General features: G+C 36.1%; 2 protein-coding genes across 11 annotated transcripts; both read left to right on the top strand.

Annotated features, from left to right (window-relative positions):
* Positions 1-36,049: 36,049 nt before the first annotated feature.
* LOC112801066 (xyloglucan O-acetyltransferase 1) lies at positions 36,050-41,722 on the top strand. Of its 2 annotated transcripts, XM_072236995.1 has the most exons (3): positions 36,139-36,536; positions 36,770-37,893; positions 41,191-41,722. In XM_072236995.1, exons 1-2 carry the CDS (start codon positions 36,293-36,295, stop codon positions 37,879-37,881), a joined length of 1,356 nt encoding a protein of 451 aa, XP_072093096.1. In that variant the 5' UTR covers positions 36,139-36,292; the 3' UTR covers positions 37,882-37,893; positions 41,191-41,722. The 2 variants fall into 2 exon arrangements, with proteins under 2 accessions (XP_025699379.1, XP_072093096.1); XM_025843594.3 differs by lacking the exon at positions 41,191-41,722 and having other exon boundaries at positions 36,050-36,536; positions 36,770-38,207.
* Positions 41,723-57,038: 15,316 nt separating this feature from the next.
* On the top strand, positions 57,039-64,611 carry LOC112801064 (uncharacterized). 9 transcript variants are annotated; one of them, XR_003201726.3, is made up of 8 exons: positions 57,039-57,508; positions 57,790-58,252; positions 62,057-62,324; positions 62,431-62,501; positions 62,583-62,710; positions 62,825-62,908; positions 63,017-63,579; positions 63,663-64,611. XR_003201726.3 is itself a non-coding variant. In XM_072236992.1 (8 exons), the coding sequence occupies exons 1-3, from the start codon at positions 57,490-57,492 to the stop codon at positions 62,417-62,419; spliced, it is 447 nt and encodes a 148-aa protein (XP_072093093.1). In that variant the 5' UTR covers positions 57,052-57,489; the 3' UTR covers positions 62,420-62,501; positions 62,583-62,710; positions 62,825-62,908; positions 63,017-63,133; positions 63,491-63,579; positions 63,663-64,611. The 9 variants fall into 9 exon arrangements, 5 of the variants coding, with proteins under 5 accessions (XP_072093093.1, XP_072093092.1, XP_072093094.1 ...); XM_072236992.1 differs by having other exon boundaries at positions 57,052-57,508; positions 57,790-57,854; positions 62,057-62,501; positions 63,017-63,133; positions 63,491-63,579; XR_003201720.3 differs by having other exon boundaries at positions 62,057-62,501.
* Positions 64,612-72,089: the final 7,478 nt, after the last annotated feature.

Raw genomic sequence — 72,089 nt, 5'->3', positions numbered from 1 at the left:
AAATCTAATTAGGTTTTTAATTATGCATATCTTCAATTTACAGATAAATATTTCATTAACTCTAATATTTTTACACTGATAAAGTCCTAATTACAAAATTAAAAATAATATAAAAATTTAATTAAAAATTTTAAAAATATATAAACTTAATTATAATTTTGATAAAATTATAAAAACTGACAGATTAATTAAACCTATTTGGATCTCATTAGAAAAATTGAAATAGATAAGATTTGTAAAAATTTTTTCTTCTCATACATGTGATTGCAAATCATTTATTTATAAAATATTATTTAAATATACTATTATTAAGATATAATATAAATAAACAGAAAGAAAAAAATCAAGAAAAAATATGTAAATGTGAATAAATGTTAAAATTTGTATGCTTAAATATAAAACAAAATACGATACTCGGACAAAATACAAAAATTATGATTTTAAAACGAATGACTAATGAAAACATGTTTAAATATCACCAAAAAATTATTTGTTACTTGACACCATATAAGTTATAATAGTCAAACAAATATTTATATCATATACCAAATACGGCCAAAAAGAAAATAAAAAAATCAACATTCCACTCATAGGTGCTACAATAATTATAATTGCCATATAAAATTTTATTATAATTCAATAAACTTTAAAATTTTTTTATATTAGATAAGTCTTTTGAAAAATAATATCAACTAAATAACTTTTAAATTTAGTTTATTATAATGCTAATTATTCTAATATTTAAAATCTTTTATTTAAATTCGAGTGTCTACATTGTAAATAATAATTCTAAAATTATTGGCTGCCATCACAAAATCTCTTAGTTCAATTATTTTCATATTCAATATAGTAACAAAAAGTAATCAAAACTTAAAAGTTATTATGCTTAAATTTTGTAGATTTTAATATTAAAATATTTTCCTGAGTATAACTTTTAGCAAAACATGTAAAAATATTATTGCCTTTAATTCTTGAAAACATATATATATATATATATATATATATATATATATATATATATATATATAATAACAAATTCAAATATATTGTTGTAAATACAATTTCAAATCAGAATAAAGAATAAATAGATCGTTGATAATTTTTTGTAGAATTAGAATAAATTTTACTTTTTATAACCAAAAATAAAATATTTATAGATTTCTAATATTTGGTAAATTAAAACTTAATTCTATATGAAAATAATAGTCAACACTCAACAATCTATTTATTGTTGTTGAAATAAACACTAAAAAAATCAATAAAACAGGAGTTCAATAAGTTTGGAAAGAAATCATTTAATGTGAAGAAGTGTATATTAGAGAAACAAGAATTTACTTAGATAATTGGACTTTATGATAGCAAAGATCATGCCTCTCCATGTCTCATGTTTTGGTACAGTGAAATATTTAAAAAAAAATGAAAAAATATGGAGAAAGAAGATAATTTGTTATATAACCCAAAAGATAGATTCAAAAGCAATAGAATTTTTTTTAAAATATTTTCATTACTTTAGATTTTGTTTGTCCTTTTTTCTTTTTATTTGGCTTAATTTATAGCAATACTAGATATAAAAACTTTATTCAAGTATATAGTATAATTGAGAGTTATCGGTAAGTTTGTGTTTTGTTTTTGGGATCTGAATTTTTTTTTTATGGTATTTCTTAACTCAGCAGGTTATATATTAATTTATCACTTGAAATTTTATTTAAAAATTTATTATTAGTCAATAGATTATTGTATGTATAAAATAATATTTAAATACTTAATATTTACTTAAATAAATTAGTAAATTAATTACTTAAGTTAATTGTTCTGAAAATTTTATTATCATGTAGTAATATAAATATCCAGAATAAGGTCTTGTTTTCATTAAATTACTTCTTGTTTCATAGTCAATGTGAATTTTATTTACACTTCATCAAAGAAAACAAAAATAAAAATTCACAAGACTAATTGGGCATAAGCACAAAAATACTAGGCCCACCAATCCAAAAGAAAAATCGGAGCCTAATCACTTCACTCCCATTGAGCTAATATTGGCTCAGTTCCTACTTCCTAGTTAACAAAGCTGACAAGGGAAGCTTACCAGCTCCTTTATTCCCTTCAGGGACACGTGTTGTCATAGCATTCTACATAGAAGAATTTCTGTAAATCTTTACAAACTTACATGTGTACTATAGTGCGCACCTTCTTAAATATATATCTGACTGTCTGTGTATCATTGATGTTACTTCAGCCATGTGCTCATGTGAAGGAGAGCATTGAAAGCAGGACCGTTGTCACTTGTGCAGCCAGCCAGCCATAACATGATGGTTCTATATGTTTTTTTTTTTTTTTTTGACACGGTATTTTTTAACTTTACTTTAATCTATGTAAATTTAAATTTTATTTAAAGATTTATCATTAGTTAATAAATTATTACATATATAAAATAAAGAGTGAATACCTAATTCGATTCTTGACAATTACCTCGAAAAGTCAACGAGACCCCAAAAAAAATACCTAATTTGGTTTCTGATATTTTTTTTAGGACTGATTAGTCCCTGTGCAAAAAAAAAATTCTGATTCTTTTTTGGCACAGAAACCTCATTATCCTTTCGAAGTAATTGTCAGGAGTCGAGTTGGATTTTTTTTGTTAAGGACCTCGTTGTCTTTCGAAATAATTGTCAGGGACTATTTAGAGTTTTATTCTAAAATAAAACTTAAATTTTTAACATTTACTTAAAATAAATAAATAAATTTATCACTCGACCAATTTAAATTAATTAGTTGTATATGTATAAATGTTTTTTGTTATACGGTAAACTTTTCTTATTATTAACCTTGTAACTTGTTTGTCCAAAATAAGTAAAAACAAATTAATTATTAATTTTCTTCCTTCTATTCACAAGATCTTCATTTTCAATGTTAGAACTTTTTATTAAATAAATAAAATAAATATTTTAATGATTGAAATAAATAATTTAAAATTTTTTTATCAATTTTCGTAGCATGATTTATCTTGTTTATAGTGTAAACAAGATACGTATAGTCGTATTTTGTTTACACTGTAAATAAGATAAAGCACAAACTAAAGTAGTATGACACAGATCTTACTTCGTTTACAATATCAACGAAATATGACTATACTTATTTCGTTTACACTATAAACGAAATAAGGTAAACGAGATAAGGTAAACGAGATAAGGTTCGGGTGCGCCTATAAAAAAATTCGTTCACAGTGCCTCCTGACCCACTTTTCATCCCTATTAATCTTCTTTTCTCCCTTTCTCGAATGTTTTCTTGATATTTTTGAATTGTCCGAATGTTATGGTGCGCACCGACGCACGAGATCTCGATATCAACCGCTTGAATGATAGTTAACATATTGCGAGAGTGATCGACTTCGAAATTAGTGTTGTTTTTATCTTTTGATTTTTTAATTTTATTCGTGTAATGACGGATTCAGTTCTTATTTAATATTTTGCTGCAGGATACGCTTATTTTTTAAAATTTTTATTTATAAATATTAAAGTTTAAAATTAATACAACAGATGATATAAAATAGTTGTATAAGTAGAAAAACGTGTCGCTAAAATTTAAGGTTGTATTTGAAAGAGAAATTAAGACAAAAAGATAAAGACTGAGGATGAGAAATTCAAAAATAAAAACTAAATTAAATTTTTGTATTGTATTTGGTATTAAGTGTATTATCTCTCAATTTTTAAAACAACTTTATCTCTTTTACTCCCAAATTTTTCATAATGCCCCTACCCCCACTTCTTAATACATTCTCTCGCTTTAGTCCACCTCTTCCAGATCTTGTTTTCTTTCGAATTTTTAATTCCAATGAAATAATTAATCTCTTTTTTTTCATATATAATTTTTTAATTTTTATATAATTCTCATTCTAGTACTAAAAAAATAGAATTTTCAAGTGGAGAGAGTACTCGAAAAAAGAAAAATATGAGAAAACAATCAATTTACAGTTACAAATCTACAAGAACTCTCTTATCACGTTCATGAACAAGTTGATTTCAATTTGAATAGCCAAATCCAATAAATGAATGCATCAGATATCTTGAAAGAAACGGTGAAGATCTTCAAGTTTAATTCTTAGAGTTTCATGACAATCACTGTTGTTTTGATTTGCCTTGTTTTTACTATTATATTTTCAAAATTTTAAACGTGTAGTAAGACTCGCTCAGATTTGACACCATTTCTGGAGCTCAAGAAGTTGCTGAACTGAAAAGAGAGGAATGATTTGAGAGGTATAATTTGAAAAAAAATGAGAGAATTTTTGAAAATAAATCTTATTAAAATTTTAGTTTTTGATATGATAGTTACACGTCAGTTACAAGGTTATAACTCGGCCATCATGATCATTGTAACACCCTACCATACTTAATCTTATACTTAAGTCATAAGACTGAGATAGTAAGGTGTTACGACCTCTAGGAATAGTAATATATATATATATATATATATATATATATATATATATATATAATAAAGAAAAAGATATTTAACTAGGAGCCTTGAAAAACGGGTAAAACAAAATCGCAAAATAAAAAAAACACAACACTCAGGAAAGGATTACTTGCGTGCTAAGAAGTCTAATAGGAACATGATAAAGATAAGCAAAAGAATAAAGGACAACCAAGAAAGTAGCATAACTAGCCCCTGACTCAGCCTGCGAAGCTAAGGCTCGCCAGAGGGTATATATATACATATAAACATACATAAGTGTTCTCAAAACACACCAAAATACCAAGGTAAACTCCTAACTCTCCTTCAACCTCTAAGAGGAGCAGCATACATAAGTTACTTGGAGAGTAAGCTAAATACATATATACATATATACAAACAGAAAACCAAAATACACCCAAGGACTACTTTGCTTTCCAAGATCCAGATGCCTAACGAGGAGCCTCTCGACCTGCATCTGAAAACAACAATAAAATATAGAATGAGAACCGGAGGTTCTCAGTATGGTAAAAGTGCCACACGTATAATAAATACGGTCCTGAGAATGCCATAGGCAATACTAGGACTCCAATATTCAATTATCCAACTTAATTACTAAATAGAAGCTATAAAATAAGGGTAGGTATTCTAAATCTACCTAACTTACTCAATTTCAATCCTAATCTAACACCAAACCATTTCTCCATTTCCTCCATCCCTCCGTCATCCACAATGTAACAGAAACAAGCAACCAAACAAGGTCGCGCACAAGTAATGAGCAGATAGTACAAATAGCAAGTATAACGGATAGCAGGTGATATATATCAATTAGGCAAACCCAGGAAATGCATAGCAATCAAAACAAACAAATGCATATGATGCATGCCTGTCCTATGGCTGATGGGGCCCATCTGTTGGTTATCCAGCCAACCCGATAAGTCTGAGAACCTTAGACTGTCCCCCGTCGCGCATCCCCAAGAGTCTATGCATAGAGTTCACATTCAATCATCATATAAATCACTCAATGGGGGGTTATCCATACCCGGGAATTTATACGTGCCCGGTCACCCTTACGACGTAGGGTTAATAGAGAGTATCGAGAATCAACCTGGAACACGTGATGGCGAGCCACAGTTTTTACCCAGGAAAACTCGTATCTCAGATATCATCATTCATAAGTCAAAACAATTATCATCAATACATCATCAAATGGCAAGCCGTAACTTTAGACCTCATTAACATTCTCATTTCCTTCATAAAAGTCACCGTTTACAACTTTTTTCACCCTCAAGTTATCTTGTTTTCCTATCTTCTTTTGTCTACTGGACCTAGAACCATACTTAAAGCCTTAAAGGGAAGAAAATGAAGGTTTAGAAGTGGAAAATTGGTTTAAAAACAGCCAAAACCGATTTTTGCTGGCAGCATCCACGCGTACGCACAAGCCACGCGCACGCGTTGGTGTACATCAAGTCAAGCGTACGCGTGAGTCATGCGTACGCGTGAATATGCACACACGCGTACGTACGCTTCTCGCGTAGGCATCGCCAAAATTCCACACCACGCGTACGCGCAAGCCACGCGCACGTGTGGGTGGACGTGTTTTGAAAAAAATGGGCAAAATGCCCAGAAGCATTCTGCAACCAGATTTTACCATCCTGCAACACAGTTTTATACCTCAACCTTGCAACATCCATAACTTTCTCTACGAAATTCCATTTTTCACAAAATTGATACCAATCAAGAGTTCTTAAAACCATCTTTTACTTGCAACAAACCATAAATCAATCAAGAATATGAAGAGTAAATTATGGATGTCCAAAGTTCATCAAAATTTGGTTTTAACCACTTTCAATAAAACCTCATTTTCACCAACTTAACTTTCTTACCATATAAACCTACATTGTAATGCCATATCCACTCAATTCATCAACCACCATTGCCAATAATAACTTTAATCAACTTAACCAACCTCAATCATTGATAATTACTCACTTTTACCTCATACTTCAACAACCCTTCATTGTTCATATCAACATTTCACATACACCAACATACACCATATATTTATCAACCTCCCATCAATATACCAATTTAAATGCTATTAGAAAAATCAACCCTTCATACACATTAACCCATCAACTTAACATAATAACTTGTCATTAACAATTACCAATCATAACTCATCAATAACAATATCAACACAACCCATTATAAGCAAGTCCAACAACATGGAATTAATAACATCATCATCCCATTTAATGTTCATCAACATTTATACCAACAACAACACAAAGCTACTCATTAAATGCCATTAACAAATTCAACCTATCCTATGGTTCTTCTAACCTAAGTTTTCGCAACACCGTAAATATTAAACGTGCGAAACGTAAACCGTACCTTGGCCGATCACTTAATTCAACGAAAGCAGCCTCTCAACACAAAATTACAGCCCCTCCAATCTCAATCAAACAGCCCCAAAGTAAGCCTTGGTCACCAACAAACCTCCAAGTAATCCCAAATCAATTCCAATGCATGAACACCCACTTAACCTATACCTAGTACATATATATATATATATATTCCAAATCAGTTTTCTATCACAATTACAAGATTGAGCTAGGGTTAGGGTGTTCTTACCATACCCATATGCTCAATAGCTTGAGCCCACAAGTTTCGGAAGCTAACTTGAACCTAGAATATAGAAATTGGACAAGATTTACCATATGTTTTCAAGTTTACCAAAGAAAGAGGGATAAAAATTATGAACTTAATAGAAGGCTTACCAATGAAATTGTTCAGATAGAAAGATAGAGCTCGACGCGCTGAGCACGTGGCCGCAAACGGTGCGGCGATTAGAGCCTAGACGAAGAAGTTATGGTGGATCAAAGGTGGTTAAGGGTTTGGGGGCTCTTCTTCCTCCCGAAATCTATTTTGCTGCGTTGCATGCAAATGAAGGAAGAAGGAGCTGCTGTCTTCTTTAAGTGTTTGGGTCTGGTTGGACCCATGGGCTCGGTTTGGGTCCCGGTTCAACCGGTTCGGCCCTTCCGGTTCTATTTTGGGCCAAATTTTCAAAATTGGTATCAAAATTCTCGTTTTGATGAGCTCTATCCTATTTTGATACTAGTTTTGCATTTTTAATTATCCTATTTAAAATTCAATTTATTGACTAATTATTTTCTGATTTTAGCGGGGTTTACATTCTACCCACCTAATTAGGAATTTTGCCCTCAAAATTCAGATTCAATTATCTAAAAAGAGGTGTGGGTAGTCCTTTGGCATATTCAGAGTTTCTTGAAACCGACCTCGTCACTCGATATTTCCATCTCCTTTCATTTAAGCTGGCTTAGGTTGTAAGACATGAATTTGTTTTAGAGGTGTGTTTCAGAAGTTACGACATACGGAGTATGTTGGAATAAGTTCGAAAGGTACTACAAAACTATTTGGCACACCACTGACCATCAATACTCTCCAAAATTTGAAATGGGCTAACTTGGCAGGTTCTTTGTTTTTGATTGCTCGTCTGCTTCTAGTTTGTTGAAGTAATATTCAGAAATATATATTTTCTTCCTTCCAACTTATGAAGTCTTCTTTTTAGATCTAGCTAACTCGTTTGTCAGCTTTCATAGTGAGAATTCTAACTCAGATTTGCGTAACTCTTCCTCCGTTGTCTCGGCTATCAAATTCAGGAATTAAGACGTTCGATGTTCCAGTTTCCAATTAATTCAAGGGTGTTTAGCATACTGTAGAATCTCACCTTCTCCCTGATGTATAGTCTCGTTGATATTCCTAATAAGTAGTTTGCTTCGATGGGCAAAACGGACTTGATCACTTGATCCACGAGTTCCTAACAGTATCACCTTTTGTCCTAGACCTTGGCAATCTAATACAAAATCAATAGCTACTCCCTTTTACCTTTAATGTAGAACCTTCGACTGTTGTGGCATTTCGAACGGCTTCTGGTGGTCTCTCATTTCTTTCTCATATGTCTAACTTGTAACCACATAGATTTTCACTTCGTTCTTCACTTCTAATTGCTCAAAATATCTTCTTGGATTCGTGGTATGTTTTACAAATCTTAAGGTAAATTTGATAATCCTCACTTGTAAGTTTCAGACAACAGTTCCTTATTTCAACTTCTGATTTCGACACATAACCCTCTTTTGGCATCTTCGTGATTCAACCGGCTTCAGTACTCTTAGTAGCTCCTTATTACCAATATTGCACTCCTTAAGTTCTTGATTCTACGATATCTATTTCGGCATTAGGCATATAAGATTTCTTCTTAGTTCCCTTTTGTTTACCAAACCTCACATCCTCGGCAGATCTTTACTGTCCTTTTACGCTTCTTGCATTTCGCCCTTGCTACATTTTAAGACCGCAATAGATTTAGTTTGACTCCTATAGTTATACCCTTGATATCCAATTTAAAGTTCCAACTTACCTAGCCTTCCTTCCTCCGAAATTTATATCAAAGCATTTCCCCAGAAACGTTTCACTGAGGGCGTCCGTTACCATTTCACGATGTTGTATTTACGCGTATCCTAAACCCCCTGGTAATGTATCGCACTAATTCCAAGTTGTTAAATAAGTTCGAGTATCCTAATTACTAGAATTGGGGTTGATCCTTCTCTTGGAGTTCGAAAGCTCTCTTTATATTCGAGTTTTCATGTAACCGGTGTATTTCTAGTGAGGTAAACTAATCATAGGCTTTGTGGTCGGCAAGAATTTAAAGCTCCAAAACTCTTCTTTTATTATTTTTTTTGGCAGCGCACGCTTACATGCTTCATCTTCCGTGTCCAAAAGTCTTGCTCTTAAGGAATCAACATCTCAATAGTTACAGCTATACTCTATACGTGATACTAATATAGGTTTGAGTTAATTTTCAAAAGGACATTAAGCTCGAAAAATGAATGAGCAATACAAATGGTGTTCGTAATGAATCAGAAAAGAAATCTTGTACACGGTTAATCAGGATTATACCGAAATAATGGAACGCACAAGGAGAGGAACCTAGGTGCATCTCAAGAAAAGAGTTCAAATTAAAGACCTTTGGTAGAAGGAACAGAGCGTACAGAATCAAGGAAGTCTCAGCTGATTCTAAAAAACATGGTTTGTGTATAAGGGCAACTCTAGTCTTAGCGAGCATACAAGATTTAAGGATCACGCGTTTATACCGAGACAAGCTCAAACTCATCCTGGAAGAAACAACATTCATGCGCACAAGGAGTAAAGTTAGAAAGGTAATCAAGCTGTTTAGGAAGAGCTCCGGATCAAATGTCAAAGTAGGTTTCAAAAGAAGGATTAGATCGAGTTGCGAAGGTTCATTAGCACACTCTCTCTGCATAAGGTTTCCTACCGTTCTCTCCCTTTTTCTCCGGCATAACCGATGCTTCATGGAAATAGTTGGTTTGGTGATTCCCTCTTCTAGTACTCCCTTCCACTCAATCCTAAATTCTACCGATTATAATGATGTCTTTGCTTGTGGTGCGATTGAAGTTAATCCGGTTTCCGGTACTAAGCCTATCGCAAACTCGCTTTCTCTCTGCAATGGAAGTTTTGACACACCTTCAAGAATTGTCTTAGAAACTCTCTCGTATAGAGATTTAGTTTCATCTCCACTTACCTCTTAACAATTAAAATCTAAAGGTTGTGTTCACTCTACTCATCTTCCTCAAAGTTTCACCGTCCCTGAATTTCAAACAATAACTCTGCGTAACCCTCAACACTCCTGATTCCTTAGATATGGTCCAACCTGCTTCCACTATGTGGTCCAACCTGCTTCCACTACGTCACTTAATACTTAACCTTCAAAAGTCTAACCACCCTTCTAAGGTAGCTAAGTGTCACTCCATCTAAACAACCAATAGTTTTTGACTAATCATCGACTTGGACCTCATGATTACTGAAACTTGTCATGCATCACAAACGAGTATTACATATTAATGGTATGCAAGGAAATTAGAAATTCAACTGATAGTTTAAAATTACCTCGGGTATGAGAATTGAATTTAGTTGCATCCCGATTTTCTCTGTATGAACAATTCCAAGACAGATGCCCTGGTCTCCCACACTTATAACATACACCTAATCTGGCCCTGCACGGTCTGTTTGGATGGTACTTCTTGCATCTCGGGCACCTTCAATCATCCGGTTGAGTACTAGTTTTTCCTTCAGCATTCAGATCCAGACGGTTATTGTTCCTTCGGTCATTGCTCCAGCGCTGAGAATGTGAAGCGACAAAGCTATTCTTTTTGAAAGTTTGGCTCCTCGGTGTAATCTTTCCCTTTTTCTTTGTGAAGGGTTCTCGGTGATCACTTCTTGCTACCTCAGCCCTCCTTGAGCTTTCTGCTGTTGCCTGACCCACGTTAACATGCTCCAGATAACTTAGTGGTACCCCTGTATTCGGAGAATTATGTCCACCTTCATATTCATTATCATCATTGTTGCCAATTCCAGCTTGTGGTTCCATCCCATCCATTACTCGGATGGTCGCGGCAGCAACAGTACCAATGGCAGCAGCAACACTTGTCATTGCGGTCACGATATCGGTCAAACTATCTATTGGTATGGTTACCTCATTAGCTCTTCGTCCTTGACCTCGATTACGCTCACGACCGCACCCACGAGACACCATTTGGTTCCTGTTCACACCAAACAAGTGATATCAAGGTGATCAGTCTCAATATCTATAGTTTAGTATTTCAAAGTCCCAAATGCATGCTCATGAGCATTCATGCCTCATATATTAGTTAGATACCCTAAATAGCATGTATAGACAACCAGAGTATGCCCAGAGGCATAATCAGTCCGTCCCTTAGGCTCTATAGAAACGAACCGCTCTGATATGATAATATAACACCCTACAATACTTAATCTTATGCTTAAGTCATAAGACTGAGATAGAAAGGTGTTACGACCTCTAGGAATAGTAATATATATATATATATATAAAATAACAATAATAATAATAATAATAATAATAATAATAATAATAATAATAATAATAATAATAATAATAATAATAATAATAAAGAAAAAGATATTTAACTAGGAACCTTGAAAAACGGGTAAAACAAAATCGCAAAATAAAAAAATGCAACGCTCAAGAAAGGATTACTTGCGTGCTAAGAAGCCTAATAGGAACATGATAAAGATAAGCAAAAGAATAAAGGACAACCAAGGAAGGAGCATAACTAGCCCCTGACTCAACCTGCGAAGCTAAGGCTGCCCAGAGGGTATATATATATACATATAAACATACATAAGTATTCTCAAAACACACCAAAATACCAAGGTAAACTCCTAACTCTCCTTCAACCTCTAAGAGGAGCAGCATACACAAGTTACTTGGAGAGTAAGCTAAATACATATATACATATATACAAACAGAAAACCAAAATACACCCAAGGACTACTTCGCTTTTCAGGATTCAGACGCCTAACGAGGAGCCTCTTGACCTGCATCTGAAAATAACAGTACAATATGGAATGAGAACCGGAGGTTCTTAGTAAGGTAAAAGTGCCACGCGTATAATAAATACGGTCCTAAGAATGCCATAGGCAATACTAGGACTCCAATATTCAATTATCCAACTTAATTACTAAATAGAAGCTATAAAATAGGGGTAGGTATTCTAAATCTACCTAACTTACTCAATTTCAATCCTAATCTAACACTAAACCATTTCTCCATTTTCTCCATCCCTCCGTCATCCACAATGTAACAGAAACAAGCAACCAAACAAGGTCGCGCACAAGTAATGAGCAGATAGTACAAATAGCAAGTATAACAGATAGCAGGTGATATATCAATTAGGCAAACCCAGGAAATGCATAGCAATCAAAACAAACAAATGCATATGATGCATGCCTATCCTATGGCTGATGGGGCCCATCTGTCGGTTATCCAGCCAACCCGATAAGTCCGAAAACCTTAGACTGTCCCCCGTCGTGCATCCCCAAGTGTCTATGCATAGAGTTCACATTCAATCATCATATAAATCACTCAATGGAGGTTATCGATACCCGGGAATTTATACGTGCCCGGTCACCCTTACGACGTAGGGTTAACAGAGTATCGAGAATCAACCTGGAACACGTGGTGGCAAGCCACATTTTTTACCCAGGAAACCTCGTATCTTAGATATCATCATTCATAAGCCAAAACAATTATCATCAATACATCATCAAATGGTAAGCTTTAACTTTAGACCTCATTAACATTCTCATTTCCTTCATAAAAGTCACCGTTTACAACTTTCTTCACCCTCAAGTTATCTTGTTTTCCTAGCTTCTTTTGTCTACTGGACCTAGAACCATACTTAAAGCCTTAAAGGGAAGAAAATGAAGGTTTAGAAGTGGAAAATTGGTTTTAAAAACAGCCAAAACCAATTTTTGCAGCAGGCAGCATCCACGCGTACGCGCAAGCCACACACCCATGTGGGTGTACATCAAGTCACGCGTACGCGTGAGTCATGCGTACGGGTGAATATGCACACACGCGTACGCACGCTTCTCGCGTAGGCATCGCCAAAATTTTACACCACGTGTACACGCAAGCCACGCGCACGCGTGGGTGGACGTGTTTTGAAAAAAATGGGCATAATGCCCAGAAGCATTCTGCAACCAGATTTTACCATCCTGCAACACAGTTTTATACCTCAAACTTGCAACATCCATAACTTTCTCTACGAAATTTCATTTTTCACAAAATTGATATCAATTAAGAGTTCTTAAAACCATCTTTTACTTGCAACAAACCATAAATCAATCAAGAATTTTTGGAGAAAATTATGGATGTCCAAAGTTAATCAAAATTTGGTTTTAACCACTTTCAATAAAACCTCATTTTCACCAACTTAACTTTCTTACCATATAAACCTACATTGTGATGCCATATCCACTCAATTCATCAACAACCATTGCCAATAATAACTTTAATCAACTTAACTAACCTCAATCATTGATAATTACTCACTTTTACCTCATACTTCAACAACCATTCATTGTTTATATCAACTTTTCACATACACCAACTTACACCATATATTTATCAACCTCCCATCAATATACCAATTTAAATTCCATTAGCAAAATCAACCCTTCATACACATTAACCCATCAACTTAACATAATAACTTGTCATTAACAATTACCAATCATAACTCATCAATAAAAATATCAACACAACCCATTATAAGCAAGTCCAACAACATGGAATTAATAACATCATCATCCCATTTAATGTTCATCAACATTTATACCAACAATAACACAAAGCTACTCATTAAATGCCATTAACAAATTCAACCTAGCCTATGATTCTTCTAACCTAAGTTTTCGCAACACCGTAAATATTAAACGTGCAAAACTTAAACCATACCTTGGTCGATCACTTAATTCAACCAAGGCAGCCTCTCAACACAAAATTACAGCCCCTCTAAGCTCAATCAAACAGCCCCAAAGTAAGCCTTGGTCACCAACAAACCTCTAAGTAATCCCAAATCAATTCCAATGCATGAACACCCACTTAACCTACACCTAGTACATATATATGTTCCAAATCAGTTTTCTGTCACAATTACAAGATTGAGCTAGGGTTAGGGTGTTCTTACCATACCCATATGCTCAATAGCTTGAGCCCATGATGAGCGGATATTTTGTACGCTTTTTGGGGGTAATTTCATGTAGATTTTAGTATGTTTCAGTTAGTTTTTAGTAAAATAATATTAGTTTTTAGGCAAAAATCATATTTCTGGACTTTACTATGAGTTTGTGTGTTTTTCTGTGATTTCAGGTATTTTCTGGCTGAAATTGAGGGAGCTGAGCAAAAATCTGACTTAGGCTGAAAAAGGACTGCTGATGCTGTTGGATCCTGACCTCCCTGCACTCGAAATGGATTTTCTGGAGCTACATAAGTCCAATTGGCGCGCTCTCAACGGCGTTGGAAAGTAGACATCCAGGGCTTTCCAGCAATATATAATAATCCATACTTTGAGCGAGGATAGACGACGTAACTTGGCGTTGAACGCCAAGTTCATACTGCTGTCTGGAGTTAAACGCCAGAAAAACGTCATGATCCGGAGTTGAACGCCCAAAACACGTCATAACCTGATGTTTGACGCCAAGAAAGGCCTTTGCACGTGGAAAGCTTTAGTCTCAGCCCCAGCACACACCAAGTGGGCCCCAGAAGTGGATTTCTGCACCAATTATCTTAGTGTATTCATTTTCTGTAAACCTAGGTTACTAGTTTACTATTTAAACAACTTTTACAGACATATCTTGCACCTCATAACATTTTCAGATCTGAATTACATACTCTTTGACGGCATGAGTCTCTAAACCCCATTGTTGAGGGTGAGGAGCTCTGCAGCGTCTCGATGATTTAATATAATTCCTTTGTTTTCCATTCAAACACGCTTGTTCTTATCTAAGATGTTCATTCGCGCTTAACTGTGGAGAAGGTGATGATCCGTGACACTCAACAGAATCCGGATTGATGGCGGCATTCATGAGAATCCGGAAAGTCTAAACCTTGTCTGTGGTATTCCGAGTAGGATTCCGGGATTGAATGACTGTGACGTGCTTCAAACTTTAACCTGCTGGGCGTTAGTGACAGACGCAAAAGAGTGATTCTATTCCAGTAGGAGCGGGAACCAACCGGTGATTAGCCGTACTGTGACAGAGTGCGTGCATAGTTTTCACTGCGAGGATGGGAAGTAGCCATTGACAACGGTGACACCCTACATAGAGCTTGCCATGGAAGGAACCTGCGTGTGAGAAGAGGATTTCAAGGAAGAGTTGAAGTCAGAGGACAAAGCATCTCCAAAACTCCAACATATTCCCCAGTACTGAAAATCAAGTAACTCTATTATTTTAACTTACAATTTTATGAAATTTGTAGTTTGGCTTTTTACAAATAAATCCAAATAACTTCTTTAGCCTCCTGACTAAGATTAATAAAATAAGCATTGATTGCTTCAAACCAATAATCTCTGTGGATTCGACCCTTACTCACGTAAGGTATTACTTGGACGACCCAGTACACTTGCTGGTTAGTTGAACGGAATTGTGTCCACTCATGCCAATTTCTTAAATTCCATAATTTTACAATGATACCAAAAGGCACAAAATAGTGATCACAATTTCGTCCACCAAGTTTTTGGCGCCGTTGCCGGGGATTATTGAGTTTGGACAATTGAAGGTTTATTTTATTTCTTAGATTAGGAATAATTTATTTTTATTTTTATTTTTATTTTTATTGTTATAGAGTCATTAAATTTTGATAGGATAGTTTCTTTTCAAGAACATCTGCATCAAGTGTCATATTTATTCCCAATTGGCTTATATTCTTGATAAGGGAGCACCAGTACTTTTGAAAATCTTTTTCAAAAATAATTTTTCTTGATTTAATCTTGTGCCAAACTCCAAGTTTGGTGTTTTATTGTTAATTTTTATAATTTTCGAAAATTTATTTTGGTTTTCTAAAAATTTTAAGTTTGGTGTTCTTCCTTGTGTTCTTGGTGTTCTTGTGAATCTTCAAAGTGTTCTTGAGTTTTTCTTGTGCCTTGATCTTAAAATTTTTAAGTTTGGTGTTCCTTGGTGTTTTCCCTCCAAAAATTTTCGAAAATTAAGGAGCATTAGATCTAAAAATTTTAAGTCTTGTGTCTTTTGTGTGTTTTTCTCTTTCATCATAAAATTCAAAATTCAAAAATTTTTATTTTTCTAACTAATTTTGAACAGTTTTTTTTTTCGAAAATCTTTTATAAAAATTCAATTTTCAATTTCAAAATATTTCCACTTTCTTTTATTTATTTCGTTTTTATTTTATTTTAAAAATATATATATATATATATATATTTTTAACTTCTTTTGGTATTTATTCCATTTTTATTACTACATTCCAAACTATAAATTCTCAACTTGTATTCCATTATGGAAGTAAGTATGAGTGAACAGTCCAAGAGGACTCTGGGGTCATATGCTAACCCCACTACTGCTTCATATGGGAGTAGTATCTGTATACCTTCCATTGGAGTTAGTAGCTTTGAGCTGAATCCTCAGCTCATTATCATGGTGCAGCAAAACTGCCAGTATTCTGGTCTTCCACATGAAGAACCTACAGAGTTTCTGGCACAATTTCTGCAAATTGCTGATACAGTACATGATAAGGAAGTGAATCAGGATGTCTACAGATTACTACTGTTTCCATTTGCTGTAAAAGATCAAGCTAAGAGGTGGTTAAATAACCAGCCTAAGAACAGCATAAAAACATGGAAACAGCTGTCAGAAAAATTCCTGAATCACTATTTCCCTCCCAAACGGATGACACAGCTAAGACTAAGCATCCAAGGCTTCAAACAAGGAGATAATGAGTCCCTTTATGATGCCTGGGAGAGATACAGAGAGATGCTAAGAAAATATCCCTCTGAAATGTTTTCAGAATGGGTGCAATTAGACATCTTTTACTATGGGCTTACAGAAAAAGCTCAGATTTCTCTAGACCACTCAGCTGGTGGATCTATACACATGAGAAAAACAATTGAAGAAGCTCAAGAGCTTATTGATACAGTTGCCAGAAATCAGCATCTGTATCTGAACAGTGAATCTTCCGTGAAAGAAGAAGCTAAAACAGTAACTGCAGAACTCAGTCCGGTGGATCAGGCTAATAAATTCAATCAGCAATTAGATTTTCTAACTCAGCAGCTAGCCGAATTCAAGGAAATATTACAGGAAACAAGAATGGCTAACAGGAACATGGAAGTACAATTAAAGCAAACAGAAAAGCAACTGTCAAGACAAATAACAGAAGAATGTCAAGCAGTTCAATTAAGAAGTGGGAAAACATTAAATACCTCACTTCAAAGTAGCAAGAAGACAGGAGATGAACAAATGGCTACTAAAAATCCCTCTGAGGACAAGCAGAGCCCAGAAAGGGATAAAACTGGCGCTGAACGCCCAAACCATGCTTATTCCTGGCGTTCAACGCCAGAAACAAGCATGGATCTGGCGTTGAACGCCCAAAAGGAGCATGGTTCTGGCGTTCAAACGCCAGTAACAAACAAGGAAGTAGCGTTTGACGCCACTCCAGCTCCCACCACTAGCATTCAAATGCCAGTAGGGAATCAGTCACATACAAGTGCTGACCTTTCTAAAAAGGCTTCCCAACCCACTTCTGTAGATAATAAAACTGCAGCAACTAAGGTTGAGGAATACAAAGCCAAAATGCCTTATCCTCAAAAACTTCGCCAAGCGGAACAGGATAAGCAATTTGTCCGCTTTGCAGACTATCTCAGGACTCTTGAAATAAAGATTCCGTTTGCAGAAGCACTTGAGCAAATACCCTCTTATGCTAAGTTCATGAAAGAGATCTTAAGTCATAAGAAGGATTGGAGGGAAACTGAAAAAGTTTACCTCACTGAAGAATGCAGTGCAGTCATTCTGAAAAAGCTTACCTGAGAAGCTTAAAGATCCTGGGAGCTTTATGATACCATGCACATTAGAAGGTATTTGTACCAAGCAAGCTTTATGCGATCTTGGGGCAAGTATCAACCTAATACCTGCATCTACTATCAGAAAGCTTGGTTTGACTGAAGAAATCAAACCAACCAGGATATGTCTTCAACTTGCTGATGGCTCCATTAAATACCCATCAGGCGTGATTGAAGATATGATTGTCAAGGTTGGGCCATTTGCCTTTCCTACTGACTTTGTGGTGCTGGAAATGGAGGAGCACAAGAGTGCAACTCTCATTCTAGGAAGACCTTTCCTAGCAACTGGCCGAACCCTCATTGATGTCCAAAAAGGGGAAGTAACCTTGAGAGTCAATGAGGAAGAGTTCAAGTTGAATGTTGTTAAAGCCATGCAACATCCAGACACCCCAAATGACTGCATGAGTGTTGATCTCATTGATTCTCTGGTAAGAGAGGTCAACATGGCTGAGAGTCTCGAATCAGAGCTGGAGGACATCTTTAAAGATGTTCAGCCTGATTTGGAGGAATCAGAGAAGATAATAGAACCTCTGAAAATCCCTCAAGAAGAGGAGAAACCTCCAAAACCCGAGCTCAAACCATTACCATCATCCCTGAAATATGCATTTCTGGGAGAAGGTGAAACCTTTCCTGTAATTATAAGCTCTACCTTAGAGCCACAGGAAGAGGAAGCACTAATTCAAGTGCTAAGGACACACAAGACAGCTCTTGGGTGGTCCATTAGTGATCTTAAGGGCATTAGCCCAGCCAGATGCATGCACAAAATCTTGTTGGAAGATGACGCCAAGCCAGTGGTTCAACCACAAAGGCGGCTGAACCCAGCTATGAAAGAAGTGGTGCAAAAAGAGGTCACTAAATTACTAGAGGCTGGGATCATTTATCCTATTTCTGACAGCCCCTGGGTGAGCCCTGTCCAAGTTGTCCCTAAGAAGGGTGGCATGACAGTGGTTCATAATGAAAAAAATGAACTGGTTCCTACAAGAACAGTTACAGGGTGGCGCATGTGCATTGATTACAGAAGACTCAACACAGCCACCAGAAAGGATCATTTTCCTTTACCATTCATAGACCAGATGCTAGAAAGACTAGCAGGTCATGAATACTACTGCTTCCTGGATGGATATTCAGGTTACAATCAAATTGCAGTAGATCCCCAGGATCAGGAGAAAACGGCCTTCACATGTCCATCTGGAGTATTTGCATACAGAAGGATGCCATTTGGCCTGTGCAATGCACCTGCAACCTTTCAGAGGTGCATGCTCTCAATTTTCTCTGATATGGTGGAAAAATTTCTGGAAGTCTTCATGGATGACTTTTCAGTATTTGGAGACTCATTCAGCTCCTGCCTTAACCATTTAGCACTTGTTCTGAAAAGATGCCAAGAGACTAACCTGGTTTTAAACTGGGAAAAATGTCACTTTATGGTGACTGAAGGAATTGTCCTTGGGCACAAAATTTCGAACAAGGGGATAGAGGTGGACCAAGCTAAGGTAGAAGTAATTGAAAAATTACCACCACCCGCTAATGTTAAGGCAATCAGAAGCTTTCTGGGACATGCAGGGTTCTATAGGAGGTTTATAAAGGATTTTTCAAAAATCGCCAAACCTCTGAGCAACCTGCTAGCTGCAGACACGCCATTCATCTTTGATGAAGAGTGTCTGCAGGCATTTGAGACTCTAAAGGCTAAATTGGTTACAGCACCAATCATCTCTGCACCAGACTGGACATTACCATTTGAACTGATGTGTGATGCCAGTGACCATGCCATTGGTGCAGTGTTGGGACAAAGGCATGACAAGCTTCTGCATGTCATTTACTATGCCAGCCGTGTGCTAAATGATGCACAGAAGAATTACACAACCACAGAAAAAGAGCTACTTGCAGTGGTTTACGCCATTGACAAGTTCAGATCCTACTTAGTAGGATCAAAAGTGATTGTGTACACTGATCATGCTGCTCTTAAATATCTACTCACAAAGCAGGATTCAAAACCCAGACTCATTAGATGGGTGTTGCTTCTGCAAGAGTTTGATATAGAAATAAGAGACAGAAAAGGGACAGAAAATCAAGTAGCAGATCACCTGTCCCGAATAGAACCAGTGGAAGGGGCATCCCCCCCTCTCACTGAAATTTCTGAAACCTTTCCGGATGAGCAATTACTAGCCGTCCAGGAAGTGCCATGGTTTGCAGACATTGCAAACTACAAAGCAGTAAGATTCATACCCAAAGAGTACAGTAAGGTGCAATCAAAGAAATTAATCACAGATGCAAAGTACTATCTTTGGGATGAACCATATCTCTTTAAGAGATGTGCAGACGGAGTAATCCGTAGATGTGTGCCTAAAGAAGAAGCACAGAAGATCCTCTGGCATTGCCATGGATCACAGTATGGAGGACATTTTGGAAGTGAACGAACAGCCACGAGAGTCCTCCAGAGTGGCTTCTACTGGCCTACTCTCTATAAAGATTCCCGAGCATTTGTACTTAACTGTGATAGTTGCCAGAGATCAGGCAACCTGCCTCACAGTTATGCTATGCCTCAACAAGGAATCTTGGAAATTGAGTTGTTTGATGTATGGGGCATTGACTTCATGGGACCTTTCCCACCATCATACTCAAACACCTATATTCTGGTGGCAGTGGATTATGTATCCAAATGGGTGGAAGCTATAGCAACACCCACTAATGACACTAAAACAGTGTTAAAATTCCTCCAGAAACATATCTTCAGCAGATTTGGTATCCCTAGAGTGTTAATCAGTGATGGGGGTACTCATTTCTGTAATAAGCAGCTCTACTCTGCTCTAGTACGTTATGGAGTCAACCACAGGGTGGCTACTCCATATCACCCACAAACTAATGGGCAAGCTGAAGTCTCAAATAGAGAACTTAAAAGAATCCTGGAACGGACTGTAATTAACCGTAGAAAGGATTGGGCAAGAAGCTTGGATGATGCTCTGTGGGCATATAGAACAGCATTCAAGACCCCTATAGGGACCTCTCCATACCAGCTTGTGTATGGAAAGGCATGTCACTTGCCAGTGGAACTGGAACACAAAGCCTATTGGGCAACCAGATTCCTGAACCTTGATGCCAAGTTAGCTGGAGAAAAACGACTACTCCAGTTAAATGAGCTAGAGGAATTTAGACTCAATGCTTTCGAAAATGCAAAAATTTACAAAGAGAAAGCAAAAAGATGGCATGATAAGAAATTGTCATCCAGAGTCTTTGAGCCAGGACAGAAAGTTCTGCTATTTAATTCAAGGCTCAAATTATTCCCTGGGAAATTAAAATCCCGGTGGAAAGGTCCATATGTAATCACAAGTGTATCACCATATGGATACATAGAACTTCAGGATAGTGACTCTAACAAAAAGTTCATTGTCAATGGACAAAGAGTTAAACACTATCTTGAAGATAATTTCGAGCAAGAATGCTCAAGACTGAGATTACATTGAATATCAGTGTCAGTCCAGCTAATGACATTAAAGAAGCGCTTGCTGGGAGGCAACCCAGCCATTTACAAAGTTTATCTACTGATTAAATAAATTTTCTTTTCTTTACAGGTTTGAGTCCAAGTATCTTCAAAGGTGAATTAGTAATTGATTGAAGTCCCAAGAGTTACAGAGAAATTTGGAAGCTCACTGGCATGAAAAAGCCAGTAAGAAATACTTTGGGCGTTAAACGCCCAAAAGAAGCACCCACTGGGCGTTTAACGCCAGTAAGGGTAGCCTTCTGGGCGTTAAACGCCAAGAAGAAGCATCTTCTGGGCGTTAAACGCCAGAAAGATGCACCTTCTGGGCGTTTAACGCCAATCTGCTAGCATTCTGGGCGTTTAGAAAAACGCCCAGTAAAGAAGGACCTCCTGGCGTTAAACGCCAGGAAGAAGCATCACATGGGCGTTGAACGCCCAGGAGAAGCAGCATTTGGGCGTTAAACGCCCAAACCATGCAGCAGTTGGGCGTTTAACGCCAGGATGGTGGGGAGGAGGTAAAATTCGTTTTTCTTTACAATTTTTCTAAATTTTTATGTTTCAATTCATGATTTCTTGCATAAACATAAATCTTTTTCCAATCCAATTCTTTTTCAAATATTTTTAATTTCTTCTCATATCTTTTTCAACTCATCTTATCTTTATTTGAAAAATGCCTTTCCTTCTACTCCTCTCCTTTTCTTTCTTTTGCTTGAGGACAAGCAAACCTCTAAGTTTGGTGTGATTTGCCATGATCACTGAGCTAAAACTCATTAAGATCATGGCACCTAAGAGAACAGGAAGAGCAAGGATGTGAACTTAAGGGAGCTGAAGCGTCAAAAATTAATTCTTGAAGGCACCCCACAGACTAGAGGAACATCCACTTCCCAAAATACAGGTTGTTAAGTTCTAATTCCAGCTTTAACTCTGTGATAGTATGATTATAGGATTTTACCTTAGAAGTTATATAGTAGTAGTAGTAATTAGTATGTCTATTTTGATTTTATTTCCAATTAAGCTATAATTTATTTTTCTCATCATTATTAGGCATGAATAAAGTAGTAGATTTTTTTTAGAATAAAGAAGTAATCTATATTTTTCGAGTTCTTAATAATAAAATTTATAATTAATTATATGTGGTGGCAATACTTTTTGTTCTCTGAATGAATGCTTGAACAGTGCATAATATGTACTTTGAATTTGATGAATATTGGCTCCTGAAAGAATGATGAACAAAGAGAAATGTTATTGATGATCTGAAAAAAATCATGAAATTGATTCTTGAAGCAAGAAAAAGCAGTGAAAAAAAAAAAAAGAGGCGAAAAAAAAAAAAAGAAAAGAAAGAAAAAGAAAAAGCCAATAGCCCTTAAAACCAAAAGGCAAGGGTAGCAAGGATCCAAGGCTTTGAGCATCAATGGATAGGAGGGCCCAAGGAAGTTAAATCCAGGCCTAAGCGATTAAATCAAGCTGTCCCTAACCATGTGCTTGTGTCATGAAAGTCCAAGTGAAAAGCTTGAGACTGAGTGGTTAAAGTCGTGATCCAAAAGAGTGTGCTTAAGAGCTCTGGACACCACTAACTGGGGACTTTAGCAAAGCTGAGTCACAATCTGAAAAGGTTCACCCAGTTATGTGTCTGTGGCATTTGTGTATCTGGTGGTAATACTAGAAGACAAAGTGTTTAGGGCCACGGCCAAGACTCATAAGTAGCTGTGTTCAAGAATCAACATGCTTAACTAGGAGAGTCAATAACACTATCCGAAATTCTGAGTTCCTAAGGATGCCAATCATTCTGAAAATTTAAAGATACAGGGAGATGCCAAAACTGTTCAGAGACAAAAAGCTACAAGCCCCGCTCATCTAATAAGACTCTGAGCTTCATTTAAAATTCGAGAATATTATTACTTCTTTATTTCTGTTAAAACCTATTTTATTCATCTAGTTGCTTGAGGACAAGCAACAGTTTAAGTTTGGTGTTGTGATGAGCGGATATTTTGTACGCTTTTTGGGGGTAATTTCATGTAGATTTTAGTATGTTTCAGTTAGTTTTTAGTAAAATAATATTAGTTTTTAGGAAAAAATCATATTTCTGGACTTTACTATGAGTTTGTGTGTTTTTCTGTGATTTCAGGTATTTTCTGGCTGAAATTGAGGGAGCTGAGCAAAAATCTGACTTAGGCTGAAAAAGGACTGCTGATGTTGTTGGATCCTGACCTCCCTGCACTCGAAATGGATTTTCGGGAGCTACAGGAGTCCAATTGGCGCGCTCTCAACGGCGTTGGAAAGTAGACATCCAGGGCTTTCCAGCAATATATAATAGTCCATACTTTGAGCGAGGATAGACGACGTAACTTGGCGTTGAACGCCAAGTTCATACTGCTGTCTGGAGTTAAACGCCAGAAAAACGTCATGATCCGGAGTTGAACGCCCAAAACACGTCATAACCTGAAGTTTGACGCCAAGAAAGGCCTTTGCACGTGGAAAGCTTTAGTCTCAGCCCCAGCACACACCAAGTGGGCCCCAGAAGTGGATTTCTGCACCAATTATCTTAGTGTATTCATTTTCTGTAAACCTAGGTTACTAGTTTACTATTTAAACAACTTTTACAGACATATCTTGCACCTCATAACATTTTCAGATCTGAATTACATACTCTTTGACGGCATGCGTCTCTAAACCCCATTGTTGGGGGTGAGGAGCTCTGCAGCGTCTCGATGATTTAATATAATTCCTTTGTTTTCCATTCAAACACGCTTGTTCTTATCTAAGATGTTCATTCGCGCTTAACTGTGGAAAAGGTGATGATCCGTGACACTCATCACCTTCCTCAACCCATGAACGTGTGCCTGACAACCACCTCCGTTCTACATCAGACTGAATGAATGTCTCTTAGATTCCCCAACAGAATCTTCGTGGTATAAGCCGGATTGATGGCGGCATTCATGAGAATCCGGAAAGTCTAAACCTTGTCTGTGGTATTCCGAGTAGGATTCCGGGATTGAATGACTGTGACGTGCTTCAAACTTTAACCTGCTGGGCGTTAGTGACAGACGCAAAAGAGTGATTCTATTCCAGTAGGAGCGGGAACCAACCGGTGATTAGCCGTACTGTGACAGAGTGCGTGCATAGTTTTCACTGCGAGGATGGGAAGTAGCCATTGACAACGGTGACACCCTACATAGAGCTTGCCATGGAAGGAACCTGCGTGTGAGAAGAGGATTTCAAGGAAGAGTTGAAGTCAGAGGACAAAGCATCTCCAAAACTCCAACATATTCCCCAGTACTGAAAATCAAGTAACTCTATTATTTTAACTTACAATTTTATGAAATTTGTAGTTTGGCTTTTTACAAATAAATCCAAATAACTTCTTTAGCCTCCTGACTAAGATTAATAAAATAAGCATTGATTGCTTCAAACCAATAATCTCTGTGGATTCGACCCTTACTCACGTAAGGTATTACTTGGACGACCCAGTACACTTGCTGGTTAGTTGAACGGAATTGTGTCCACTCATGCCAATTTCTTAAATTCCATAATTTTACAATGATACCAAAAGGCACAAAATAGTGATCACAATTTCGTCCACCAGCCCACAAGTTTCAGAAGCTAACTTGAACCTAGAACATAGAAATTGGACAAGATTCACTATAGGTTTTTAAGTTTACCAAAGAAAGAGGGATATAATTTCTGGACTTAATAGAAGGCTTACCAGTGAAATTGTTCAGATAGAAAGGTAGAGCTCGATGCACTAAGCGCGTGGCCGCAAACGGTGCGGTGATCGGAGCCCGGACGAAGAAGTTATGGTGGATCAAAGGTGGTTAAGGGTTTGGGGGCTCTTCTTCCTCCCGAAATATGTTTTGCTGCGTTGCATGCAAATGGAGGAAGAAGAAGCTGCTATCTTCTCTAAGTGTTTGGGTCCAGTTGGACCCATGGTCCCGGTTTGGGCCCCAGTTCAATCGGCTCGGCCCTTTCGATTCGATTTTGGGCCAAATTTTTGAAATTGGTATCAAAATTCTCGTTTTGACGAGCTCTATCCTATTTTGATACTAGTTTTGCATTTTTAATTTTTCTATTTAAAATTCGATTTATTGACTAATTATTTCCTGATTTTAGCGGGGTTTACAATCATAACTCATCCACAAATGTTACTGACTTTAAATTGAATGCCGATCAATAACGACAGGTATGACGTTACTCTTCAATGTGAATATAATTACTCGAAATAATAACGGTCGATCCGAACCTCTTAATAAAAGGGGAATGGTAAGAAATTCAGATCCAGATTACATTGTAAGAAAAAGAACTTATTATACATTACACTTACTTGAGCGTCGGAGTGCCTTTTGCAGGTACCGACCTCTCCGCTTCTTCGTGGAGCCGACGTATGCCCTCTTGTTGGAAAAGTTCTTTGATACTCGATAGAAGGTGGGCTATACCTCAGTTAAAAGTCAGGCAAGAACATTTGGCACCCACCGTGGAGCCGAAAATATAAAACTCTTCTCATCCTTCTTCTCGGCCTCAAAAACCTATTTTTCAATCCATGGCTGATCAACCTCCACCAACACCTTCCAAACTCCTGCGGATGGTAACCGAGCTGCAATAGGCGAACCAAAAAATGGCGGAGGAAAATCAGAGGATGGCGAACCAAATAGCCGAGCTGACCAATGCTCGAATTGAAAACAATGAAGACCGCAATGAACGGGTGGAGGATGAAGAGCGTGAGTCTGGGCCGACACACGTTTCTAAAACTACTCGGTGGGATGGGGCTCAACCTGAAAACAAAAATTGGGAGACCGACAATGCTATGGGGCCTTTCACTGCTGATATCATGAATTTTCAAATGCCTTGAAGATTTGCTTTACCTGCAACTTTAACCCCTTACGATGGGTTGGGGATCTAAAAAAAACACGTCAAGAAATTTCGATCAATAATGATAGCAAACGGTGCTTCTGACCCTGTTTTATGCCGTTGTTTTGCTACATATTTAGACGGTCATGCACTTGATTGGTTTTGTTCCTTGCCTGCAGATTCTATCTCGCGCTTCCAGGAACTCACCAAAAAATTCGAGGAACACTTCGCCGCTTCCTCGATCTACCTTCACGATTTCGATTATTTGAACACCATCAAGCAAGGACAGAATGATAGCCTGAAAGATTACATTACTCGTTTCACTAAGGTGGCAATGATCATTCTAAATATTCACCCGAAGGTGCACCTACACGCCATCAAAAGTGGCCTACGCCCCGAAAAATTTCAGAAAACAATCACGGTAGCCAAGCCAAAAACTTTAGCTGAATTCCAAGAAAAAGCTAAAGGCCAAATGAAAATCAAAGAATTAAGATAAGTTAGGAAGTCAGACAAAATCTCAGCAAGTAAAGAAGATGACAGGGGACGAGATAACAAGCGTCCTCAATGATTAACACGATGATACAATTCATACACACAGTTCAACACCAAGCGGGAAGACATCATCAAAGAAATATTGAACTCAAAATTAATCAAACCCCCCAGGAAGGCCGGAACCTACCCGGAATTAAAGAATGTAGACAAGACTAAGTACTGTGCTTTCCATCAGAAACACGGACAAACAACTGACGACTGTGTCATTGCTAAGGATCTACTAAAGTGCCTAGCTCGGCAAGGTCATCTCGATAAGTATATCGGGGGGCATATCCAGAAACAAGGTACACAGAATTTTGATCTATCTTTAGCAAGTCCGTCATCTCGAAGCAAAGACAAAGCCCCATTGGCTCCACCGACTCAACCTTGGGGGGTGATCAACTGTATATTTGGAGGATTCGCTGGTGGAGGAGAAACAAGTTTTGCTCGCAAACAAACTTATATAGCTATGTTTGCAGTAGAAAATATGACCAATGCTCATAAACCAATATTGAATATACCAAACATGACTTTCCATATTCGACCTTACCTTAACTGACCCTAATTTAGATGACCCAGTCATCATTACATTGCAGTTGGGAGATCTACTAGTACGAAAGGTCCTATTAGATCCCGAAAGCAATGTCGATGTCCTATTTTATTCAACATTCAAAAAGATGAAATTAAGTGACAACTTGCTCCAGTCATCAACCGGCGATCTTGTAGGGTTCTCAGGCGAATGAGTTTCCATTCTCGGTACAGTGTGGTTACAAACCACATTTGGTAAGCACCCTTTATCTAAAACCCAAGATATTCAGTATCTTGTGGTAAACTACTTTAGTCCATATAATCTCATTCTTGGTAGACCTTTTCTAAATAAATTTGGTGTAATTATATCTATTTTCACCTTTGTGTGAAGTTCCATATGCAGGATAATATCGTTGCTACAGTCTATAGTGATCATCGTGAGGCACGCCACTAATACAATACTAGTCTAAAACACCCAAACAGACACAACGGGGCGCAAGTTAATGCTATCCTTAAGCACATAGATTCACCTCCTTTGGCCGAGCTTAACCCCCGTGCCGAGCTCCAGGAACGACCTACGCCAAATGAGGAACTAATAAAAGTAAGATTAACTGACGATGAAACAAAATTTACTTTTGTAGGTTCAACAGTTCAAGGTGCCGACAAAGAAAAGCTCGTTCGGTTCCTCCAAAAAAACACCGATCTGTTTGCTTGGACACCAGTGGATGCCAGAGATCAGCCCAACAGTCATATCTCATAAACTGGCTATAAACCCGGCAGTCCGACCTGTAGCTCAGAAAAAGTGAAACATCGGTGCTGAGAAATGACATGCATCAATGATGGAAACCCAAAAGCTCATCCAAGCAAACTTCATCCAAAAAATTTGATTTACAACATGGTTAGCTAATGCTGTCATGGTAAAAATACAGAACAGTAAATGGGGATGTGCGTCGACTTTACTAATTTAAATAAAGCATGCCCTAAAGATGCATACCCTTTACCTTCTATTGATGCTTTAGTTGATAACTCTTCTGGCTTTGGCATATTGAGTTTTACGGATGCATACTTTGGTTATAACTAGATTCTCATGCACCCATCAGACCAAGAAAAAATAGCCATCATAACAGAATTTGGAAATTATTATTACAAAGTAATGCCTTTTGGCCTTAAGAATGCAGGGGATACGTACCAAAGACTGATGGACAAAATCTTTGCAAGACAAATCAGCAGAAATGTTGAAATGTATGTTGATGATATGGTCGCCAAAACAACAACAAGAAAATCCCATGTAGATGACTTGACCGAAATCTTGAACCAGATCCGGAAGTATAATATGTGACTAAATCCTAACAGATGCGCCTTCGGTGTCCAAGGAGGGAAGTTCCTCGACTTCCTGCTGACTAGCCGAGGAATCGAGGCAAACCCTGAGAAATGCTGAGCTGTTCTAGACATGCAAACACCACAAACAGTCAAAGAAGTTCAAAGACTCACAGGAAGACTTGTAGCTTTATCTAGATTTTTACCTTGTTTAGCATCTAAATCTATTTACTTCTTTCGACTGCTTAAAAAACAAACAAATTCACCTGGGACGACGATTGCGACAAAGCTTTTTCAAAATTGAAAAATACACTTTCAAAACCCTCTATTTTACAAAGGCCTGATTTAGGAGAACAACTTTTTCTTTATTTATCTGTAATTAACTGGACTGTATGTTTCGTTCTTGTCATAGAAAGAAACAGAATCCAACAACTTGTGTACTTTACTAGCAAGTCTTTGCAGGATGCCGAGCTTCCGCTATCCAACCATTGAAAAGCTCGCACTCGCACTTGTGTTCTCAGCTAGACGCCTCCGACCATATTTCCAAAGCCATACCATCACTGTCCGGACCGATCAACTATTAAGACAAGTGCTTACCAAGCCAGAGCTCGATGGTCGGCTCATTAAGTGGTCCGTCTAGCTTTCTGAATTTGACATCAAGTATCAGTCGAGAGGATCAATCAAGTCACAATACCTCGCAGACTTCATAGCAGAATTTATTGGCCCTCAACCTGATGAAAACTCAATAGAATGGACTCTGTATGTTAATGGAGCTTCTAACACTCAAGGGTCTGGGGCCAGCATCTTATTCGAAAACCAAAACGGTATCATCCTGGAACATTCCTTATGCTTCTCCTTCAAGGCCAGCATCAATCAGGCCGAGTACGAGGCACTCATCGCAGGACTAAGGTTATGCATTGAACTAAACATCACAGTAATCAAGGTATACTGCGACTCCCAACTTGTAGTCCAACAAGTCAATGAAACTTTTCAGGTAAAAGATCCTCTTTTGACAAAATACTTATGTATTGTCAAGGAGCTGATAGCTCATTTTTCAAAGTTTGAAGTACAGCACATTTCAAGAGAACAAACCACCGAGCAGACATCTTGTCCAAGCTCGCTAGTACACACTCACACAATACCACCTTATTTCTGTCAACTTTATCTACACCAAGCATCAATACTATTTGTTTAGATCCTGATAAGGATGATTGACAACAACCTTACATTTATTATCTGCAAACCGGAAACGTTCCCCCAGAAATCACCAATCCGAGGAAGTTCCGGAGGCAATTGTCCTTCTTTACTTTACTAAACAATAACCTATATATGTGAGGATATACTCGACCTCTTTTGAAATATCTCAACAGGCAGGAGGCCAAGCTTGCTCTGGCTGAAGTTCACGAAGGAATTTGTGGCACACACATTGGAGCAAGAAGCTTGTCTACCAAAATTTTTCGAGCCGGATTTTTCTGGCCGACTTTGAATATTGACTGCCAACAGAAGGTGAAAACCTGCAAAAACTACCAGCAGCACGCTCCAATCATACATACACCAACCGAACTATTACATAATTCAGAGGTATGCTAGCCATTCTATTAATGAAGGATTGATATCCTAGGACCTTTCCCAATGGCATATGGACAGGTAAAATTCCTAGTTGTAGCAATAGACTACTTTTTAAAATGGATTGAGGCACAACCATTGCCAAAATCACTTCAAAACAAATGATTTCATTTATATGGAAGCACATCATATGCCGATTTGGAATTCCTACACATTTCATTACTGACAATGGTCGTCAGTTTGCCGACCAAACTTTTAGAACCTTTTTGAAGAATCTCGAAATCAAATAATTTTCTTTGGTAGAACATCCACAGACGAACGAACTAGCCGAGGCTGCCAATAAAGTCGTTCTACATGCTTTAAGGAAAAAATTGGATGACGCCAAAGAACTCTGGGCCGAGCAATTACCAGAAATAATATGGAGATACAACACTACCACCCACTCTACGACAAAAAAAACTTCTTTCCACCTAGTTTATGGTTTCGAAGCAATGATCCCTTTAGAGATATCTCAGAGCTCATGCAAAACATAGGCAACCGAGCAAGAAGCAATGCAGCGAATAGAACTCGAGCTAATTGAAGAAATCAGGGATATTACATCTATCCAACAACGAGCAATGCAACAGAAGATCACTCGGCAGTATAACCAAAAAGTTCACCCTCGCTCCTTATAGATCAGAGACCTAGTGCTCAGGAAAACCGAACAAGCAAGACGACCTCCATCCCATGGAAAGCTCGCAGGTAAGTGGGAATGACCATTTAAAATTGCAGAAGTAATCGGCAAGGGGGCTTATAAGCTTGAAACTATAAATGGTACTACATTATCTAATTCTAGGAACATCACCTCTTTAAAGCCTTATTATAGTTAAAAGACAGGGACATGCTTGTACTCTTTTTTCTACTCACAAGATTTTTTTCATTTCGGATTTTGCTTGGAGAGGTTTTAACGAGGCTAGCCTACTAGCACCTTTATAAATAAAAGGTTGACTTAATCAAATTTTTATCGACTTTTTCTCTTACAATTATCAATCTATTACTATTGGAATCATTTCTAATTATGGAGATAACTCAGCATTGCAACACCCGGCTATATGAATCATACTCCATATTTAACTATAAGTCGTATTGTCATCAAATACGCAACAGAACTAATGATCAAAACACCTATAATGGTGACCTGCTGAGTTAAACTCGATCCCCCAAAAATTGAAAATGGGGACTCATTACAAGCAAGTACGTACTCTTTCCCACCACAAATCTCAAAAACCAAATGAGGCAACCAAACATCCTAATACATTAAAAGTGTAAAATAACTTCGTCTGAAATATAAATCAGCTACGCCCTATGCTAGCAAGCCATAAGCCCAGCACCTGACAAAATGTAATATGTTAATAGAATAGTCAAACTTTTTCAAATAGAACACACACTACATTATACCTATAAATACTGATCAACAGCCACATCCCCAACTTCCTTCACAAGAGCTCGGTCGGAAGCAGACTGAAGCACCTCATCGGCCACTACCATAAATGGAAATTTCTGATCCCAAAGAGAAGAACCGTTATCATCCACAAGAAATTCATGCAGCTTTTCTTGGCTTTTTCACAAAACTTGAGAGTTCCTCCAGAGGAATTCCCTCATTCTTCTCCTCGACATCGCTATTAAGATTAACATCCTCAGTTTTTCTATTCTTAAATACAAAATTCTTCTTCACTGGCATAGGTTGATCTACTTCTCCCCCACCGTAAACCTTTGTTGGATTTGAAGATGATCCTTCCTTATATAAATTCTTGGTTTTCAACCGAGCCCTTAGCTTTGAGGCTGACATACCAGGATATTTACCGCCTGCAAACAAAAAATAGACATCAATAAAAAATAAATAACCATCAGCCGGTAACAATAAGAAGACAAACCCTCACCAAGATAATTAATCACAGATGTCCTATCTTCCTCTCATGGAAGTAATTCGTATATAGATATCAAATCTCTCCTGTTAACCAATTCAACTTGAAATGCTATTATACATTCAACCCGAGAAAATATGTATTCAGGGCCTAAAATCTGTTGTGGTTGACAACACCAATATATGGGAAATTTCTCACCAAAATGCTCATCCATATAGAAAGGAAAATCCTCTTCAACAGCCTTTTCCTTGAGGAACAACTCTTTAAAGTCCTTAAAGAAAGGCTTATAAAGTTTAAAAATCCCAAACTCAGTGAGCTATTTAGATTCATCCATACTCCCTTCCAAACTGTCGTTGCTTGAAACAGAGAAAAGAATAACTCCAATGTTGGTTCAATCTCAAAATACTCCATTAATATTTTAAAACTCCTTAAGAATGCCCACCCATTTGAATGGAGTTGAGAAGGGGCACAATTAAACTGCTTCAGAACACTACACTCAAAGCTTGTAAAAGAAAACTTCACACGCAGCTCTTCAAAGACGCAGCTATACATGAAAAAAATATTCAAAGTCTTTTCTTCTATGAAACACCCGTTCAAACCTCGTGCAAGGCAACAACTCCACACGACAATCAACCCTCACTATATTAGACAAATTAATCTTACCAACACTGGACTGATCAATAAACAAGGAGCCACGGATTTTGATATCCTCATTAACCCACTCATATGAATCATCATCTAGGACCTTTGCAATATTCTTTTCCTTCTTGTCTCCTATTGTTACAAAGAGCAAATACAAAAGCAAAACAGAAAGCCACACAAGGATGAAATGAAAACTAACCTCTTTTACTCATCCCTGTCTCTTCGATTCTACACTTTCAATAAACCACCAGAAGTTTAATTGAAGACTTCCAAGTTTCTAAAATATTTAATAACCCCACTATTTTGTTACAATTTCAAAATAAAGCATCTGGACCATTATCTCAAGATACTAATCAACGGTCACTAACCCACCTAGGAATTCACACCTGAGCGTTAATGAAGCAACACTTCATTTATTTCCTTTTTTAAGAAAAAAATAACATTTATTGACTTTTCAACTTTTTGTTAAAACAGGTTGACCTGAGGGCTCCTAACCTCGGACAAAAGGCCGAGTTATAACTCAATTTTAAAAAAAAAATAACAAAAGCTTAACTTGTTTCATCTAAATGCCATCAGGTCAAGCTTAGGGGTTGTGATATGACCATTACACGTCGATTACAAGGTAATAATTCGTCCATAAAAACTTTCAATTGAATGCTGATCAATAACGACAAGTATGAATTTACTCTTCAATCCGAATATAATTACTCGAAATCATAACGGTCGATCCGAACCTCTTAATAAAAGGGAAATGGTAAGAAATTCATATCTGGATTACAATTTAAGAAAAAGAACTTATTATACATTACACTTACTTGAACATTGGAGTGCCTTTTGCAAGTACTGACTGTTTCGCTTTTTTGTAGAGTTGACGAAAACCCTTTTGCTGAAAAAGCTCTCTGATACTCGACAGAAAACGGGCTATACCTCGACTAGAAGTTAGGCAAGAACAGTTTTATTTTTTAAAATTTTAATTTTTTGTTTTTATTTTTTGAAAGTACTAAAAAAATAAAATTTTATATTACAAAATAAAAATTTTAAATTCAGTCTTTCATTTTAAATATAATATTAAATTTTAATTTCTTACTCTCAATTCAATACCTGCTTCCAAACACTACTTAAAAGAGAAGTGGTGGCCGAGTAAATGGTGTCAGCGGAGCTAGCGTAAATTAAAGCATTGGTGAATGTGAATATAATTTGGTGAAAGCTATTAGGTTTGAAACATTGGTAGAACGTAGATTGGATTTGGATCTGAATGAAGTATTGTAATATTGTTACTGGATACACAGACATCATAGCATTGCTTAATATATTAAAGAAAGGCCAACAATATGATTGAACATATTTATTTATTAAATGCTTATAAAAAAATGGAGACAAAGTTGTTGGGGTGAGAAATGGTCGTGTCCAAAATGATTGAGCACGTTAGCACTACCAAATAGCTAGTAGCAACAGTTCCTATCTAAGACCATGCATATCATAATCATATGAAATTCAATTTTGATTAATATCCCCACATATATATACACTAATATAATTAGATATACACTAAAATCAGGGGCAGAGCTACATGGAGAAAAAGCGAGGCATCCACCCCTTAATTTTAACATTTTATACATAAATTATATGTACATTTTACTTTAATTCTTTTTAAAATTTTATTTTAATATTATTTTATTGTGTAAATATTTTTGATCTTTTTCTAATATTTTATCTAATTTTTCGACTAAAATCATTAGATATATAAATCTTTTTAAAAAAAGTAAAAATAAAATAACACGTTCTCTTAAATAAGTATCTAATTATGAGCCTTTATTATTTTACCTCTTCTAATAGTATTTATAAATATTTAGGAAAATTAATCACACCTAAAATAATACTAGCTATTCAATTTAGAGAGAGAGTTTTTATAAGGCTTTAATTGATCTGAAATTGATCTGAAATTTTGATCAATTTAGTGTGATACTTGTTAAGTTGTCACTCCTTTAATTACAGCGCATTGCATCACTTTATTTAGCAAAATCCCGATTACGTTTAACCCCCCTTTGATAGCTCTCAATAATGAAAAAACTAAATAAAATGATTTTAATATATGGCAGCATTTTTTTTGGTCAGGCATGGCAGCATTAACAAGTGTGCTGTCCCAGCTGTGCATGATCTAGAGATTCAATGTATCCACTATCCAATAAACAAATTAATTGAATAAAACTGGTTCATATGGCCACATTCACTTACGAACAAAAAAATGTATCATACGCTCGTCATATTATTTTTTTATTTTTACTTTTACAATTTGACATCGATCTCAGTACTCGCATTAGATTTTGCCCATGAAAGTTGAAAGCATGTGTTAAGTTTTTAAATAGGGTTTCACTCTAAAGACTATTATACCCTCGCAAATGAAACTACTATTATAGAGTTCTTATTACTATTTATTCTAAAGTCTTATTAACATAATGTGTCTTAAAAAATATTTTAAGGATATTACAAAAAATATTTTATAAAAATAATTAAGAAAATAAATTTTTTTATATTTTCAATGAATTAAATACATAAAAAACTTCAATTTTTTATAAGTATATTCTTAAAATATGTATTTAAAATACAAAATAGCTAAATCATTTGTTTTATCATAATTAAACATACATGAAGATTAATGAGCTTTCATTCTCGTACGGAACAAGACATAAAACTTTGCAAAAGCGAAAAAAAAAAAAGCAGCATAGAAGGCATCTAGAGAAGGGGTAAAAACTAAAAAGTCGTTCTATCGAAAACAAAATTAAATGATTATAGTTACACCAATAATTACAATAGAAACTTTCCTATTTTTCTTTCTTTACTATGGAATATGGATTTAATTCCTGATTCTGATATATAATCCAACGGTCTTAATTTCGTAGCCGTGACTTATATCAACTAGCATGCTTTACAACTGTAACCAAAAAGAAAATCAACTTTTCTTTCTGTCCTTTTCTCTCTTAACATTCATTATGAGTTAAGAAGTAAGGTTGAGGACAAAGTTGGAATATCATTAAAATTCCCAATGCTTCAGAAATTATGAAAATTTAGTTAGACATTATTAAAAAATAATATAGGTAAATAATAAAAAAATTAAATAATATAAATAATAGATATATCGAATGTTTAATTCATTAAGTGTGTAAATAATTATTCTAATATTAAAATTTAAATAAATAATTTAAAGTATAATATATTTTAATTAAATTAAACTAATTTTAAAATTTATTATTCGTATTATTTACGAAAATAATTGATTACTTATACTTTTCCTAAACTTTATTAAAAGCATGATTAATGCACAGAAAAACCAACCTGCTTTTCTGACTCATCTTCTAGTTCTCTTCCTCCACCTTTTTCCTTGAAAGAAACCAAACAAAACAAAACAAAACAAAAACACATCATTCTTTTCCTCGTTACTAATCTGTGTAGCTAAGAAAGAAGGAACACAAGGAAGAAGAGAGAGAGAGACACACACAAAAACAAAGGACCAAAGCAAGAAAGAAAGAAAGAAAGGGAGTTTGAAGAAAGAAATGGGAAGTACAATCCCATTATTCAAAGAACAATCCTTGTTTGTAATCACCAAGAAGCTTCTTCCATGGACACTCTATGCTTTGCTTCCATTAGCTCTACTTCGCTTGTACTTCTACCCTTTACCCCTTCCTCCTTCCCCAGAAACTGAACTTCCCCATTCATCAACCCCCATCACCATAGCTACCCACTCTTCTCTTTCTTCTTCAACCTCTCTTCCTCTTTCTTCACCTTCATCAACTTCAGGTACATACACTTTTCCTTAAACTATGCTATTTCTAGTTAATTTTTCTCCGGTTTTAATTTTCAAATGTGATTGTACGAGTTTAAGAAAGATATTTAGTCCAAAGTACCCAGTGGAGTCATTGGTTTAAGGTTTTGGGTCAAGAAGTCGTTCCTCCAAAGAGTACTTTTCTTTGTTCTTAGATTCTAGTAATTTTGGCATCTTGGTATAAGTAAAGTTTTGTTCTTGATTGCAGAAAAGGAAAAAGGTGGTGATGATGAAACATCATGCGACTACTTCAATGGAGAATGGGTCCGTGATTTGAGAGGCCCTTTGTACAATGGAAGCACATGCAGCACCATTAAAGAAGGCCAGAATTGCATCAAACATGGAAGACCTGACTCAGGGTACCTTCATTGGAGATGGAAGCCAAGCCAATGCAATCTTCCAAGGTTTGATCCTAATGCTTTTCTCCAACTTGTTAGAAACAAGCACATAGCTTTTGTTGGTGATTCAATGGCTAGGAACCAATTAGAGTCCCTTCTTTGCATGTTATCAACTGTTTCGGAACCTAACCTTGTATACCGCAATGGGGAGGATAATAAATTCCGGAAATGGCATTTTGTTTCCCACAATGCAAGTGTGTCTGTGTATTGGTCACCTTTTCTTGTTCATGGTGTTGAGAAATCTAGTTCAGGGCCTAATCATAATGTGTTGCATTTGGACCGTGTTGATGAGAGGTGGGGTAAGGATATGGACCGAATCGACTTGATTGTGCTTTCGATCGGTCATTGGTTCTTGCATCCAGCTGTTTATTACGAGGGCGATTCGGTTCTCGGATGCCATTATTGTCCCGGTCTTAATCACACTGAAATTGGGTTCTATGATGTATTGAGGAAGGCTTTGAGGACTACACTTAGTAGCATAATTGAGAGGAGAGGTGGTGGTAGGGAAAATAATAATGGGATTGATGTGATTGTGACAACTTTTTCGCCGGCACATTTCGAGGGTGAGTGGGATAAGGCCGGGGCTTGTCCGAAGACTAAGCCATTTAGGAACAGGGAGAAAGAGCTTGAAGGGATGGATGCCGATGTGAGGAAGATTGAGATCGAAGAAGTGGAAGCTGCTAAGGAAAGAGGGAAAGAGTTTGGAGGATTTAGGTTGGAGGCATTGGATGTGACAAGATTAGCATTGTTGAGACCTGATGGACACCCTGGTCCTTACATGTACCCTTTTCCATTTGCTAATGGGGTTCAAGAGCGAGTTCAAAATGATTGTGTTCATTGGTGCTTGCCGGGGCCTATAGATACATGGAATGAGATCTTTCTGGAGATGATGAAGAAGTGGGAGCGAATGACCGTGGAGTGAATGAAAGCCGAGGTACTTCCTCTGCTTCAAAATAACATTAATTTGGATAAGATTATACATTGAACTTTCAATGTCCTGCTTTATCTAGGTTGATTGTTATTATGAAACAGAGTAATTTTTTCCCGCTATCTTGTTAATTTTAGTAGTGTTTTTTTATTATTTTAAATTTTTTAATATGTTACTGTATTTATCACTTGAATGTTAGATATTGAATTGGGAAGGATCAATTTTGTTGTTGGTAGAAAGAACAAAGAACAAATAAGGGATTCTTTTGTATTTGGTAAAGAGAAATTTTAATGAATTAGGGAGTGGTTGGTTTACTCTTCTATTCTTTGTTGGGGCTATGTTCTTCCATGATGGAAAAAGCACTATCTATTGATAGAGAAATGGAGGATGACAAATTAATAAGGGTGTGCAAAGCATTGATGTTTTTGGAATGTGACAATGTGTGTAGAATGATCATTTAGAAGAATGTACAAAACAATTTAATGTGGACTTGTGAACGAGTTCCAAACCCATAGGGCATGTCTTTTTCCTCCTTCCACAATTTGGTAGTCATTTTTGCCTGGTGCTGGTGGGTTATTTATTTCTCTCATTTGTTTGTGTCAAGATACATTAGTTTTTTAAGATTGAATTACTCTATTGATTCCTATAGTTTTACCAAATTTGCAATTAGGTTTTTATACTTTTTTTTCCCTTTCAATTTGGTCTCTATACTGTTTTTAATTTTGTAATTAGGTCCTTCCTAATGTAAAAAATGTTAGAGTTAACTTAATATTTTTTCGCAAATTGAAAGTATCCACAATTAAGAACTTAATTAGATCTATAGCCACATTTTTTCGGAAGAAATATTCTGTTGATTTTAACGTCTTTGACATAAAAATGATCTAATTACAAAATAAAAAATAGTATAGGAATCTAATGAAAAAGAAAAAGAAGTAGATGAACCTAATTGAAAATTTGGGAAAACTATAAAAGATCAATAGAATAATTAAACCTTTTTTAATGTATTACTTTATCCAAGTGAACAATTATTTGGGAACCGAGTAGTAGAGTTGATCCATTATGTTTGTGTTTTTACTTTCTCTTAATTCCTTAAAATATTTGCATTATGTCAATTTTGAATTGTTTATATGTAGTTTAAGTTTTAACCATGTTGAAATTTCTGAGGAATATGTTCACTAGAAAGTTAAAAACTGAAACTGGGGAACCTTTGTTTTGTGATCTGGTAGGATTTAATTTAATTTCAGAGATCATGTGGTACAAGTGTACTACTACTACTACTATATGTTGGTTGGTGCTGTCAAGTGGCATTTTAGTAATTTAATAGTGCATTTGTTTGGACTTTTTGTGCCCTGAAATTATCATGGTGGTGCCCTCCCATTATGCATTGGTACTTTTATTAGGTCTACCATTATTTCTTGGTTTAATTAGAGCCTTATTGATGATTTTCTTAATGAACATTTTCAATATTTCTTCACATTTAATTTTCCCAAACATATAACCTTGTTGAGAAATGTTAGGTTACCAATATTTTTTTTAAAATTTTAATTTTTGTCTTGTACTTGAACTAATACTAACTAAGTTTCCGCTTTTTTACACAAAAAATATTCGCCCCCTAATATTATCGAACTTTGTGAATATTTGGTCTCATAAATGCTTGTCTTTTGTGGTTGTTTACTTTGTGAATATTTGGTCCCGTAATAGGGTTTAATGAGGTCGGATGATTCATGTAGTCGACTTCACCTAGTGAAATAATGTTCTGTGGAATAATGTTCTGTTGTTGTTGTTGTAAATGTTTGTTTTTTTGCTTGTTTGTTTATGCCGTGCCCGAGAAAAAATTATTTATTTGTTTATTTTTATCTAAGCACAAGAACTTGTATTAATATTTTGAGTTATTTACTATAAAATTAAAAGGTCTTGAAAGGAGGGTGCAAAAATTGACGATGGATTTAAAATGGAGCGAATATCTAATCTGAACTTTTTTTCATTATCACAAAAGACAATGTAATCCCTCGTAAGAAAGTAACAAAGGGGCATCTAATTTTTCACTCAGACACGTTGGTCAAAGCTTAATTCGAAACGACTTCGTTTTAGATGTACTAGGACCAGTGTTTGTTCTTCAAGATAACATATATGGATAGAGTTTAGGATTTACTTGTTTAAAGTATTGTTGATGACTTGATGTATCTGTTTTGTGACTTGCTCTTGTATGTGCTGTGTGCCAGAGAATTCAGTTACATGTATGTTTGCTGCAAATTTGATAATGTAACCTGAAACCTATAGATACAACTAGCTATATAAATATTTGGCCTGAAGAAAAATTTGTCCAATTCTAATTTGAAACTTGCAAGGTTAAGTGCGTGTCAATGATCTCGGATGTGAGAATTATTGGCAAGTTGGGTGTATGAGTGGATACAGAATCAATAATGCAAAAGGAGTTTGTTTAATTTAGGGTTTGATTGGACATCATTTTTAAAAAAGATATTTTTTTAAATAATATTTTTTTAAAAGATTTTTTATAAAAATAAAAGTGATTTATGTTTGGATATCTCATATAAAAAGATATTTTTATTTATCAATTATATTTGAGTAAAATAAGATAAAAATATTTTTTAATTAATTTATTATGTAAAAAATACCTTTTTTAGGAAAAAAGATCTTTTAAAAAATATATAAATTGTAATTTCTCAAGAAAATTTTTTTTAGTGTTTTTATTTTTATTATTAAAAATTTGTCAAATATACTAAAATAAATTTTCATTGAAAAAGAATTTTTTTTATTGATTTAATAACGTCTAAAAAAGCACTTAACGTGAATAATAAATAAGTAGAGTAGTATTAATAATTTCAGAAATTTTTAATATGGAGATGAAGATGGTATTTTGGTTAAGTGAATAATAAATAAGTAGAGTAGTATTAATAATTTCAGAAATTTTTAATATGGAGATGAAGATGGTATTTTGGTTAAAAATGGATATTTGAAGTGTATTATAGCATGTGGATGTATAAAAAAAGTGTCCAATACATATTCTGCGTGTTGCCAGGATGATGACACGTGTCTAACACGCACCTTGTGTATTGTCAGAATGTTGACATATGTCCAATATGCACTCTGCGTGTTAGACTTTTTATTTGCAAAATCTACTCACCTGAAATCATACCAAATAATCTCATTTTTAATAAAAATACCAATATTTTTTTCATATAAATAAAAATAACCTAATAATTCAAGGTGAGGCAGGTGGGGTTAGCTGTGAATGGCAATATGGCATAATAATAATAATAATAATGATGATGTCTATGTCAGTTTATGGGAGACCAGCACACGCATTTAATGGAGTGCGAAGATGAATCATACAAGTAGATATCATCATAAATTCTTAATATGCAATATATAATTCAAAGGTTTCTTCGAGCAAGGTGCATATTGATCCTTCAAATTTGCATGACCCGAGTGAGTCTCTACTACCTGGGTGTTATTTTCTTTATGAAAAATTCTCATTCTAATTTTAAATCTAGGATTCTCCGTGATCCAATCTATTTTTAGTGCATTAATCAACTACGATAAGGTTCTTACTACTGAACATATGGATTTGGAGAGAGATCTTGCAGTTCAAACAAAATGTTCTTTGCTTCCTACTATTCGGCAAATCACAAATTGTCTATTGACATCTAAATTCACGATGTAATAAGTTGTATTTGAAGCAAGTGAAGTTTAGCATTTTCCATTCAAGATTTACTTCTTTCGTTTATTTTGATGGATAGTAAATTCTCTTTAGACCTTTTCTTAAGTGTAATCCTGACAATTAAAATAATGAAAAAAATTGAATATTTGGCAATTTTAATCATACTGTTAGAAACAAGAGACTAAGAGAGTAATTTAAAAAGTGTATTATTGAGTTGTGATCAAATGTACAATATACAAGGGATATTTATAGGTGCTAAAAGAATCAAAGTAATAAAGACATAGAATACTACAATTAATGTACATATATACTATATAAATATAGACGATACTAATTGATCTAAATTGATTCTAATGATTCTCTAACATCCCCCTTCAAACTCAAGTGGGAGTTAAGGATATATACCAACTTGAGTTTGGATAACAAAATCCGGAAACGAGTTGGGTGAAGAGTTTTCGTGAAGATATCAGCAGTATGATCTAGTGTTCCAACAGCAATGAGACGAACAACATCAATAAGGATACGTTGCCGAACAAAGTGACAATCAATCTCAATGTGTTTGGTGCATTCATGAAACACATCATTATGGGCGATCTGAATAGCACTGCGGTTATCACAAAAAACATCAGTAGGGGATGACTGAGGAGCACCCAAGTCTTCGAGAAGCCAACAAACCGAGATAACTTCAGCAGTGGTGTCAGCAAGGGCACGGTACTCAGCTTCTGTGCTTGAGCGAGCAGTGAACGTTTGCTTCTTAGCACGCCAAGAAATGAAAGCGTCGCCAAGAAACAAATAGTAACCAGTAGTAGAACGACGATCAGTGGGATCACCAGCCCAATTAGCATCGGAGTAAGCCTGACGAGACAAAGAGGAATGGGCAGAAAAATAAAGGCCATGAAATAGAGTGCCTTTGATGTAGCGAAGAATGCGTAGAATTGCCGCATAGTGAGTAGTACGAGGAGCTGACAAGAACTAGCTAAGTACATGAACCGGATAGGCGATGTCTGGTCGGGTGACAGTCAAGTAGACGAGACCGCCAACTAACTGTCGATAGAGAGTCGGATTATCCAAAACAGTGCCATCCATAGGGGTAAATCGAACATTAGGCTCAAGAGCAGTAGATTCAGTGCGACTATCTGTAATCCCAACTCGAGCAAGAAGATTTGAAGCATACTTAGCTTGAGAGAGATAGATGCCATCATCAGTGGAGATGACCTCGAGACCAAGGAAATAGCTGAGAGAACCAAGATCTTTCATCTCAAAGGTACAGTGAAGTAAGGCCTTGAGATCAGAGATACCATCAACATCATCCCCAGTAATGATCATGTCATCAACATACAAAAGTAGAAGAACAACTCCACGTTCGCTTTTACGAATGAAGAGCGCATTCTCATGAGGGCTAGAAGTAAAACCAAGACTGCATATGGTAGTGCTGAACTTGTCAAACCATTCACGAGGAGCTTGCTTAAGTCCATAAAGTGCCTTGCGAAGGAGACAAACCTTATTAGAAGGACAAGGATATCCCGGAGGTGGTTTCATATAGACTTTCTTTTTCTAATCCCCATTAAGAAATGCATTCTTCACATCCATCTGACTGAGAGACCATTTTTTAACCGCGCTAATGGCAAAAAAAGCTCTAACAGACGTAAGACGAGCGACAGGGACAAAAGTCTCTTCATAATCAATACCATACTCTTGCGTACAACCTTGAGCAACCAAGCGGGCCTTATAACGGTCAATAGAGCCATCACAGCGAGTCTTGATCTTGTATACCAATCTACTGCCCACAACTTCTTGATCAGAAGGAGGATCAACCAGATCCTAAGTGTGTGCTTTTTCAAGCGCCTGTAATTCTTCTTGCATTGCTTGTTGCCAATTTGGGTTTGGGGAGACTTCTCTGAATGTCTTAGGTTTATGTTGATGAAGAATAGTAGAAAAGCAATGGTAATCAAGAAGATGAGGAGGTGGATTCCTTACCCTAGAAGAACGAGCGGGAGGAGGAGGCATGACGGTAGGAGCAGGATCATCGTTCGGTCTGGAATCATCGGGAGATGGAGAAGGAGGAAGAACAGGAGGCTGTGGAGGGTCACTCGAGAGAGAATCTGTAGAATCATCACTAGGAAAAAGATCATCATTGGGGTTAGTAAACAAAGGTGACTGAGTAGTAGGGATCGACTCAAAGGATGAGAATCGAGAAAACATGTGGTGCTCCCAGAAGACAACATGACGAGATATATGAATACGTTTAGAGAGAGGATCCCAACAACGATAACCCTTGTGTTCGGTGCCATAACCAAGAAAACAACACATACGAGCCCGAGGTTCAAGTTTACTATGTTCATGAGATTGAAGAAGAACAAAACATACACAACCGAAAACTCGAAGAGAACTATAATCTGGGGAGGTATGATAAAGACGCTCAAAGGGAGTAAGATTACCAAAAATAGAAGAAGGGAGTCTATTGATAATATGAACAGCTTCACCCCAAGTACGCTCAGGACACGAAGAGGAAAGAAGCATTGCACAGACGGAGTCAAGAATGTGACGGTGTTTGCATTCAGCTCTACCATTTTGTTGAGATGTACCAGGACAAGAAAACTTAAACAAAGTACACTGTTCTGCAAGAAAGGCTAATAGTTTGGAATCACGGTATTCCATAGCATTATCACGTTGAAAAACCTTAATGACTTTGGAAAACTGAGTTTTAATCATAGTAGCAAAGTTGATATAGATCTGAGGTAACTCATGGCGATTAGTCATCAAATAAACCCAAGTAAAACAGGAATAATCATCAACGAAAATGACAAAGTATCGAGCTCCGCCCATAGAGGCAGTGGGAGCGGGGCCCCAAACATCAGAGTGAATAAGATCAAAAGGAGAGCAAGCAAGAGATGAATTATTGTGAAAAGATAAAGCAGGTTGTTTGGCAGTTTGACAAGAAATGCAATCAAAAGATTCATTTGGAACCTGACTTAAAACACCATGAGAGACAAGAGGACGCAGTTTTCCTAAGGAGGTGTGGGCAAGACGCTGATGCCATAAGTGGAGGGTAGAGGGAGAAGAAGCAGCACAGAGATTTGGTACAGGAGGAATATGAAGATTCTCGAGTTCAAACAACCTTCTGACCTTACGTCCAGTCCCGATAATTTGTCCCGTTCGAGGATCCTGTACACGACAACCAGAAACAGAAAAAGTGACTTCAAAACCCAGATCAACAAGTTGACCAACAGAAATAAGATTGAAGTTTAATTTGGGAATATAATAAGTATCAGGAAGATTAAGAGTTGACTAGGATATAGAACCCTTGTGTGTTGCATGCAAGAGGGAGCCATTTGCAGTATTGACAGAAGGTCCATTTGTAGTGGTAGACATGGACGAGAAAATATTACGCAACGGAGACATGTGATTAAAGCAACCCGAGTCAAAGTACCATTTAAAATTACATGGAGATGTGAAAAAAGCAGCAGGGGTATTACCAGAAACAGAGAGAAGATGCTGAAGAAGAGATGCAATATCAGAAAGAGAGACAGGAGACGAGTTTAGTGGACTAGGACGTGGTGGGCGAGTAGGACAGGCAGTAAATAAATGTTCCAAGAGCTTGCAGTAACGGCAGAACAACTGTGAACAATGGTAGCTAAGATGACCTTTCTGGTGGCATGTGCGACATTCAACAGAAGGACAGTCGGCGAAGAGGTGCCCAGACGGTTACAGTTTTGACAGAATTTACCCTTTCTGTCGGTGGCAGTAAAAACATCTGGCTTTTCCATGATAGCAGTCACAAAGATCAAAGAGAGGAGAGAAAACGGCAACTTCGGTGTAGAAAATGAGAAATCCGAGTGCAGAATCGAAAAGAGCTCACCAAAAAACCTTAGGGAGGGTCCCACTTGTCTGCCACGTCAGCGCCACGTCAGCAGCCACGTCAGCGAGACAAGGACACGTGGCGGCACCTGAGAGGAGGGAGAGAGACACGCTGGCAGTGAGGTGGACGCGGGCCAACGTCAGATCAGGCCAGGTCGCGCGCGGGTCGGGCCGGGTCGCACGCGGGTCAAACAAGGAGCTGCATGCGACACGTGGTAGCGGGAGGAACGTCCAATCAGTGCCGAAATCTAACGGCTGCTGAAGCTTCTAGAAGGAGAAACAATGGAGGTGGACAGCGAACTTCTGGCGGCGCGTGACGGCACGTCTGATGGCGGATGGCGGCGATCTTGGTGGCGTTGGAAAGCTGGCGAAGAGTAGAACACGATGATGCCGGAGGTGACGAACCAAAGCGTCGAAAACAAATCGAAAAACGAGAGAAAAGAGGCACGGTCGGAGGAGAAAAACAAGAAGGGCTATGAACAAAAATTCATTGAAAAAAAAACTTTAGACTCTGATACCATGTTAGAAACAAGAAACTGAGAGAGTAATCTGAAAAGTGTATTATTGAGTTGTGATCAAAGGTACAATATATAAGGGATATTTATAGGTGCTAAATGAATCAAAGTAATAAAGACATAAAATCATACAATTAATGTACAGATATACTATATAAATATAGATGATACTAATTGATCTACATTAATTCTAATGATTCTCTAACACATACAAATATTAGCTAATCCAATTTTCTTGAGTATCAAGTTAATTATATTTTTATGGTTAGAATTATTGATACTTAAATTTTTATTATTAAAAATAATAATTCTTTTTTAAATTGGTCAATAATTTATTTATTTATAGCGAACATCTCATAGTTCTTATCATGTTAATCACTTAATCGAGGAAGTTGAAAATAAATAACTAACAAGGGATATGTAGTTCTCTCTCTTTTATGTAAATTAGGATTATTAAACATTTAAACTAGTGAAAAAACTATAGAGTGAAAGTTTATACACCTTTATCTTTTTTAATTTACAAAAAAATAAAAAATAAAAAATTTTTTCTCCCGTGTAAAAGCGAGCACAATATCTCTATGTGCAGAAATACAAATACCAAGTGTCCCAAAAGAAGAACAAAAGTTGGACTCCATGAAGTTGCTATCATCATGTAGTGCACATTCTGTTAGCTTTTCACGATATTCTCCAATTCTTATATCAACAATGTTAGGAACCAAGAGGATATCAGCAAAAAATTAGTCAAATGCCTCTGGATGAATCTAAAATCTCTACGTGGTGCTTATAAGCAGAAGTCAACCAATTCAAGTTAGTTCCAATAATAATGATTGTTAATTAACAAGATTTTTATGGATTTTTCGACATTTTTTGCCATATCTATTAGTATTTGATTTTGGACACTATTTTTTGGACTTCTATTTAGCCCAGATCACGTTTTACACTTTTTTTTGTGTTTTTGGAAATTGTTATAAATTTTATATCCTGACACCAAACAGTAAGAAAGAAAGCCATTGGCCAGAAATCTGGACAGTAAAACAAATAAAAATTTTTTATAATTTCTATTTATCTACGTATATAACTAACTTCATTTATGACAAAATATAAAATTATAATAAATACTATTTGTTTATTTTTTTTTTTACTTTTTTTATTAATAACAATAGTATTGCTGGATATTTTTTAAATTAATTAAATCTAAATTGAATATGTAATTTGAATTATATAGATTTAGAATAAAATTGATTGGCGATCTATCGTGAATCAAATATAGCAAAACTAGAAGGTATAAAATATTAATATAAGTTAAAAAAATATTTTCGCCATAATTTTATTTTTCTGCCAAAAAAATTTGAATTAACTGTGAAAGTCAGATAGTAACATAAGCAATCGTAACGCATGAAATAATAATAAAAACAGCAGTACCAGTAGTAGAGCAAAAATTTCTAGAAAAATAGATTTGTATATTTAATCCAATAAATTTTATAATAACGATTGTATTGCTGTATAGTTTTTATATAAAATATGCTAAATAAATTAACTGTTAATTTCAGAATTAAGAAGTACACATTGCATCATCTTTATTGTAATAATCATACCAGTGCAGTGTAATTTTAGAAATTAGATGTGTTAGCTTAATAAGTGTATAGTTAATTTTTTATACAAAATTTCGAATTGATTTTTATATAAAAATTCCAAATGAATTAATTAATAATATGTGGGGTGGCGAAACAGGTCGAACCTCAGGCCGACTTGTCAAACCCGCTAAAAAAGGTCGGGTCGGATTAGGATTTGGAATCTGCCAAACTAAAAAATTCTGCCGAATCCGCACCGCTAAATTTGTGGGTTTTGGCGGAACGGAGCGGGCCGGACCAAAGATTTTTATTTGTTATTTTTTATTAAATAAAAGAGTGATTACTACTATAAAATTAATAGTTATATAATTTTCACACACTTTTTTTTTATTTTTTTTATTCTTGTTTTAGTTATTAACTTTATTTATTTTATTTTACAATTTCGTATATATACTCAAACTATGTGACTTATTTTTAAAAATAAAGATGGTTCTATTGATAAATTTTATTTTAAACAATTTTATTGAAACTAAAAATTAAAAAAATAATAAAAAATATATTATAATTTGACTATTTTTATTTATATTTAATTTTTTAATTATTATTTTTTGGTGAATTTTAATAAATTTTATTTTTTTTTAAAAAGTCAAGCGAGCTAACTCGCCGGCCTGCGACTCTGCCATAAAGTGGGACGTGTTAGTATTTTGCACCCACTTTAGTTGGCAGGACGGGCCGATCTGTCCCGTTTATAGTGCAGGCATAGGCAGGGTGGGGCGGACCGACCCGCTTTGCCACCCCTGATAATATGTATAGCTAATTTTTTATATGAAATTTTATATTACATACTAGCAGTTAATTTATTATCTGATACCATGAATTGTATTCAGTTTAGAATCTTCTAACAGATCTATTAGTTATGTATTTTTCTACTAATATAATATATATGATCAAATTTTTATTTAAGTAGTCACACTTAGGAATATGGTTTCGTTCATTTAAACCAATTTAATGAATTATACTATGTTGATAGTAAAACCAACCTCCTTGAATTTATGCATAAATTTAATGACGTATTATGACATTACTGAAACAACGATTTTAATGCTGACTTTGTACCTTTTATAAATTTTCTATTTTAACTACGTGTTTAAAAAGTTTTGAGAAACAAGCTGTTGAAACCAAGGTTCTGAAAATCGAATCGGTTATCGAACTGCTCTAACTACTAATTTATTGGTTTATTTGTTTAACCGGTTCAACCGTAATTCAACCGAAAAAATCGTTTTATAATAAAATAATAAATAAAATATAAATTAACAACACTAAAATATAATTATAGTCTAATATAAATTTTAAAATATCATCCAAATTAAAAATACTACATAAACTACGATGTTACGATCTCACTCAAATATAAACTCAAAAATCAAATAACAAAAATAACCAACCAAACATAAAATGCCAACATCCAAAGTTCACAGCAAAATTACCAACAATCTTGAGAGAAACCAATAATAACAACATAATTCAACCTACAGCAAAGTTCACAATTTAACTAAAAACATATAATAACTATTTGCTCGCTAACTGAATATTTAATATTGTAGATTTAGTAACAACGATGGTCTAAAACCATAATAAAATCTATACCATTAGATTATCTTGATATATAATCCAATTAATTGAGTTAACAATGCAAGATCTTGCTCATAATAATCTGCATTTTAAAAGGGAAACTCCTTTTTTTGCTTAAAGTTAGACCCCTTTTTAATATAACATACATTCAAACTATGGAGACATGTTTTCCAATGGAACCAAAAGGAAAGAGAAAAAGGAAAAATATTGAAGACATACCAAACAGCTTAGAAGTCATGGCAAAAACAAGAAAATATGCAGTTACAGCTAAAGTTGAGAGGCTAAACTCAGCTGTCCACTGATGTGAATACTAAATTTCAAGATTAAGCCACATTTCCTTGAAGAAGACCTTCTCTAATTTAATTAGTAACCCACAGCAACCCACAGCAAAATTCAACCCATAGCAATAACTATAATTCAATCTAATTACAATATCATAGCAACCAAAGGCAAAGTTCACAGATTAATTAACAATTATTCAACTAATAATAACAGCATAATTCACAGATTAGTTAATAATTATTCAACTCATAAGTTCATAGATTATTCAACAATTATTGTTTTAAAAATAAAACCTAGAAGCTAGAAGCACAAAACAGAGGGGAAACTGGACCTGTGGAACTGAGCTGACACCGACGATGGTGGAACAGAGGTGCACGACGGAGGTAGAAACCGCGATGGTGGAACAAATGGTGCTTCCAGAGTTGAAACGACAACGATGTGGAGAGCTGCAACAACCGCGACAGTAATCTTCAAAGCTCCAACTTGCGACGGAGACGGGAGCGGTTCAGCAGCTGGACGAAAGTGACGGAGACAGCTCACCGGCGTTGACAGGAAAGACGAGCGCGAGGGTCAAGGGAGGGAGATAGATGCGCCATTGTGTGGGTTGCTATGGTTCTTGGGTTGGGAGGGCAGGGTAATCGCGTAATGCACAATGGGGGAATGGGGGGGGGGGGTTTACCGGTTTAGTGCATCCAAACGGTTGTGTTTTGCATTTTTGCTAAATTCTCAAAAACCGTCCGATTCACAGTTCGGTTTGACCGACCGGTTCCTGGCCGGTTTGACGGTCCAACAGTGGTTTTCTAATCTTGCGGTTTTGACATTGATCCGAACCAAAATCTCTATCGGTTTCCAGTTTGATCGGTTCGACCGGCCAGTTCGAATCGATTTTCAAAACCTTGGCTGAAACTAATATTAGAAATATTTTTAAACTTGTGAGAAATGAGATAGAAGCAACATGTGCTTTAAATGTCATTAACTACCTATTATATAATGTTAATCAATAATGGCTATTTAAAGTATTCTATGATAAAGATAAGGATTGCGTGTGAGTGCAGGCTATTTGAGACTCGTGGATTAACGTGCTTCCACATCTTTGGAGTCTTGAAGCATCGCAATACAAAATTCGTCCCTGAATCCCTTCTCCTAAAAAGATGGACAAGAAAAGCAAATAGTGATTTTATATGCACAATTGGAGAGCAAGAATTCGCTGATAATATAGTGCACACACTTAGACGTGGCACAATAGCATCAATTTGTTGAAAACTCTTATATTTCTTCAAAAAATTCAGCCAACTATAGGAAAATTTTAAGTGAGTAATTGAAGCTAATTTCAAAAGTATAAAAAAGAAGTAATACACGAGCGATTCTTTCCCCTACGTCAATGCTAATAGGTGATCCTATTGTTGTAAAGTCAAAAGATGTTCCAAGAAAAGTTCAAAAAGGCCAAAAGAGACGGAGATGTGCACATTGTAAGTCAAGAACTGACCTATACCTATCAACAAAAATAATATGTATTGGTATCTAGTTGTTTTTCATTTTGTAATCATTAAAAAATTTTTCTAGACTCCCTACCAATTGTTTCAAAAAAAAAAAGGAAAGAGATCGACTATTGTAAAGCTAGTAAATTAGCTTTTCCTAATTTTGCTTTAAAAATTATGACGTTTTTTTTAAGTTTCAAATATTATTCTTTATTTAATTTTTTTCTATATGAATAGGCTAAATATCTGGAAGATATGCTCAAGTATAACTCATTCTATAAATACAACACTCCACTTAGGCCACGAATACTTGATTTTGCATTTGTGGATACGCTAGAAACAAGAGAACAAGCTCCTGACTCGTAAGGAATATCTGTAGTTATATTTTTCTCTTTGAAATATTTATCTGCATAAGCTAACCACATCGTATTTAACACAATAAAGATTATGGGATATGGGAGGCAACTTGGATGACAAACTATAGGAAGACATATAGTTATACAATAAATGTAATTTTCTTTTGCTTAAAAAAAAAAGATAAATTGCACCTCATTTACTAGTGTATATGATTTTGTCGGTAACTCTAAAATAATTATATTTTTTAGGTTAATGATGGTACAAGAATGCGACTTGCGTTGGATTTGATTCTAAGTCCCAACTTGATGCTGCACAATGTCATTGACTTTGTTGCCAAGAATTACAATAAGTATAGACAGAAAGATTCAAACAAAAAAAAATTACTCATGTAGTCATATTTGGTTTATGTTTAGAGTTGTTAGTTTCATCTCTTTTACTTGAAAAGTTATTATGCACTATAAGTTATTATGTAACCAGCCTTTTATATTTGATAAAATTACTGCTTTAATATTTGTTTTCAAGAAATAACTAAACTGTAAGCTTGAAATTCAGAGACTTTAGTACACTTTAAATTTGACTAGATTCACTACAAGTACCCTAGCATTCCCTTCTCGATGATGAACGTAGTGATTCCTTTTGACCCAGCTGTTATGTTTGTCTTTGCATAGACAACCTAATTCAGTTCAATATATCAAATGTGCTATACATTCTCAGTATTTGTGTAGACTATTAATCAAATGTGCTATAATTAACATTTTTATTGACAATTTGAAAAAACATTACCCCTCTACGTTTATAAAGGCAAATTAAACAAGTGTAAAGTCACTACGAAAAGGATGGAAAAATGCAAAAATGATTAAAGAAACATATTAATGTTTGAGCGAGTGGACCATTAGTACACCACATCTTGATTCCATTAAGTACGAAGAAATAAAATAAAGAGATTGAACCAAAGCAAAAAAAAGTGATTAAAATTCAGACAATTATATGATTAAAATCATGTTCTGTTTGAAGAAATTACAATTAGTAATGGTATGAACAAAGCTAAATCTTGCTAACATTTACCAAAATCACAGCCCCAATTTGCGTCCCTGCCACCAACAATCCAAATTTGTAATCACTTAGTCAAAGGAGATATATAGCGGGGTCGAGGAAAGAGCGGGATCTTCTTGGTGTGGCGATGGACTTGTTACGTTTGAGAAGGTGCAGTGGAACAGAGCAAAGTAGAGGAAAGCTTCAGGCAAGCAGCGAGCAGTGGTACATGACAAGCTTCGTCTCTTGCAGCTGCAACAGATTCAAACCATCCCCATCTAGGAGAAGATGGTGAGCTATTCTGGCAAAAGACAGGAAGCAGAAGAGCCAAGTGTTGCCATCTTCGTCGGATCCAACAGAAACAATACTAATTAGAGCTCGAGGAAAAAAAGGTTAGCACTAGCAGGTTTGGGGTTGTCACGCAAGGGAAGGTCCACCGTGAAAACCTGGCGGAGTAGGACTTGGGCATTGTTTTTGTTAAAGCAGAAGAGGCCAAGATTATTGCCGGTGGAGGTTCTGACAACCAACAAGAGCTTCTTCTTCTTCTTTATCAGAGAAAAAGAAGATGAGAGAGGAGACAAAGAATCCTGCTTCTTCTTATTTTCGAAATAAAAAGAAGAGAAACTTATAAAAGATGAATAACATTTTTTATTTTTTAAATTTTTCGGATGTATTTTTGTTTTATTTTTTAAATTATTTAAAATCTAAATATATGAATTGAGGTTAATTGAATTTTAAATTTTGATTGATTGAAAAGAGTAGTTTTTATCCAACGTAAAAAAAATATTAAAGTCTTTTTATAAAATTAAATAATAAAATATTTTTATTTTTATTAAATTATAAAAATATTTTAATAAAAATAATAATATAATATATATTTAAAAAAATAATTACTGATATAAAAAATATATTTTATATATTATTTTATTATTATTCATATTTTTAATGTATCGATATATATATGAATTTATCATCGTATTGAACCAAAATCACATTATGTAACTATAATATATGCATGCTTTATAAATTTAGAATTGTATGTGACATGTGGTGATAAAAAAGATGGAAATACAAACGAAAATGAATGTTAATCAAAGAAAATTAGACAAAAATAGTTATAACTTGCCTTATTTAGTATTAGTTAATTATTGCGACAATTAATGAATGTTAAATAATAGAAATTCTGACTGTTTTTTTCTTCATAATATTATCGAATACTAGGGGTGTGCATGGCCCGACCCGACCCAAAGAGTCGGCCTGGCCCTGAACACTTTAGGGGCTAATTTGGCGGGATATCATCGGGTCTAGGGTCGGGTAAGGGTCTTAAAAATATACCTGGTTATTAGTTCAGATCGAGTCTGGGTCAAGGTGAACCCGGCTTCGCCTAGCCCGTGTGCACCCTAAGGGAACTAAAAAAGATATATATGTTTTAAATTTATTTCAATATTATGTTATATTAATTATAAGTTTATTGTTTTACTTTTAATCACACTTGTTGAAATAGAAAATAGATCAAAGAAGCATCAAATTAGAATTTATGGACAAATTCAAGTTCAAATATGGATATCAACTTTTTGGTAACAAGTTTCTTCTTTATAAATAAGTGCATTATAAATACGTTTCTTTATAAATTGTTATTAAAGCTTAAAAGACCCGTTTTTCACCCGATTTGGACCTGGAATAGTTATGGCATGAAAATATTTAGGTTTTATCGGGTCTAGGATCAGGTTAGAATCTAAAAAATAGACCCGATGTATATATTTAGGATTGGATTTGGGTAAAGACAAATCTGATTTCACTCGACCCATAAACACCCCTATCGAATACAAAATCTTATATCTATATATGAAACCAAGGCATATTCGTTAGTGCGTTTCTGACGTGTCAAGCAGCGCAAGCAATCCACACTACTGTAAACGTAATCGAGAGTTTTCCTGAACTTTATGTACAAAATGTACAGAATATGTATAGCAGATTGGATATGATATTATATGTTACTATGTTATTAATCCTTCTTTCTTTCTAAGCTACTCGAAGTACCCATTAAATCTAAATTTCATTTTACTTTTTAATTTTTTAATCAACTTAAATGCTAATCATGTTACTGTACTACTAGGTAATAATAATAATAATAATAATAATAATAATAATAATAATAATAATAATAATAATAATAATAATAATAATAATAATAATTCTTATTATGCATTTTAACTTATATAACATGTATAAATTTCAAAATAATTTTCTTTCTACATATTTTTATTATTTGGTGGTGATTACTTAATATTTACTCTCTAATAACATATATCTCCAACTTTCCATGTTTAGCGTATGCTAGGTACATCCCAATATATGCTATTATATTTGAATATCTAAATACTAAGTACATGCTAATATATGGTACTATATTCTTAATATACTTTTGTAACTCACTTTTGTCATCTAGCTAGGTTAGTGCATTCAAAATTTGGCTCGAAACAATGAGTTTACTGACAACATCTTCACTACAGAGTTGTTATCATTATAATTACAAATCCATAAACAAATGAAAGTCAACTCCTGTGGCCGTTATCTCTTAAATCCTTCATCTCTTTTTATCTGTTCCTACATTCCTATATATTTACTAATTTCGTTTTCAACCTGACGCTAGAAATAACCCCAACAATTTCATTCACACCTGCATCCATTACTTAACATCAGTGGTTTCATTGCGTATTAGGCATGGCATCTAACAATTTTCATCATCAAGGAAGATATTTTTACATGGAAATCAATCAGGTATGATATGTATCTACTTGATAGTAGTTGATTATTATTGTTCTTACTTATTTAAAAATTAACTATTACGCCCCTGCTACCGAAACTGAACTTATTGAATCCACTTATTTTTCTCAGGGCATGGGTGAACTACCATCCATATTTTTTAGGAGATTCAAGGATGTAATACCCAACTACAAGACATTCTATGATTTTACCAACAATGAAGTTGATGTCGTCATTAAAAAGGGATACTGCACCGCTATAATTGTTACCGAATACAAAAATCTCTCAACCCTTTATGGCCTTAAAGACAGTGGATGGCTTAGTGTCTTTTTTGTTGAGGGAGACAAATTCCTGATCATTGAGGCAAAGGACTATAATATGTGTACGAAGGTTCCTTGTTTCCCACCTCTGAAGCTGCCAGTCGACATCATACCTACTGTCATTGTTGATGAAGTCATACAAATATTCGACCACACTCCACACGGTAGCTCACTCGCACAAGAAACTCCATCACCATCATTTGGAAGCTCTCCTATCAAAACTCCTAACATATCGGCGTCAGTTTCACATGCAGAACATTTCCCTCAGGGCTATGAAGTTGATGCTGACCCCGAACGCTAGCCCCTGAGGTCGATAGTATCTACCATGGCTGGTGACATATGCCCGCAGCTCAACTTTTGTCCCAACCTATCAGCTGCGCAGTTAACATTTCATGATGTGCCAGATTTTATAAGAGAAGCTCTTTCCATGTGTGGCGTTAATGCCTATTCCGATGTGGCTATTCCACCCGTTGAGGCCCTATTTGAACCTTTAACCAATGAAGGAATAGAGAACTCAAACACCAACATAGCAGTGGTTAATGAAGAAGACAACCCACCTCCTCCAAAACCTATTCAAAATATCCAGCTGCAGAATCGAGCGCCAACACCAGAGCTGATTACAGTTGTCAGGATAATTTCGGGATACCAAGCTTCTCATTACTCAATGGCAATATATATATATATATATATATATATATATATATATATATATATATATCTTTTACTTTTATACATTATTCGGCATTTTTTTATGAATGTAACTCATGGTGAAACCAAATCTTTTTTGCTGCTTCTACTAGCTACATTTGCTTCTCAAGCATTTCCATCAAGGATGGATTTTATTTATGTTAGGGACATGCGTAAACCACCTGTCTTAATGAAGCTTAGATGGAGGAGTACAAGGTCATTAGAGGCATTTCTCACTAGGGGCTGGAAAGATTCTCTATTGCCCACGGGTTAAAGGGAGGGAGCGTTGTGCGCTTTAGTGTATTCATCTATGATGAAACGCTTATGTTTTTCAGGTTTTACGCCTTTAGCGCAAGACTATTAGCACCAGTGAAATACGTATTACTTGGTCTAGGTTAGGAAAATTATTAATAGTAACCTCCATGAGTGCTAATTATGTAGTGTGGCTTGAACAGTCTCTAATCCTTTGGTCCTTTTGCTTGCTTACAGTGTAATGAAGTTCTAATTGAAAAATATATGTTTATATTTATTGTATCCCACTAGATAGATATATTGCATACCAAGGCAGCTGCGAGATATCATAAGCCTCATGGGTTTGTTTAGTTCAATCCAAATGCGTGCTTCTATATATTAATAAGTTATTCTTTTGAGGTTAGTCTAATGTTATTCCTATAATTAGGAATCAAATATTAATGCTCTACATTTCATCATATGTATGATTTTAAAAGAAAAGTCAAACATGAGACATGATCTATTGCATGATTGTTTAATTCTTTTTTGCCTAGCCTATACCATGCATCTCGCTACAAGTAATATAGTTGGGCCCAGTTATTATATAACAATAAGGATAACTCTATGTAATTTTCCTACATGTAAATTAATTCATTGGGCCCAGTATATTGTGTTAAAGTAACTAACTAACTATAGCTTGCCAGTCCAAATAGAAGCAGAATGACCAAACCATAAAAAAGGAAAAAACTAATCAAAACCCTAAAGGTAACTATAAGCAAACAGAACCTCTTATTCAAACGGTGCTCTATGTCATGCTTGCAATTCCCTAGTCCGTTTCTTCATAAGTACAAAAATATCCAAAAACAAGTTCAGATATCAAATGCAAACAAGAGTGGATCGAGGTCAATAGGAGTGACAATGACATCCATCTCGATTAATGCCTCAATGGGCGAGCACTGACTAGCGGTGGCGAAGATCTTCGCCATTATCGATGACAGCCGTCGACGACAACGTGCGGTCAGCGATGGAGATAAGGTCTTCTTGAATCATGTCTGCAATTGATTTCCATATTTGGCAATAGTGACCCATGCTCCCTCAATCGTCACCGTTTTTTGTCACTTCCTTTGAATTTGGTTGCTCGGCTGCTGCTGTTGGACGTTTCAGGTTCGATTTCGTTAGTCACTAAGACTAATGGGATCATTCTCTCGTGGTCAGTATACTTACTTATCATATTTTTGTTGATTGAATTATTAGTGCCTCAATAATTTTATTTCGTTATTCCACACATAATAATCGCTAAAATAAACATCAATATTGTATTTTTCATGCCTCAGCTATCATCAGTTAATCGGTATATTAACAACTGCTTTTTTCATAAGGGTTATACCTATTCTTTTTAGTTGCCATTATTTTTCACAACATGTTAAATTTTAATTATGCATACAAGATAAAACAAGTTATTGATGCACATTGGAATAATTTTTCTGGCAGTACACATGCACTCCTCTTCGACCCTGTACTCATACAAAAGGGCCGCAGAACATGTTCCCCAAAAGGTGCACACGGAACCATGCCAAGTTCTTTTTTTGGCCGAGACATTACATATCTTAGAAATTACCTGCTACTCTATCTTATATGCTTAACAATCTATGAAGCCTGGTCGTTATACCGCACTAGCCACAAAAGTCCAACAAATGATAATGGCTTTTCATAGCAATCATTGTCTTATTCCCTACATTGAAACATTGAGTATGCTCATCGGCCCGTCCCGTGAGAAGCTGACTACCCAATATAAATTCAACCATCCTCTAGCTTGCTCCACCATCCCAACCATATTCAGATACCTGTCACTGTGCACTGGAATCCCATCAGAAAGTTCATCATCATGGTCACTTCAGTGACTCTGCTAAAGGATATTGCCTTTGACATGGAGAATCCAAGTTGTAAGATCAAGGTAAGGGTGATAAAGATCTGGTTTGTCAGACATTCCGAATAGAAATATCAAAAGCCTATGCTGGACATGGTGGTTATGGATCACTTAGTAAGCTTATATCATGGATTCACTTATTGTAAAACCCGGTTAATTAACGGCTAATTAACCCATAAATGAGAATTTATTCTAGAAAGCCTAAAATGTGATTTTTATGGCTAAATGTGATAGAGGATTTTGAGACGAGAATTTCGGTACCAATTTTATAGAAATCGGACCAAGATTGGACCGAATGGGCCAAACCGGGCCAAACGGACCCAAAGTGGGTCCTTGGCCCAACATAACTTAACCAAAACCCTAGTTTTCAGCACTCTCTCTCCTCATTTGTTACACACACAAGCTGAAATTTGAGAGAAAGGGAGGAAGAACACTCTCTCAAGTTCTCTCCCTTGGTTGATCTTCAAACCACCATAACTTTTGATCTAGAGCTCCGATTGCCGCCCCGTTTGCGGCCACGCGTTCACCGCGGAGAGCTCTACAAAACCCATACAACCAATCTTGAGGTAAGACACGTGTTGCTGTTCGAAATCTCAGCCCTTATTTTCGAGTTTCATGGGTGAAATGTTGAGATTTTGGGTTCTTTGATGTTATAGGACCCAACTCTCTTGAAGGAGAAGGTTAATCTTGTCTCCTTGGACCTTGGGTGTGGTAAGGTTCTTAACCCTAGTGTAATTTTGTTGTTTTATGATGTTTGGGTTTTGAGATGTTGTGTATGGGTATGATGGTTGTGGCTTAGGTTGTGTGTGTGTGGATATTGGAGCTTGATTGGTGATTTTGAAAAGCTTGGAAAAGGTTTGGTGGTGAAAAATCTGTTCTTGGAGGTGTTGAGGCCTTGAGAGCTTGTGGATAGGTGATTTGGAAGTGCTCCGGTGGAGCTTCGGAAAATCGGCTAAGGTATGGTTTCGGTTTCCCGTATCTAATATGTAATGTGGTAGGAAATACTTAGGCTAGAGGCCCTAAGATAGGCATTGAATGGTTGATGTTGATTAATGATTGAGATATATGATGTGGTCATATATGTGATGATGGTTATTGATGCCTTGGTGGTATGATGTATGAGAAATATGCATGTTGTGATATATGCTTGATGATTGGTTATGGTTGAATTGTGGGTTGAACCATGTTGATGGTGAGTATGATATTGATTGTGTACAATGATGATTTATTGGAATTGGTGTTGTTGAGAATTGGCATGAGTAAGAGTATATGATATGTCAATATATTTGAGTTTGAGCCACTTGGGTGAAGTGGGTTAGAATGATGAGATAGTGATTTTGTATATTGTGGTAATGTGTCAATGTGTGAGTTGAGGAGGCTTGATGTTGAAATTGATATATTTTGATTGATTTCAAAGAAAAGGGATGAAAATGACATGTTTTGATTGATTTTGAGAAGAGTTGGAAATGACTTGTTTGCAAATGGCACTTTGTGGTTTTTATGAAAAATATGGTTTTTGGGCATACTTTGGTGGGACATAACTTGAACTACGGATCTCTGTTTTGTGCCAAATCTATTTAGAAATGAAATTGGATCCGGGATGTCCATGCCGTTCGAAGAACGGGTGAAAAACGATTTAAAATGAGAAAGTTATGTCCGTTGGAAGATTGGGGTTTAAATTGGTGAATTCTGCAGCTTTTAACTTAGAAAATTTTTTGCAGAATGACCCCTTGCGCGTGGGCGCACTTGGCGCGTGCGCGCCATTCTTCCCGAAAATGCCATCCATGCGTGAGCGTGATGTGCGCGGGCGCGCCGATGGTGCTGCACCCACTGCCCAGCCATTTTCCAGAGAGTCATGCCAGAACTGTGCCAGTGTTGTGCCTGGGGCACGAGGACACCCACGCGTACGCGTGGTTGACGCGTACGCGTCGATTGGCAAATTTTTAATCCACGCGTTAGCGTGCATGACGCTTGCGCGTCGATGAAGTTTTTGAGGACCATCCACGCGTGCGCGTGGAGTGCGCGTACGCGCGGACCTGTTTTCATCCCAAAGTTGATTTTTGAGTTTTAAAAGCCAAATTTCATACTTCTAAGCCTCCGATCTCACCACTTATATCCTAAATCATTATGATAAGCCTAGCTATGAGAGAAGGAGCTAGTGGATGTGGTAACTTGCGAGTGAAGCAAGGGAAAATGAATAATCAATGAGGAGCATTGATGATTATGTGAGATGTGGAGGATGGTGGTGGAAGTGCTTGTTATGCCATTGGCCGAGGGGCTGTAATTGTTTATGAATTGGCTGGTTCTGGATTGAACCGTGAGCCGGAATAGATGTGTATGCTATGAATATTGGCTGGTTCTGGATTGAACCGTGAGCCGGAATAGCTGTGTATGCTATGAATTTTGGCTGGTTATGGATTTAACCGTGAGCCGGAATGGCTGATATGGATGTTGATCCATGGATGAGAATTCATGCATGTTTATGCTGAATTATTGATAATTGTGATTTGCACTTCCACTATCTGAGATACGAGTTTCCCTGGGTAGTAGCAGTGGCTAGCCACCACGTGCTCCAGGTTGAGACTTGATACTCTGTTGACCCTATGTCGTAAGTGTGGCCGGGCACTGTGAAAGACCCGGATGAGCTCGCCCCCGTAAATATTCACCAGTGAGGGTGATGGATATAGATCATGATTATGATCAAGTTTATGACGAGTATAACTCGAGTTGGGGATGCATGACAGAGGGACAGTCCAATGGTTAGCGACCAGGACTTGTTGGGTTGGCTCTATAACCGACAAGATGATATCATCAGCCACTAGGAACAGGCATTCATCATATGCATACTATATGAATTGTTTGAGATTGCCTATTTGAATGCATAATACTTGCTAATTGTCTAAATGCCTTAACTGTTCCTATTTGTATATTCTTTGTTTGATATAACTGTGTTTGCTACATTATACTCCTGCTGGTGGTTGGGAGGTCTGAAGGAATTGGAAAGGGAAGTATTAGTTAGACTGAAGAATCTTTAGTCAGATGCCCTTTATGGTTTAGCTTGTTTATAAGCTTTGATATTATCTGGAGAAAGTTCTAGGATTGCCTTTGGCTTTCCTCCATTATTATGTATTATATATGTGGAAGCTGTTACCATGCTGAGGACCTCTGGTTCTCACCCATGCGGATTTTGTGGTTTTCAGATGCAGGACGTGAGGTTTCCCGCTGAGGCATGCTGGAGACTTCTATATTTGCGAAGATCCTTTGTCCTCAGGGCTATGTTTTGGTTTATATGTTTTGTTTAGATACTTTTATCTCCATTAAATAATACAAACTGTGATGACTCCCCTTATGGGAGATTATGGAGAATAGGTTTCATGTATTTGTGTCCCTTTGGGTTTCCTTTGGGTTTTCCTTATTTTTATCATATGTATATATTGTTATGCTCGGATCGGTTATCTTCGCAGCCGGATTTTGAGTCTTGATATTCCTGTTTTTGACACTCCTTTGTATATATATAATCACGCGTTGGTTATCCTTGTTCGTTACGTTATCGATCGGAGTGTTGCGCTTTAAGGTCGCGGTTTTTGTTTACCCCTTTTTCTACAAAGGCTCCTAGTTATAATCAATTATTCATACTACTATACGTACTAAATTTTTATTTTTAGAGGTCGTAATACCTTGCCATATCTGAATTATGACTTAAGCATAAGACTCTGTATGGTAGGGTGTTACACTTATTAACTTGGGAAATCAAAAACTATGTGCATACTTATTTTCTATCTGCTTTGCAATATGTTAATGTTAATTTGAAAAATAGACAATTATGTGCAGGGGGATCGCATACAAATCTCCATCAGAAACCCACACAGATGGCTGTTTGAAGATGACTTGGCCGAAGGCAACATATACACCATATCAAATTTTTCATTGTCTTCAAACAATCAGAAGTACAAGCCAACCAATCACGCGCAGCAAATTTATTTCAAAAGGGATACTCAAATTAGGACCGTGCAAGATAATTCATTTCCCATGAACATGTTTCGGTTTGTTCCCAATGAGCTGACTCTTAATCACACCAATGCTCGATCCCATTTTATTGGTATGGCATATTCACAACTTTATGTAGTTCGTTGTGGCTATTACTATCGCATTGACGTCCCATTGGATTTTTTCATGCAAATGTCATCGGACTAATTACTACCAAGGGTGACATTATCGAATTTAAAAGGAATGGAAAGACTTGCATTGACATAGTCGTGGAGCTTCAAGACATGCAGTGAGTACAAAAACTTATACATGCTTTTCGTTTTAATGTTATGCTTTCTAATTGCTCTCATATGGAACCATTTTGAAACAGGGGAAAAGATAACATTTGATGCACTCTGTTGGAAGAATTCGCTACTAAGTTGGTGAAACATATGGATGAACAACCAACCATTGAGTATATATTCATCTTGCAATTTGCAAAATTCAATCTATATAAAGGTTAATTACTTTGAAAACAAACTGTTGTTAATTACCACGACCGTCTTTATTCCGAATGTATTTTGATTTATATTGATTGTTTATTTGTCTTATACAATCCTTCAAATTTAACAGGCACAATGGGCATATCGAATATCAATTACAACTCAATACTGCACATAATGCATACCTCAAAGAAGTGAAGGAATTCCGTCAAAGGTTTCGGTAGTTAGTTATTTGTTACATTGTTAAAGATTATGTAATGTACCTATAACTATTGGCTATAATATTAGCGTCACCTTATTCTTGTAGTATTATCATGTCTAGGGTGCCACCTGCAAATAGGCTATCCCAACTTGCTGCAGAACCCGTATACAATCTGGAAGATGACCTCATCAACCAATCTACATACAAGTCAATATCAGAGCTCAAAGAGACAATTGAGTGAGATGCTATAGATGTTCTCATTTTCCTTTAAAAATTTTGTTCACAGTTATAGGAATCTGATCCTAACCAAAAACAGGGTGGTAATTTTGCTATTATTGGTGTTGTTGCTATTGATCTTAAGAATGGATGGTGGTACAAGAGTTGCAAATATTGCTTTCACTCATTAAAAGAGACAAAAAAATCATACCACTGTACTAAATGTGACACATATCTAAATACTCACATTCTTAGGTATGGTTCCGCAAGTTGTTTATTCGATATTTAGAATAACATCACTTGCAAAGTATTCTAACCTGTACCTTTAAATCAACAATTATAGATACAACATTAATATGAGAATGGTTGACGATACAGAAGCGGCTTCATTCTTGCTGTATGACAAAAAGGTGGTCAAATATCTTGGAGTTACTGCCTCTGATCTTAGGCTAGCTCAGTTGACAAGGGTATCAAATTTGTGGGTTAAATGTACATTATACTATTATTAATCCAAATTTAGCAAGGCGCTTAACATATTTTATACACGTAGGATGGTATCAATGAGGAATATCCAACTGAACTGAACTCACTGGTGGGACAAAAATTTCTATTCAAAGTTGCCATTAAAATGGAAGATCTGAATGCCTTTCAGTTATGCAGGATAATTGTCACTAAGCTGTGTGGGGAGACGAGTGTCTTAACCATGTTTTTGGATAAGCATCACATGCACGAGGTATCCAATAAATAGTGTATGTATGTTGAATTATTTTTTAATTAAAGATAACTAAATTATTTTATATGTTAACATTGTAGCCGTCCGTAGGCTTTGAGAACTCAAAACTCCTTAGCATGCAAACTAACTCTGTCGAGACTCATAATGTTGGTCACATGTTCCCAACCATTCATAAAATCTTGATGAATAGCATGTGGATCTGGTTTAACAAGTTTATGTCATTTTGAACATGGAGTTGTCCCTATGCTATATTTTAGTTTATCTAGCACTAAGTTAGTGTTCTATGTGGTTGAACCCAACCTTATTTGCTTTATATGTATGGAATGTGTAGCATGGGCACATTTTGTATTGATAGTGCAACTGTGTGCCTGTTGTGTTGTCGTTTTTTCAATTGAATAAAATAGTGGCCATATCATGTTAACTTGCAAGACTTTTCATGATACATAAATCCTCCCTGCATCAACAAGTATAGCACCCACCTTCGCAGGTCTCCAATAATGCATTCCTCTAACATGCAGATGCAAATAGCTATAAAAATTCAATGGTTGATTTGCAGCGACCACACCATGTTCTTATGTGCATAAACCCATATCACAAACTGCCACCAATAAAAATTAACTTATCTTTGCATCATGCTTTCCTATACAACTGGAACGCTCAAATCTTTCAAACCTCCCCTCATTCAACATGCTTTATGTAGCCTTTACCAAATCGATACATTAATTGATACGTGTCTTAATATCTTATTGACAAAAACAAATTATGTGCATACACAATTATACTTTTAAACTTATACTATTATATATATATATATATATATATATATATATATATATATATATTGATAAAATAGTATGATAATATATATCTACATAAATTGTCAAGATATAGAACCAAGTACTAACTATACTATCTTAATGAGAGTATGAAGCCTGACACATAAGATCAAGTCCATCAAAACACTCACTAATTTATTGCATCTTACTTTCTTTAAGGCATATCTCATTGCCTATTAAGAAGGGTTTAAATCCCCTAACTCCACCAACACCCCGAGAATCCTCATTCCTCTCTGACAACACGAACATACTTTCTTATTTCTATCTTGCACAAAAAAAGGCAACTACATCTCTGCTCCTCTGGTATTTACTCTTTCATAAGTATCATCCTCTTACGCTCGTCTTGACCATTAGTTTTTTACCCACAAGAGTTATGTCTTCACTACAGCAATTATAAAGTTACCATAGTTGAAGAATTATCGTCCCAATCCTTCCATGATTCCTGAAACCAACTCAAACCCCATTATGAGTCAATCACCATCAGCTGCAGAAAATAGAAGATTACTTCCCCCCGATTTTGATGATGATAGGATCTTTAACCTTCACGTGGATCCTCTAGCGGTGAGTTATTTGTTATGGTCCCTTTCCATATTTTCTTCACGTAAGTTTTCAAAAGTCTTCTTTTTGTGTTCTTTATGACTTATAACTATGCAATGCATATGTAGATTCTGCATGAACTTCCATCTCTATTTTATCGCAAATACAGAGTTACTAAAGGATAGGATGTTCCTCATAGATCTCAGTGATAACCAGATTGAGCTTAAGGTTGGAAAGGGTAATGAGACTGGGTACATCATAGGTGGCTTTGACAATTTGGTTACTTGCTATGGTCTTACTGACGGGAGTTGGATAAAATTAATGTTCGTAGGGGAAGACGTTTTCGTGGTTATGAAGGTTAAAGATATCTATATGAATTAGAAAGAATTCTCACGACCCCCATATAAGTTACATGGCAACAACATGGAGCAAATTATTGGCCAAACCAACAGGCAGGAATCCTCCAAAGTCACAACCATAACCACTCTTCAAGCATTGTATAATGTCTACGATCCATCAATGCACCAACTACATGGTGATGGTTGATAAACCCCATTTGTAGGGTTTATCTTGTATTGATTTTTGGGGATTTTATCACCTTTTACCCACATTTATTCAATGAAATAGCATGGTTTTGTATATTCTCCTTTAATTGTGCTTAAGAGTGAAAACATGCTTTTTAGGTCTTAAAATAGCTAAATGTAATTTACCTTGATTCGATTAGATGCCTTGATATGTTTGTTAAGTGATTTCAGATTTAGGAGGCAAAGATTGGATCAAGGGAATGAAGAAAAGCATGTAAAGTTGGAGAAATCACGAAGAAATAAAGGAATCGGAAAAGCTGTCAAGCCAACCTCTTCGCACTTAATCGACTATAACTTGAGCTACAAAGGTCCAAATGATGCGCTTCTAGTTGAGTTAGAAAGCTAACATCCGGGGTTTCGAAATGATATAATATTTGCCATAGTTGCTACACGTATTGTGATCCGTACGTGCACTGTACACGCACACGTTGTTGCTGCCATATGATCCACTTAAAGCAATACGTGGCCAGCGAATTCTAAAAGCCTTGTGGGCCCAATCCAACTCATTTCTGATGCTATTTAAGCTAAGGATTGAAGGGGAATTAACACACTTTAGATACTTTTACATACTTTTCATCATTAGTCATAGTTTAGTTTTAGAGGTAGTTTCTAGAGAGAGAAGCTCTCACTTCTCTCTAGAATTATGATTAGAATTAGGTTTAGTTCTTAGATCTAGATTTAGATTCATGCTTTTTTTCTACTTCTACTCTTCAATTCTTTGTTGTTACATTCATTCTTCTTCCATTCTTTTGTTGTAATCTCTTTTATGTTGTTCTTATGTTTTGTTGTAGATCTACTTTTGTTTCTTCTACTCTCTTTCAATTCAATCAAGGTAATTCATAATAAATGTATTTCTTTTAATTATTGTTGTTAATTCTTTTCAATAATTGTTGTTAGATTCTATTCTTGTGATCAATTTACTATGCTTTTCTTTTGTACCTTCCAAGTGTTTGATGAAATGCTTGGTTGGGTTTTAGTGTAGGTTTTGTTCCTCTTGGCCTTGGTTGAGTAATTAGTGACTCTTGAGTTATCTAATTCCTTTGTTGATTGATAATTAGAAGTTGCTAATTGATTTGAATACCTCTAAAGCTAGTCTTTCCTTTAGGAGTTGATTAGGACTTGAGGAATCAAATTGATTCATCTACTTGACTTTCCTCCATGGTTAGAGGTTAACTAAGTGGGAGTAATGGACAATTTGTTATCACAATTGAGGAGGATAACTAGGATAGGACTTCTAGTTCTCATATCTTGCCAAGAGCTTTGTTAGTTATTAGTTTATTTTCTTTGCCATTTATATTTCTTGTCTAAAATCTCAAAAACCCCTAAATAACTCACAACCAATAACAAGACACTTTATTGTAATTCCTAGGGAGAACGACCCGAGGTTCAATACTTCGGTTTATAAATTTTAGGGGTTTGTACTAGTGACAAACAAATTTTTGTATGAAAGGATTATTGATTGGTTTAGAAACTATACTTGCAACGAGAATTCATTTGTGAAATTCTATACCATCAAAAATTCATTCATCAAAATGGCGTCGTTGTCGGGGATTTGCAATGGTGTTGTGTTATTGGTTATTGTATATATGTGAATATTATGAATATGTTTGCTTTTTGCTTCTTTGTTAGTTTTTAGTTTGTTCTCTTTATTTGTTACTATTTTTTATTTTTGCCCTCTCTTGCTATCATGAATTCTCACTTTGGCTATGAATGTAGTTACAACTATGTTGTAGGTGATGAAAACTATAATGAGAATGTGTATCAAAGATGGGATAACCAAAGGTAGGAGGAGCCATATGCATATGATCAATCTTCTTGGCAACAACCTCCACCAATGCACTATGAAGAAGAGCCATTCTATAATGCATATCAATCCAATGGCTTTGGTGAATCACCTTGTGACTTTCTAGAACCACCACCATATGCCTATGAACCATATCCTCAACATAACTCTCAACCATACTCACAAGCCCCTTCTTACCAACCACCTTCATATGACCCTAATCCATATCCATCCTACCAACAACCATATGAGCCATATGAACCACATATAGAGCCACCATCATTCCAACATCAATATTTTCAAGAGCCACCTCCTTCACATTATTACTAAGATGAACCACCTCCAATATATAAAAATTTTCAACCACAAGATGAATATTACTTTCCACCACAACCTCCCATGGAAGAATACTCATATCCATTGATCCAAGAGCCACATGATTCTATTCATATTATCCAAGAGGAACAAGAGTCAAGGGATCATCTCAAGGAAGCATTGGATCAATTTCAAGCAACCATGGAGTGTGTTGTTCAACAAGTGGAAAGAGTGGAAAACATGGAACAACCACAACTCTACCAAGAAGAACCACCTTCCTACTATGAACCATCCCCCCAATTTGATGAACCCTTCCACCTACCCCAATCTCTAATGGATGAGACCCTTGGTGTTCTTGTTCAAGAAGAGATGAAAAGGGATGTGCAAAATTTCATGGCCGCCTTGGATGCGATAACAAATCAATTAGCCTCCCAATGCTTGAACACTCAAGGAACTCCCATGGCTACATGTGGAGAATCGAATGAAGAACATAGCATGAAGGAGAGATTGGAAACTCCGGTGGGAAATGATGGAAGTTGCTTTGTATTGGAACAATTGGAGGAAGCTTTAATTGTTGAAGACAAGGAAGAAGTGGTAGAAGACTTAGGAGATGCGGAGCCTCCATGGGAACATAGAGTTGAAGAAAACCCCTCCAAGATGATTGAAATTGATGCTAGGGAGGAAAGTGCACACCTTCCAAGGCATATTCCATATGAAGACTTGGATGGGATAGAGCAAGAATTGAGTTCCCTTGGTGATGAAGATCAAGCATCAAGTCTTAGTGGTGAAGAATCCTTTGAGCATGAAGAACCCTCTCCCGCTGGAGTTGAAAGCGTTGAGGAGGTAAATTTTTTTCACCCTCTCTATTATGATTTGAGTAAGGGAAATGGTTTAGATAAAATTATTGAACAGAGGATTGAGATTAAGAGATCTTGTGAAGAGGTGGAAGTCCCTAGACATAGAAGAACGAGGGTTGGTTATGCTTTGTCAAGATCATTGGAAGCATCTTTCCCTAGGTTGTCATCTACTCCTTCACTTGAGTGGGTAAAATTTATTTCTATTAGCTTTATTGTCCCACTTGAGTATGGCTTGCTTGAAACGGATGGTGTAATACCCGGTCTAACCGAAATTAATTAAATAATAAGTTAAGTAGGAGCGAATATGGGTGGAAGATTTGGTAATTGGAATTTGATGATTTAAATATGATATTTGGATTCAGTGAATTTTTCCGAGTCGGAAGATATAGTTTTCTGCGTAAAAGCGCGCAGTGGAATTTTGACCGGTAGTACCGGCTGAGACCTGTCTGGTACTACAGCTGAGAAAATTGATTATGAGTAAATAAGATTAAGAAATGAGGAATTATAATTAGGGGAGGTAGAAATATTTGAAGTGCGATTTAGAGCGCTAATCTTAAAGGTTTTGACCCAAAATTGGGCCAACGGACAAAAATAAGTGAACCGGGCCTAAGTGGGCCCAAGACCCAACATATATAAATATTAGTTATGAGCATTTCAGCTCATTTTACCCTAAAAGAGAGGTTGGGGCGCTGAATTAAGAAGAGAGAAGAGAAGAGAGAAAACCTAACTCTCTTTGATCTTCAAACCACCATAACTTGAGCTACAGAGCTCCGATTGACGAGCCGTTTACGACCACGCGTGGCTCTTCTTATCCTCTACAATTCTATCTAAGTTTTGTGGTGAGTAATCCACTGTCCTCTGCCCAGTTTTCATTTCCCTCTTTAAATTCGAATTTGGTTTGGGTTTTGAGGAAACCTTGTGATTTTGATTGTTTAGGAGTGCTCTAGTATGAGCCATGGGTGATATTCATCACAAACTTCAGTGGGTTAAGGTAAGAAACCATCCAACCCTTGTGAATTGTCATTTTTATGAGTCCTAGGTTGATGTATGTATGTGATATTGGTTATGTTAGTGTGTTTGATGATTTTGGTGCACAATTGGGAGATTGGTGTTGCTTGAGGAGCTTTGGTGAGGCTTGGGGCTAAGGTTGGTATTGACTTTCAAAGAAGAGGCTCAATTGATTTGGCTACAAGAGGTACGGTTTAAGTTTCATTTAAGTACCGTGTGGTGTGATGAGAATTCCTAGGCTAGATGCCCCTAGGATTAAGTTTGGATTGTGTAAATGGTTGGTGCTAATAAGCATAGTTGGTATGTAATGTGAATTGATGATTGGGTTGAGAATTGTGTGGCCTTGTATGCTTGGTGTATTGAAAATTTGATGTATTGGGTAATAAGTATTAATTTGTGGTTTATGTATTTAAATTGTGAATTTGGGCCGGAGGCCGTAAATTTTGTGCTAGAGGCCGGAAAGAGGTAAGGAAGGTAAGTTGATGTGTGCATTGTATGATGACACAAGTGATTGGATGAATTTCAGATAATGAATATATGAATGATTGGGTTGGTTATTGAATAATAAGGTTTGAGGAGTTGAAGTGTGGAAATTGGTAATTTTGGGTGAAATTGTATAGATGAGGTATGTTTGATTTTGGTTAAGATATATTATGTGGTCATATATGTGAGTATGATTATTGATGCCTTGATGGTATGATAATGCATGAGAGATATGTATGTTGTGATATATGCTTGAGGAATGATTAAGGTTGATTTGGGGGTGAAACCACGTGATAGTGAGTATGATATTGATTATGTATAATGATAGTTGATTGGAAATAGTATTGTTGGAAATTGGGATGAGGAAGGATGTATGACATGTTGATATGTTTGTAATTTAGTCATTTGTTTGAAATGGGTAAAAATGGTTATATTGCGGTTTTGTGAATCGTGGTAAAGTGTTAATGTATGAGTTGAGGAGGCTTGATGTTGATTTTGGTATATTTTGATTGGTTTCAAAAAGGGTTGAAATTGGCATGTTTTGGTTGATTTTGAAAAGAGTTGAAAATGGCTTGTTTTGAAAATGGCACTTTGTGGTTTTGTATGAAAAACATGGTTTTTGGGCATACTTTGACGGGACATAACTTGGACTACGGATCTCTGTTTTGTGCCAAATCTGTTTAGAAATGAAATTGGATCCGGGATGTCCATGCCGTTCGAAGAACGGGTGAAAAACGATTTAAAATGAGGAAGTTATGTCCGTTGAAGATTTGGGGTTGAATCTGTGAATTCTGCAGCTTTTAACTTAAAAAAATTTTAGCAGCATGGCCCCTCACGCGTAGGCGCACTTGGCGCGTACGCGCCGTTCTTTCAGAAAATGCCATCCACGCGTGCGCGTCGTGTGCGCGGGCGCGCCGATGTGCTGCACCCAATGCCCAGCCATTTTCCAGAGAGTTGTGCCTGAACTGTGCCTGGGGCACGAGAGCACCCACGCGTTCGCGTGGTGGACGCGTGCGCGTCGCTTGGGTATTTTTCAATCCACGCGTTAGCGTGCATGACGCATACGCGTCGATGAGTTTTGTGGCACGCGTGGAGTGCGCGTACGCGTGGCCTTGTTTTCATGCCAAAGTTGATTTTTGAGTTTTAAAAGCCAAATCTCATACCTCTAAGCCTCCGATCTCACCCCTTATATATTAAATCATTATGATATGCCTATCAATGAGAAAGGAGTTAGGGTATGTGGTAACTTGCGAGTGAAGCAAGGGAAAAAGTTATGATCAATGATGATCAACGATGATTATATGAGATATGGAGGATGACGGTGGAAGTACCATGTATGCCATGAGCCGAAGGGCTATATTTATTGATAAATGGATGGTTCTTGATTGAACCATGAGCCGGATGGCTGAGCTATTGCCGGGTTACGGCAAAGCCATTATTGATTATGGCTGAGTATAAATGCATATATGATTAATGAATGAATGTGTTAAATGGATAATAATGGAAAATGTTGAAATGTGATGTGTAACCCCGGGTAGTAGATAGTGGCGTTGTCCACTTGCTCCGGGTATGAGACGGAAAATGATGTTTATGATAAATGAGTTAATTATGGAGTTTTGAATGAATGTAGCTCTGATACCTGGGTAGTAGTAAGGGTTGGGGTTCGTCCCACTTGCTCCAGGTTAATGTTTGAGATTTGATAATAATGAGGATTGATAATATGAATTGAGATTGAATGAATATATGTTTGAGATACCTGGGCAGTAGCAAGGGTTGTGGTTCGTCCCGCTTGCTCCGGGTTAATGCTTAAGATACCTGGATAGTAGCAAGGGTTGTGGTTC

This window comes from Arachis hypogaea, chromosome 5 (genome assembly GCF_003086295.3).
Source record: "Arachis hypogaea cultivar Tifrunner chromosome 5, arahy.Tifrunner.gnm2.J5K5, whole genome shotgun sequence".
Classification (NCBI taxonomy): domain Eukaryota; kingdom Viridiplantae; phylum Streptophyta; class Magnoliopsida; order Fabales; family Fabaceae; genus Arachis; species Arachis hypogaea.
This window is presented reverse-complemented; position numbering and strand designations above follow the sequence as displayed.

Bases quoted from the DNA above. Each gene is read 5' to 3' on its own strand.
- LOC112801066 (XM_072236995.1), top strand. From the start codon at position 36,293: ATGGGAAGTACAATCCCATTATTCAAAGAACAATCCTTGTTTGTAATC. The intron at 36,537-36,769 runs GTACATACACTT...TCTTGATTGCAG, and splicing joins TTCACCTTCATCAACTTCAG to AAAAGGAAAAAGGTGGTGAT.
- LOC112801064 (XM_072236992.1), top strand. The intron at 57,855-62,056 runs GTGCACACGGAA...AATTATGTGCAG, and splicing joins CAGAACATGTTCCCCAAAAG to GGGGATCGCATACAAATCTC.